At 35.0% G+C, this 72,089-nt stretch overlaps 4 protein-coding genes across 5 annotated transcripts; all 4 read left to right on the forward strand.

Annotated features, from left to right (window-relative positions):
• Positions 1-594: 594 nt before the first annotated feature.
• Positions 595-20,696, forward strand: LOC136797387 (beta-glucuronidase-like). The gene is made up of 12 exons (XM_067053968.1): positions 595-824; positions 1,495-1,683; positions 2,252-2,421; positions 2,987-3,243; positions 4,863-4,969; positions 5,304-5,450; positions 7,816-7,991; positions 8,532-8,678; positions 13,192-13,276; positions 14,336-14,512; positions 19,340-19,475; positions 19,809-20,696. Exons 1-12 carry the CDS (start codon positions 630-632, stop codon positions 20,081-20,083), a joined length of 2,061 nt encoding a protein of 686 aa, XP_066910069.1. The 5' UTR covers positions 595-629; the 3' UTR covers positions 20,084-20,696.
• A 691-nt stretch (positions 20,697-21,387) lies between these two features.
• Positions 21,388-33,741, forward strand: LOC136797388 (RILP-like protein 1). Of its 2 annotated transcripts, XM_067053969.1 has the most exons (8): positions 21,388-21,719; positions 22,154-22,311; positions 23,019-23,175; positions 24,750-24,821; positions 28,442-28,557; positions 31,882-32,309; positions 32,669-32,752; positions 33,581-33,741. In XM_067053969.1, exons 1-8 carry the CDS (start codon positions 21,614-21,616, stop codon positions 33,603-33,605), a joined length of 1,146 nt encoding a protein of 381 aa, XP_066910070.1. In that variant the 5' UTR covers positions 21,388-21,613; the 3' UTR covers positions 33,606-33,741. The 2 variants fall into 2 exon arrangements, with proteins under 2 accessions (XP_066910070.1, XP_066910071.1); XM_067053970.1 differs by lacking the exon at positions 24,750-24,821.
• A 5,070-nt stretch (positions 33,742-38,811) lies between these two features.
• On the forward strand, positions 38,812-43,852 carry LOC136797389 (uncharacterized). The gene is made up of 3 exons (XM_067053971.1): positions 38,812-39,181; positions 41,864-41,984; positions 42,900-43,852. The coding sequence occupies exons 1-3, from the start codon at positions 38,909-38,911 to the stop codon at positions 43,370-43,372; spliced, it is 867 nt and encodes a 288-aa protein (XP_066910072.1). The 5' UTR covers positions 38,812-38,908; the 3' UTR covers positions 43,373-43,852.
• An 11,605-nt stretch (positions 43,853-55,457) lies between these two features.
• Positions 55,458-58,676, forward strand: LOC136797380 (uncharacterized). The gene is made up of 2 exons (XM_067053962.1): positions 55,458-57,376; positions 58,110-58,676. The coding sequence occupies exons 1-2, from the start codon at positions 55,463-55,465 to the stop codon at positions 58,674-58,676; spliced, it is 2,481 nt and encodes an 826-aa protein (XP_066910063.1). The 5' UTR covers positions 55,458-55,462.
• The last annotated feature ends 13,413 nt before the right edge of the window (positions 58,677-72,089 follow it).

The following is a 72,089-nucleotide window of genomic DNA, read 5'->3' on the forward strand; positions in this document are numbered from 1 at the left end:
TAAAAAGTATCTCGTCCGATGGGGGTAACAAAAATTTTCTGGAATGGCCTTTGGTGACTAGTTGTCGTGTTAAGTTCGTAATACACCGCTTAGCAGTCTCGCTATCTCCACGATGCTCTACCACAGAGGCGGTAGGTAGAAATGCGCACATAAGTACTGTGGAAGGTTAGAGAATGTAAACATTGTCAATTTTTTTATTTTCTTTAAAGAGAATGATTTAGATATTTGAACATGATATCAATGATAATTTTATGGATCTCTCCTGAAAATTTCACAAAAATTCATCTAGAGGAAAAGGAGTTAGATTATAAAAGGAGTTCTTTACCTATCGTTTCTAAATAACTGAAGGTTGATTTTCCCTATAATCAGCCCCAAGGGGAATAGAATTTGCTTCGAAAAATTGAAAGTTCGAATAACCGAGAGTGTTTTTGCCTGAGTAGGGTATTCGAGGAGAACACTATATCTCAATTCGAATAACCGAATTATTTGAACAAGTGCAAAGAGTCTTCTGTAATCAAATTATATAAATACATTGTCTAATTTTAAATCGTTGGTTACTCATCTCAATGTTTTGTTTAATGTTTTCTTCTAAATAATAGTTCAATGTAAAATATGAAAACAACTGATATATGATGTTTAGAATAATTCTGGTTGCTCTCCATGTCCTGTATTTTGGAGTAAAAGAATCCTTGTCACTATTTCCTCAAGAATCAGAGTCCAGAGAGTTGAAGATTTTGGATGGGTTATGGAATTTTAGAGCTGACAATTCTTCGTCAAGAAATGTTGGTATTAAGAATAAGTGGTATTCAGACCAGTTGAAAAAGGTATAAATTTTTCTTTTATCCATTACAATCATACACAATGTTATTGCATATACAGTTAACGATCTGTAACTGAATTTTCAAGGGGGATTAGATTTTCATAAGATAAGGGAGCATATTGCATATTGAATGGTAGAGCGTTGTTAATGAGGGTTTCTTTTTGCGGGTGGTTTTTTAATATTATCAAATGATAGAGTGTAATTAGAGATTATCAAGAAATTTGATTGTAATTTTTAAACTTGCCTATCTGAAACTGTTGGTCAGTGATGGCAGTTCTGGTTTTGGGTTGATGCAACTCCAAATTGTTGATTCAAGAAAGAGTCCTTTTGATTACAGAAAATTATAAAAAACGATTTCAAAAAAAATTATCAAAAACTTAAGCTAGCATGAAAACTCTCCTCGAAAAGGGCTACTATTTTTAAGAGGCGCTTGATAGGGTGGATAGGGCGGGTTGAAATGTGGGTTTGAGCTTTTTTTAGAGGGGATCCAATGAAGATAAATCCAGTGTTAATCCAGACCTACACTAATTTTAAACTTTTTGCGTATTCGAACAGTTGTATATTTGTAAACTAGGTTTGTAATTTATTTTAAAAATAGGGGGTGATGCAATATAAATGGGGTTGAGATCTCTCTGTACATTATGGACACAACCAATAACTTTTTGTTTTTCTAGAGTGGCTCTGTTATAACCATGCCTGTTCCATCAAGTTATAATGATATCACTCAAGATGCCCACATTCGTGATTTTGTTGGCTGGGTGTGGTACGATAGAGATTTCTATGCACCAAACTCCTGGAACGATGAATCTGGGCATAGAAGAGTTGTCCTACGATTTGAAAGCTGTCATTATTTTTGCATGGTGGTGAGTTTACCTTATTATATTATATTTTGTATACCTTTGAAAGTATTTACCTCCCTATTTGCCCCAATCGAATTTTACTGTATTTGTTTTTCGACTTTATGTAGTATTTTGTAACATTGCAATAAAAATTTTAAGCAAAAAGAAAAGTGGATACATGATTTTTTTATAAACATAACGCTTATAAGCATATGAAGGCTCAGATCTGCAGAATTTTTAAGCATAACATAAGCATAAATGTAGGCCTGAAATATTCAAGTTGTCATTTGATTGATAAGGTTTGATAGAGGTCAAGTAAAAAAAAGACATTCCACGTCTAGCTACATTTCACCGCTCCCAAAATCTGAACAAATTTTTACAAAATTTCTGAAATTTCACTAAAAACTTGGCTCAGGGTGATAATCACAAGCATGATTCATAAGCATATAATAAGCATAATAATGTCTGGATTCACAAGCTTGGACCAAGGGGCAGACACTTGCTTATAAAAAAACATGTAGTGCTTTCTTTGATTTGATTTCTTTGAGATTCTGCTATCTGTGACAACTGTGTGAAAAATATTTATTTAAAGTGGCTCAATGGAAAGCAAATCATGGAACATGATGGTGGCCATTTACCATTTGAAGCTGATGTAACAGAACATTTATCTTTTGGCAAATCTAACTTGGTCACTGTTGCAGCAAACAATACTTTAACACCAAAGACACTGCCACCTGGTGATGCCACATTTTTGGAAGGAGGGTAAAAGATTCAGTTTTTTGAACCCTTTTTTTCACTTTTCTGTTTTGAGAGAAGAAATTTTTACGGAATTTAATTTTGCAAATCAGAGTTTCAAAATGGTAAATCTCGCGGAATTTAATTTCGCGAATGAGCCGATTTCAAAAGTTTCACAGAATTTAATTTCGCAATTGAGAAATTTCAAAAGAATTTTTTTTACAGAGAAAATGTTTTTCATATTTTTCATCGATTTCAAGACATATTTCATTCACATTAACAAACTTTCACAACAAAATAATAACATCAAATATGAATGTTTATATGATAAGTCATGATTAAACTTGATCGCCGTCTTCTTCCTCCAAAAAATCGAATTTCGCGGAATTTAATTTTGCGATTTAGCCATTTTGGTGTGTTTCGCTGAATTTAATTTCTCGAATTACGCCCAAATTCGCGAAATTAAATTCTGCGAAAATTTCTTCCCTTAAGGTATAACAAATTCACATTACATTTGTATGCTTACCTAATATTTAAACTCTTTATTTTGTAAACATATTGCTTTTAACAGTAATTATTTTTGCATTTCAAGGAAATATCCCAGTGGAAAGTACTACGTCCAAAAGTTGCAAATGGACTTCTTTAATTATGCCGGTATACATAGACCAGTGAAACTCTACATCACTCCAACAACCTATCTTCATGACATCACACTGGAAACAGACGTTATTGATGGTGTTGGAAAACTCAATTTCACGACAAGTGTTGCCACTGTATCTAAAAATGGGAAAGAAGATTCCATAGAGATAATTTATGATGTTATTGATGATAATGGTGAAAGAATTGCAGGTTCGACTTTTTTTTAACTTGGATTTTGATTAATCGTAATGTCAGTTTAGGTCATCAAGCTTTTAAATAAAGTCAGTTAATTTCCAGACGTATTGAACACCCCTGCCTCTGTGACCCAGTGGGATCCACCCCACTCGTCACCCCAGTGAAAAATATTCCCAAAAATCGCCTTTTTTTTCACCCCAGTAGATAAATCACTCACCCCACTGGAATACTGTAACTGAAAATAACCCCATTGAAAGATACGAAGAATCCGCACATACCCCACTGAAAATTTTATGATTTTGACGTACCCCAGTAGAATTCTCACATCAAAAGGTTCACCCTACTGGAATATTCCCTTCTCTTATGGAATCCACTTTTTGAATTAACGAAATGCACAAAAAGGCTCAATTTTTTTGCTCGCTTTCCTCACAATCAAAACTGTATTTATACAATTATAATTGTCCATATCACCGCGTCGTCAAAAGTAGTAGCAAGTTATGATCTAAACAGATGGACTAGAATATATCCAATATGTGTGAAAGTCCTTATCTTTAATAAAAAGGCAAGAGCAAAATGTTTTTCCGTTTTCCAGTCAAGCTTTTCTCAAAAAATAGGTCGGTCGTGGGTCGATCATTCAAGTTCGTAAATCAGAAGCGAAAATAATGATGACCTTCAGGTAGGCTTGATGACTAGAGAAAAATTAATGATTATGCAAGTTGCTGGGTTAAATAAAAATGAAGCATGAAAACTTTGATAGGATATAAATAAATTAGTTGAATTTTTTTTTTTTTTAATTTCTCAAAGTTGCAAAATTCGTAATGAAGGAGTGATTTTAGCCTACACAAGAGAGTCAAAAATCAAAAATTTTCCTTGTCGGCGCAAACCATGGTTGCGCCTCCTTAGTCACTACATCCTTTTAAAATTAAGTTCATATATAGTATCCATTACTTCCAGAGAAATGTCCTTAAATACTCCACTTTTACTTTATCTAAAGAACATACAAGTATGAGTATATGAGAAAATCCTTTTAATTTATGCAGTTAATTCTAGTCAGTAGGGCAAAGTCTCCTGATTGGGAGACGATCCTGCATCAAACTCTGTGGTGATACTGGCTGCGTGAATTCGCGTAAAAATATTCTTGCTTGGAAAAGCTTATGAAAAATTTTCAAAGTAGAATATTTTAAAATTTTGTGGGTCAATTTTAAATTCATTCAGTCAAAAGTTGATAAATTCATTTATCTTTCCATTGATCCATTTTTTAGCTTCCCCTTTTGCCCCAATTTCCCCCTTTTGCCCCAATTTCCCCCTTTTTCACTTCAAGATTGACGTTGTATGGACGTTGAATGAATGTCGCTCTTGCAAAATCGTTTCCCCTTCCTCCCAAACGGGATTCGTCTCCCGATCGAGGTATATTGCCCTATTGTTAGTAATGGATGATGTTTCGTGTTTTTATGAATAAAAATCTTATACACCCACTGGGGCACAGAGACAGGGGTGTTATTGATCTAATTGAGAAAAACTGATAACATTTGACTGCAGTAAAAAACGTTACAATTTTCATGGTTGACCACCTCCCCAACTTGCTTTCTTTTAGATTTCTTGTTGAGACCAGTCTCACAATTTATTTTTTTTAGGTACATCTGGGAACGACCTGTACAAAGGAGGTATCGATGTCCCTAATGTTAACCTATGGTGGCCGGTTGGAATGGGCCATAAACCAGCATATCTTTACACGTTAAAGGTAAACCGCGTACATTAAAAGTTACAATACCTTAAAAAATATTACCTATAGGCCTTTAAGACTATGTTTGAGCGAAGTGGTAGAAGTCAAGTTAGCATTCAATTTTATACTGATGTACTATTATTGATATCTTCAAGCACTTGTGAAAATGTTATAGAAGCCAGAATAATTATTTTCCTTGTCTTTTGAAAATTTATTGATATTCAGAGTTTCAATTTAAGAGAAACAAATCATTAAAAAAATCTTGATATTTTTATTTCTTGTAACAATCTTCTAATGCAGCATCCATACAAGGAGATTCTCAAAACTGATTTTCCTTATTTTACCTTTTCAGGTCACAGTGAAAGGTAGTGGAGATGTACAAGATGATGTTTACAGAATCAAATTTGGGTTCCGCACAATCAAAGTGACTGACAAAGCATTTCGTATCAACGGAATGCCTTTTTATTTCAAAGGATTTGGAATGCATGAGGATGCTGATGTAAGGGATGATATATTTGCTCTTCATTACTAAAATACTACAATACTAAAATTTGCTCTCCATACAAAATCCTTCCGAAGTTTTGGACTGAGAATGGTGTTGTAACCTATTTGGAAAGAAAAACTTTTCCTGAAGTTTGATTTTGCTTTCAACTATGTAGCTTTTCACTTCTTTGTCAATGCTGTCTAACTTTCAAATTCATCCATTTGCTTTCATTCTTATTATTATTATTACACCGGTAGGTAAAGAAAAATAAATCAAGATAAAGTATTCCTGATAGTGGTCCATCCTGAAGTGTTAAGAGCCATTTTTTTAAAAAATCTTCAGAATAAAGAAAGTCTGATACCTCACCCTCTTAGATTTTGATGAAATTTTGACCAAATGATCTATCACACAAGAAAATAAGACTTAAGGGCTCCAAAGGTTAATTTTTGTCAAAATATTGGTTGATCTTCTCCAGCCAACTAATCATTGGCATTAGGGGAACAACTGTAAAAGATTTCAGGTCATTTCCATCAACAGATGACATTTTATGACAGTTTCTTTATTTTTAAGTACAGAATATGTAAAAAAAATGAGACTGACATCTGGCCTTTCCTACCATCCCAGGGCCTATATTTCCAGGAAAAACCTCAACCTTTCACAGTTTGGTGAATATTAATCTTAGATATAAGCAGGTTACTTCAACTTAATGGGTTTAACAGTACTCAATTCCTATTCAAAAACTTTTTAGACTCATTCAGAAATCCTACTTTGACAATAATTTGCGCTTTACCGCGAAATTTCTAAGTCCGAGTGTTGTGATTAGCTTTAGACTGTCCAATATCTCTATATTAGTGTACACTAACAGTCTTACTTGTTGATTCTTAAATAACTAAGCAACATCACTAGGGTGATAATTTACGAGATACTGCAAACAATGCTGTTTAAATCTTCTGGACAAGAAATATTGGACAGTCTAAAGCTAATCACAACACTTGGACTTGAGAAATTTTGCGGTAAAGCGCAAATTATTGTCAAAGTAGGATTTCTGAATGAGTCTAAAAAGTTTTTGAATAGGAATTGAGTACTATTAAACCCATTAAGTTGAAGTAACCTGCTTATTTAAGATTAATATTCACCAAACTGTGAAAGGTTGAGGTTTTTCCTGGAAATATAGGCCCTGGAATGGTAGGAGAGGCCAGATGTCAGTCTCTTTTTTTTTACATATTCTGTACTTAAAAATAAAGAAACTGTCATAGAATGTCATCTGTTGATGGAAATGACCTGAAATCTTTTACAGTTGTTCCCCTAATGCCAATGATTAGTTGGCTAGAGAAGATCAACCAATATTCTGACAAAAATTAACCTTTAGAGCCTTTAAGTGGGCCTGATTTAGCATTTTAAGAGGGAGAAAACAACAAAGTTAAGCAAATTTTCAATCGATCATATCTTTAAGAGACTTCAAAAGCCCACTGAGATTTTTTGAGGCTATAAACTAGACCTACTAAGGAATCCTTGCTGAAAGTTTCAAAAAAATTTGGTGTTGCCTTAAATAGATACGCCATCTTGAATTTTGCTCCAGGTCTGCCAAAATAGCAATTTTTTCGGCCATTTTTGACGGTTTACGCAAAGATGGAAATCCTGAAAATGTTATTCTTGTGGCCAAAACCCACCAGTATAAACCACTCCAGGTCAAAAGTTTGCTTCAAAAAAGTCTCAAGGACCATCAGCAGACAGCTAAAAGTGCTTCCAAACCCAAATTACGCAAAGTCTGAAGCCCTCTACAGGAGGTGCTAAAGATTTTCGGGGAAAATTTTGGAAACTCAATTTGATTTTTTCTGATTCCCTACAAAAAGTTCTTGAAATCCACTGTAAATCAGCTTTCTAATGTACTTGAATAAAAATTCATCGGCTTTCAAAATCTGCTCCCCACCAGAGTTCATGATTTTTAGGGGTCAATTTTCGCTTAGTAGCCTATCTTTGAGACGCTGTATCTTCGAAACTGCTTGAGATATCAAGGTGAAATTTTCAGTGTCTTATTTTCTTGTGTGATAGATCTTTTTGTCTAAATTTCAGCAAAATCCATGAGGGTGAGGTATCACACCCTGAAGACTCTTAAAAAAAATGGCTCTTAATATTCCAAAAAACCCTCCCCCAGAACTATAGTTGGTGCTGCATAATTTTTGAAAGTTGTTCCTCCTCATGCTATTAGTGCTATTTTTTTATTTCCTCTAATTATAGTAGCGATAAAGGTGGGTTTGTTTCACCTAAAACAGTGAAAATAAAATGAAATCTTCTACTCCCCCTTTCCTTATTTCGTTATTAGGCAGAAATTAGTATTGGATGTTATGTTAAAATTTGTGACTTGTTATGATTATTTCAGATCAGAGGCAAAGGGCTGGACCTGCCCACGATTATGAAGAACTATTATCTTATTGATTGGATTGGTGCAAATTCGTTTCGCACCAGTCATTATCCATACGCTGATGAGATCCTTTATCTTGCGGACGAAAGAGGAATTGTGGTTATCGACGAGTGTCCAGGCGTTGGTATCCTTGAGTGAGTAATTAAAATTATTCTAATAAATAATAATTTACCACCAATTCATGATTTGCACCATTGCAATGTCTTCTGACATTACATCACGGACCCACGAAAAATGATTGGTTGTAATAGTGACCTAAAATCAATCAATACGTCTATTGTAACCAATCAGCTGTTAGGTCCATGATGTAACATCGGAAGACATTGCAATGGTGCATATCGTGATTATTGAATTCTGAAGAAAAAATTTCTGAAATGAAATGTCTCATTATTTTGTTGGCATAATAAATGGAAAATATTGTCGAAATGTTCAGCAAGATTGGATTAATAATCTTGACGGCCTGACGATTTTCGACCAATTAATTTAAATTAACACACTAGCTATTTTCAACAACCGATAGAAAACGACCATGATAAAATGTAATATAAATGTCACGATTTATAAACTAAAGGAACTACTTGCAAATCTATTTGGTGAGATCAGGGTATGGACAAACGTCCTCATTCTTACTCTCGCAATTACCTAATTTTGAGCTTGTCTGCTTCTCTCATCAGACAAAACATGGGTGACGAGAACATAGCACATCATATGGACGTTATGAAGGAGTTGGTACATCGAGACAAGAATCATCCGTCCGTTGTCATGTGGTCAGTTGCCAACGAACCAGACACCAAAAGTTCCAAGAGTGACCCTTATTTCAAGTAAGTTGGTTACTATTTTAGCGAGCGTGACTTTTATAAACGAAGTCTTTGTTCCAAACAGATGCTCTATAGTGAGGTCTGTTAGCACAAAAATACTTCAGGTGGTGATTAAAGCATGAAATTTGGCACAGATGATCCTTAGAGGGTCTAAAACTTAATTTTAAACAGTAACACCAAATTTTTCCACCTGGCCACCTGCCAAATGACGTCATCAGGTGGCTTAGCAAAAATTGATTTATTTGAAAATATTTAAAATCTGATGGTATCAGCGGAAAGAGCATGAAATGCTGATGAAAATCGAGGTATAAAACATGCCTTCAAAATCTTCCTATCAAAAGTTATGAAGGTTTAAAGCTTTGTGATGACGTCATCATAAGCCTTTCCAGGCAAAACCTAAAATCCCGTAATAACGGAACTAGTTGACCAAATTTAGTGTTTTATACATGAATCCATGTCAAAATTTGAAGTTCCATCTGATGCTTGGGTCTAAACAACATAGGAAGGCTTAAAACATCCAAAAAAATTAGTTGGTTGTACACTGCGCTCCTGAAGGGAGAAGTTTTAGTATTCTGTAGGATTTAAAGCTTTTAATTCAATTTGAACATCGGAATCGGAAAAAGCAATGAATTTTGATATGAATTCATGTATAAAACATGAAATTTGGTCAATTTGTACCAAAATTACGAGGTTTTTAAGTTTTGCCTGGAAAGGCTTATGATGACGTCATCAAAAGACTTTCAATCTCCATAACTTTTGATAGGAAGATTTTCAAGGCATGTTTTATACCTCAATTTTTATCAGCATTTCATGCTCTTTCCGCTGGAACCATCAGATTTTGAATATTTTCAAAAAAATAATTTTTTGCCCAGCCACCTGATGACGTCATCTGGCAGGTGGCCAGGTGGCAAAATTTGGTGTTACTATTTAAAATTAAGTTTTAGACCCTCTAAGGATCATCTGTGCCAAATTTCATGCTTTAATCACCATCTGAAGCATTCTTACGTTTTTATGTGCTACCTGACCTCACTACTAACAAACACTCTCACACTCTAATCTGCAATTTCGGGATTTTTGAATGTTGATTCAAAATTAAAGTTTAGATATTTTGCCCTCGGACCATAAGGTTCGATGTTGGAAGACTATATTGCACAATTCTGAAACACAGTATTTTTGTCAAACTAAAAATTAAGCCAGGGGATTGTGGAGAAAAATGTTATTTTTATTTTCAATTCAAAATTGTGCTTCAGATTAAATGCCAGGGTTGTACTTTCATTTTTCGTTTGATTCGTTACGTTAAAACAGTAAAGAAAGTTGGCAAACAACATTTTCACTTGGCCCTGTGCCTTTGCACTGGAGAACAAGCTTCCCATTCCGTCATTGTCAAGTAAATATCAAAATTAGTATTTTAGGAGAGTGGGAATTTTAAACATTTGACAACAAGGCCTTTGGTCATGTGGATGAATCTTTCTGCTGTAAGATAAAAGGGCCAGTTTCATTGTCAAAAGTTTATCTCATTGAAAGATTCTCTTTTATGCTTAAATAGACCCATTTTGAGATTGGTCTTTCTGCTTTGACAACGACGATTTCTTTAACATCCTCCTTTTTCAAATTCACGTGTTAGCCCATGGAATTATCTACATTATTGCACCAATATAATAATTTCCCTCCTAATCGAGAATGAAACGTTTGATACGAATATGCAGTGGTTTGCTGAGATAGTTAACCTTAAGAGGGGTTTTGCTTGAGTTAAGCATGAAATTCTTTCTTCCTATGGCATTATTAGGAAACAACCTTTTTATATCACACGATGATGTCATTACTTGATAATGTTAATGGTTGCTTAGAAACAGATTTGTGACTGAGGACCTATTATTAATGTCTTTATCGTGATTGACTGAACATATAATGACAAGATTTTTCGTTAAATTTTATGTGACTTTGTCGTGATAAAGAGCAAGACCTTGTAAAATTTGTGACGTTTGGTATGCTGCATAATGAGATGAATTGATTTTTGATAATTGTGGTACACAGTTCTTTTCATGGTTTGAGATTTTTTTGGGTTGAGAAACCCTTCTATAATCCTAATTATTAACCAGTTATGAATCCAAATCTTTTGGCCTGGTCGTGATATGACAATTTGAAAGGTCGAATAGGTTCTTGCACGGGTCTTACGTTTAGAAATTTTCTTATTTTCTTGTTAAAAAAATGTGTGACGTTCATAAACAGTAGGGCAAAAATATTCTAAAGTTTTTCGCTCAGGACTACAGAAACAATCTGCAGGCAAAAAATCTCAAACTACATGATTATCCCTTTAAGCAATTTTGCTTGTTAAGCTAACACTTATATGATTTATGGATAGTTTACAGAGAATTTGTTTTGGTTTTCTTCCCCTTATTAAAAAATAAGCTTTTTTTTGAAATATGATCACAACAAGTTTATATTATGTTATTGTTATGAAATGATGTCTGAAAATTGTGTTATTTTGTTTGAACATCGGATAGACAGCTGACTTGCTTTGCTTGCTTGACATTTTTTATTAAAAGAAGTCAGAGCAGCATTACTGTGTTCATCTTTTCGTTTAAGATTTTACTTTAATTGAATTATTTTCACATGTCAGAGTTTCTGTAGTGTGTACTATAGTTTTTATACTGTTTTGTTATTGTAAGTCTCAGATAATTTTGAAGGTTTTCCATTCCTCGACAATAATTAGTTGGGAAATGATGATTGGGATATCTTGAGTTTTCATCACAAAAATTTCTAAGACAGTATACAAGAGTTTTATCTTGAACTTTCACAGCAAAGATAGCAAAGACATTATACAAGATTTTCAAAAGAGAACGAGAACAATACCAACTGAAATACATTACACGATATGACGAATAGTATCTCATGATTTTCCTCTCGTTATTTTTGTGGTTACATTATGGTCAAACGATCATAACAATTTGGAATTTACTCCTTATTGCTTTTTTCCTTCGAAAGAGAAAGTGTTTTTTTTTAACTATGATGTATAATAATAATAATGCTATACAAGTTCGCAGGCCACCGTGCGAGCACATGGGCCTCTATGAACCGCTCTTTGTTCGGTTTACAATTTTCTTAAAATAGAGTTTTTTCCTAGGGCTCCCCCTGACTTTGAATTTAAAGTTTGCATCCTTTAGTGACGTGTTCATTTCTTTGGCTTTCATACACCACTCTTTGATTGTCTTCCTTTCACTTTTCGTAAGATCTTCTGTCACACGGAAGGGCAATCTTTCTCCTTTAGTGATTGCTCTTAACACTGTATTTTTGTCTTCTTCGTTTGCAAATCGGACTCTTATTGGTCGATAGCGTTTTTCATCTTCCTTTTCCTTCGAAAATTTTCCGATTCTTTGAGTTTCTTCAATCTTTATATTCCTTAAGCTTAGTTTCTTAGGTAAGACTGTTTCATTTAGATATTCTTCGTCGTAGATTTTGGTTGACTCCTCTGAATCTTCAGTGGATTCGCCAACACCATGAAGAATTAGATTGCACGCCGTGGATTGAATCTGTCGTTCCTCCTGTTTTTCCCTTCGAAGTACGTTTTCTATGTTTTTCTCGATTTGCCTCGACGCGACTGCTGCGTAGCTTTGTGATCTATTTTCTCCTTTCTTCTCATGTAGGATCTACAAGGAGTGAACAAACTCTTTAATGTTTTGCTTTATCGTTGTTGGTGAAAATATTTTTTGGTGCACTTGTTTTTGAACCAAACATCCAGCTACAGCTCAAGCTACATACATAAATTTTGAAATGTGTGTTTTATTGTGAATGCGTTAGGTATCGATTTACACGTTTTTTTTTTATAAGAACGTCAAAAATTTTCGAAGCCTTCGGATGTTCTTAGTTTTTTGGATTTGAAGCCTAAAAATGTTCTTAAAATGTTTTTATTTTCAGCATTTTTTGAGCATTTTGATGTTATTTCTTAAGAAAATGCATGTTTTTAAGTCTCCAAAGCCTTAGAATGTTCTTAGAATGTTCTTAAATTTTTGGGCCTCGAAGCCTTATGTTCTTATATAGTTTGTTCTTATAAAAAAAAACGTGTACTAACAATCCTCGATGAAGTGAGGGTACGCTGGCCTTGTTTTCTTGTGGTTCACGCGGAAATAATGCATTCGATCCAAAAAGGTCTTCAAGTGAATCTGTATAAAATAACACGTAGACGGTTCTTAAGAGACGACTCCTTCACTGATCGATCAATCAGGGACTGGTCATCTTCCGTAGCGAGAAGCCAGGCACTCTTATCACATTCTGAAATACACGTGTTTTTTTAAGAGTATCCAAAATCTTAGGAAATTTGGTGCTTTTGAGTCCATAAAGCCTTAGGATGCTCTATACCTGTCTTTAATATTTCGGCCATCGAATCTTTATATTCTATAGTTTGCTTCTTATATAAAAAACGTGAATATTCACTGGCTAAAGGACAAAACTTTCACTTAATTTTTTTCTACACAAAGGTCTGCAATAACTATTATCAGTCGCATTTTATCTTGTTTAGGGCAATAATCGATTACACGCGTCAGTTGGATGGATCAAGACCAATCACTTTCGTTTCTCATATGAGCCCTTACGATGACAAAGCGGTAAGCATCTTTAGTTGGTTTCGTCGTTTAGGTTTTTGAATAAAATAAAGTTTGTGCTTTCTCAAATAACAAATTTGCTCAAACTATTTAGGATAAGGTCAGGACAAGCCCGAGAAATTAACTCCAATTTAAAATGCATTCGCTTTAAGTGTGCACTAATCTTTGTTTTGCTTCCCCTTTTTCAACGAATGCTACTATTCTAACATATTACATAATATACGGTTGGAAAGATAATTCAGAGCGCTATATTCTCTGAGATAAATTATTCAAAATTTTAAGAAATTGACTTGAACCCCTTGAAAGAATTTTGGTGTTCTGAGGAAACTTCATTAAGGATTTTTGCCTCCCGTGATAACTCTCTGATTAATAGACTTTAATGGCCATTCACCATATTAAGTTGTAAGCCCTTTAATAGGTTGTTATTTTTGCTCAAAAGTTTGTTTGGGCCTTGGTTATTTTGCTAAGTCTGGGACTGTTTGTTATTGTTTATGAACCTGAATCATTTTTATTCCGTAAAATCCAGTACAATTTTTTAATTCGATAGTACATTTATGATCAGCTTGTCACGGAGTTCTTTCAATTCTGTTCAACCGATTAACCTAAAAGTAAAGAGATCTCCAATGACAGTTATTAAAAAGATGTATGTCGTAAAAAGGGTGGGTACAAGTTAAAGCTAAAATTAACTGCTGAGCGTGGCTTGCCAACTGAGAAGATTGAATTGAATTTTGCAGGGATCAAAGTGCAGTTTTAGGGCATGTTTCATCGGAGTTCAAAGGGACACTAGGACAGATTTTTTATATAAGACAGTAGAAAGTGATACATTGTCTTCCTCAAGTCACGGAAAATTAATCAAAATAATGTGCTGCCCATGCTAAGTAGACCATAGTAGACCACAGCCAAATAAACAAACAACTGTCACGGTGGGAAACGAGGAGTCGAGAGAATGGGCGTGATTGATCAAATTGCAAGCACCGAGCTTATCCCGTATTTTTGATAAGATATTTGTTGAATTTAAAAAAACTTCATATATAAAAGCAATATAATATTTTTCAAACGCAGGTCAAATACGTGGACGTGGTTTGTTTCAATCGCTACTACACGTGGTACAGTGATAGCGGCTACATCGATCTCATTCCTTATCAGTTGGAACGCGAGTTGAAGTTATGGTATCAAATTCATGGCAAACTTCTTCTCATGACTGAGTATGGAGCTGATGCGGTCGCAGGCTTGTATCAGGTAAATTTTTTGAAAAAGCTGCTATAAGAATTGAAGACACATCAAAAGTGTGGCCAAAATGACTTACTTAACTTATCAGCTAAGGAATTTGTTCCCCTTTGCTCTTCCATTATTCCTTCCTCACCGTAGGCAGTGGGAGTCCAGTGTCTTTCCTTGTGATTCTAGTGATCTAGAATGTCAGGTTTTAGTTTTGAAGGGGAAGACCCGATGTTATTTTTTGATGATGATAACCCAGCTGGCATAATAAGTTCTTTTGACGTTCATCTAACGTTTTACAAACTCCAAATAGACGTTACTATGACGTTTTGCGCCGGCTGGGAATTTTCCGTGGAAAGTCCAACTTATTTTTTTTTATGAAGATTTACATTCCAGGCACACGAGGGCCTCTAAACCGATCTATCGTCTACAATTACAAAGATCTTGATTCGTAGCGCAATGGATATTCCATCCATGCCTTGGTTAGTTCTTCCTTGAACGCTTCGATGCTAGTAGCGTTAACAGTCTCTTTTGGTAGCTGGTTCCATGCTGTCACACATCGATAATAAAACGACTTGGTCTGGACACTTCTGAATCCATCGTCTGCAAAGCTTGGTATCAGTTCGTAATCGTGAATTCGAGATTGACGCACCCTGCGAATAAACTTTTCAACTGTGGTGTCTTTATCGTAGAAGTGCAAGTGTTTGTAGATCTGAACCATGTCTCCGAAGGGTCTTCTGAATTCGAGAGAAGGCAAGTCAAGTTCTCGTCGGCGCTTCTCGTATGGTAGATTACTTAACCTTCTGACCATCCTAGTGGCACGTCGTTGAACGCCCTCAATTAAGTTGATATCCTTACGTAGTTTTGGTGACCATACAGATTGGGCATACTCGAGATGAGGCCGGACAAAGGTTGTGTACAGAGTGAAGAAAGTTTTAAGGCTTGGGTCTTCGAAACCTCTTCTGATGACTCCTAGAATGGAATTTGCTTTTTTCACTTGTTTTGATATATGTTCTTCAAAGGATAAGTCAGAGTCTATCAGAACACCGCGATCTTTTTCAACAAAAACATGTTCAAGTTGTTCACCTCTAAGTGAATAAGGGTCCGCGTGGACAGTATTCCAATATTTACCGAGAGTGAGAACGTGGCACTTATCTGGGTGAAATCTTAATAGCCAATCATTTGACCATTTTTCAAGTTTGTGTATGTCTTGTTGGATAACCAACGAGTCCTCAATCGAGTTGACTTCTCTGAAAATCTTTGTGTCGTCAGCAAATAGGAGAATCGAAGACAGCACATTGTCAGGGAGGTCGTTGATGTAGATAACAAAGAGAAGTGGTCCCAAAACACTTCCTTGGGGAATACCACTGATAACATCATCTGTCTTAGATCGAGTTTGGTTAACCTTAATGTTTTCTGTCAGTTAGAAAAGACTCTACCCATCTCAAAATGTTTCCAGATACTCCATATCCTTTCAGCTTTTTCAGGGGGGGGGGTCATGCAGTTATTATATAAACACTATGACAATTACTACCGTGGTGGTATATAAACCAAAATTTGGGAAAACAGTTACTCCACCAGTGGACTAACTGCAACATGGGTGGTGCCTAAGCCCAAAATTGTCGATTTTGGTAGGATATGGTGTACTAAGTGAGTACATTTTTCAATTTTTCAGTTAAAATTTTAGGTTTTTAAAAATTCCGGAAGCAAAAAAATTCAAAACATTTTTTTCAAAAGTCAAAAAAAAAATCAAATTTTTTCTCCAATCAAGGCATGAAAGATATTTTAACAAACTTGGAAAATGATTGAGATATTTAACTCTTGAACGGTCGTTAATAAGACGTACCCAGTAAAATGGTATCAAAAATGAGGAATTCAGTGAAAAAATTGTCAAATTTGGCATTTTTGGGGGTGGTAAACACCAATTTTGAGGGTAAAATCAGTTAGTACACTATGGAATAACTGCAAGGGTGGTGGTGTCTGTAGAAAATGTCCAAAATTGCAGTTACTCCACATAGTGTCAAGGAGTAACTGCAAGACCCCCCCCCCTGGCTTTTTAAGTAGACGGCGATATGGAGCAGTATCTTTAGCTTCAGTAGCTTTCGCAAAATCGAAATATATATTGTCAACAACACTTCCGTTAGCTATACTTTCACATCACCTGTCCAAATAATTTAGGAGTTGTTTGACGGTGGAGCGGCGACTAATGAAACCGTATTGCTTGTTGGTTAGAAGCTTTTCGTCAGTTAGATGCTTCATAATGTGCTTTCTTATGAATGATTCCATTAACTTACAGACTACTGAAGTCAAACTAACAGGTCTATAATTTATCGCAAGGTTTTGGGCACCCTTTTATTTATAAATTGCCATCTTCCAATCTTTTGGTATTGTTCCCTCAGACAATGTCTTGTTCATGATGATAGTGAGGGGTTCGGCTAGATGGTCAATCAGTCCAACTAACATTTCCGGGTGTATATCATCCGGACCGAAGGATTTACTCATGTCCAGCAATCTTATCTGTTTTCTCATCATATCTTCTGTTATGATGATGCTCTCAACTTGATTCTCCGTTCGTGTAGGAAAGTCGGGAATCGTTCCTGGGGGCTCATTGGTAAAGATGCTGCAAAACTGTTTTTGTAGGATGTTAGCCTTGTCGAGATCGTCAAGTTTAATCGATGATTTGTCATATCAGGGTTTTCAAGTAGTGGTGAGACTCCGTTTAGATCTTACATGAGACCAAAATATCCTTAGCTTTTCCTCGGATTTATCACAAATGCTTTTTTCATAAGTCCTGTGGGCCTTTGACATGAAACGATTAACTCTGTTTCTTACAATAGTGTAATTGACACGATGACGATCTCTGTCGAAAGGTGCAGATCTTAACCACCTTCTATGGAGCGTTTTCTTTAACTTGATTTCAGCTTGAAGGTTCTTATTAATTGGAACTACTTACCTTTTTTCCTCCAAAAATCATTTCCAACTTCTTTCAAAGGGACAAATCGATTTCTGAGATCAATGACAACTTTTTTGACCGATTCCCAAAGATCTTCCACTGATTTATTCACGGATGCATTTTTGAAACCTTCTTTCCATTCCCTCAACGTCGGGTCATTTTTCATTAATTTGAAATTGGCTGAAGCATAGATGAACCTTGTTTGCGTAGGTTTGGAGTAGGCGTAGCAAACGAAATTGAAAGCCAACGAACTATGGTCACTTTTTCCTAGTGGTCTTAGGTAGTCGAGATTCCTAATTTGGTTTTCTTCGCCTGTTAAGATCCAGTCGATGAGGGATGGGTCATCAGTTCCTCTACATCGAGTTGGTTCATTAACATTTTGATGGAGATATGCGTCTCTCAAAGCATTTAAGAATTTCTCTTCTTTGCTATCCTCCAGATGCGGGGTGGTCCAGTTTTCCCAATTGATTGTTGGAAAGTTGAAATCACCTAACAAACATTTGTGCGAATATTTCTTGTTTAATGCAATGGACTTGATCAATAAGTTTAGGTTGTTGTTATTTTCGTTAGATGACGTAAATCTAGTTGGGCTTCGATAAATGCATGCAACAACGAGCAAATCTTTTCCTGATAGTTGTACTTCAATCATGCAAACTTCATTGAAAGTTGCCGGAGGCTTGACATCGATCACCAAGTGTTTAATGGAGATATGGACAAATATGACAATGCCACGAGATGCCAACGCCCTTGATCTGTATCTAGGTTAACTTGGCTAGCAATTTTTTAGTCATCGAATTCATATTCATGTAGCTCCTTCAAGGCACCTGCTTTTGTCTTAGCTTCGCAGATTGCAATTATATGGGGTTTTTCTTCCCGGGCCATGGACTGTAATTCTTTTTTCTTAAACGATGTTAACTGATCTGGATTTCTATAAAGAATCTTCATCACTTTTATTACTTGTTTTGTTTATTGAATTAGTATATGTAATCACACGATAACGAGTGCAATTCGAATATAATTGCACGAGTGACTTTTTTGCTATTAATTTTCCGAGTCCGAAAGGACGAGGAAAATTCGAAACAAAAAAATCACGAGTGCAATTTTCGAATTGTACGAGTTATTATGTGATTACGAGCTAATTGCACAATGGCTTTCACTACTTTTTCCCAGTTAGGAAAGTAAATTACAGAAATTAAAGCGAGAGTTTTATATTGTTATCTGCTCTCTGTTTTTCTTTTATTGTTGTTCATAGTTTTTCTTTCTCATGAAATGAATTTCGAATGCAATTAAAACGTTCGATGCAAAAAAAGATGTAAGAAAAAACATTAAAATCAATTTTGTAAACATTGGCGCGGCATTGAAGAGTGTGATTGATCTCTACAGGATGCAATTAACGATTAATTGCTCTCTTTGAAGGAGCGCCAAATGAGAAAAAATAACTCATCGTGCGATTAGCTTCATTATACAATGTTTGATAATCACGCCGCATTCAAATTATTTTACTCTCCAACGTTGTTCAAATAGGGGATACATCTGTTTTCCATAGCTAGAGCTTGTCCTTGGATTATGGGAGTTGGGTTGAGGATTATCAGATTTTACAAATAGCAGGGGGTTGGGGTTGATAAGTGATATAAGATGGGGGTGACCCTATGTAGTTAGTGTTGGCCTTTTTCAGGTGGGACTTGGAGGGATGTTTTTTATTATGTTCACATTTCTACTTTTGGGAATCCCGTCAATATTCTATCTATTTGGAGTGGCTTTGGAAACGATAAACGGTACAACGGACTAGACAATTTTACACATTTTTTATCACGTATTTCTTTGGTATCGGGGTAACTGGACAATATGAAGTGTTTTTGAATTTTCTATCTTGCAAATAATAAAATACCTCCCCTTAGAATCCGCCCGTCATGTACACAGAAGATTACCAAGTGGCAGCCGTCAAAAGTTATTTCCCACTTTTCGATGAATACAAGAAAAGCTATTTCGTTGGTGAAATGATCTGGAATTTCGCTGACTTTGCAACTGCTCAAGGTTTGTATGTTTGTAGTATGATGAAGACAAAGGAAACAATTGAAATATTCACCCAATCTTTTTCATTAAATGCATTGTAAAAGCCTAGCTTTTCAGAGTACTTGATAAGCTTGACTGTTTTAATTTTTTTTCTCTTGGGTATTTTTTAATTCTGTTTGACAATTTTTCAAACCTTCCCTTTTTACATGGACTTGTCAAGCCCAAGCAAAGCTAAAGGAAATATTACAAAGCGATCAAATGGTCGCATAACGAGATCACATTGAATTTTTGTGTGGTAATTTACCATCAAGCGGAACTACTTTCATCATAACTCTACAATATATTGTTTTGCAGGAACTACACGAGTAGCGGGCAACAAGAAAGGTCTATTTACACGTAGTCGCCAACCCAAACGTATTGCATACGTTATCCGTGAACGTTACCGTAAGATGCCGTCATTGAATCTTGTTCACACCACGGATGAGGAAAAGAAGCGTACCACGGCTAATACGAAGTCGCTGGAGGAGTACGATGATTTGACGGATTATAACGGCGAGACGTACTACGACCAAGATTTTACGAACGGAGGTGTGTCGGACGATGGAGTTGATATTATTCCTGCTCTCTGAATGTTGTGTTGTGGATCAAGTGTCACTCTTCCTGAAACTCTTCAACCGGTCTAGAATCACTTTGAATCTAGTAGAAGTTCGTAATTATTTGCACTATAAGTGATAATCTTCCCCGGCAAACAAAAACTTATATTCTTAAACATGGCAAGAGGAAATTTATTGAAAATTCATCAATTTTCGTGATGAAGGTGCCTAAATTAGGCCAAATTTTATTCGGATCTTCAATCTTTGATCCGCCTCAGAGGTTAAGCCTATTTTGCTTATTGAGCTATATTTTAATGTAGCTTTTAGTAGCAGCTATTCTTATTTATATTTAATTTGTTTTACAAATTGTAAATGGCAGGTAGATGGTTTAAGATTTGATAATTAAAATTTTCAATAAAATATAAAGTACAAGCAGCTCCTTTTAAAGTAAGCTTTGCTAAACGATGAAATAAAAATATATTAGGACTTATTAGATTGGATTTTATCTTTGTACATAGAATTAGAATTAAAAATCATTTATGGAGGTTTTTTAAAAGAAAAATTGAAATTTTATTAGCAATTAAAGATTTATATGAAAATTTTAGCAATATGGAAATTTTTTAAATATAGAAAACTTGAAATTTTAGTAGCAATTAATCTATTTATCTACAATAAAAGATATAAAATTTTAAAAAATTACATAAGCTTTCTACGGAGAGGTCGAAATACAGTAGACTCTCGCTAATTCAAATTTCTATTAATCGAATCTTTTCTTTAATTCGAACTAATTCTCAGTTCCCGTCAAGGAGAAACCCTCGTAAAATATTTTCAGAAAGATTCGAATAATAGAGGTTCGAATTAGAGGGAGTTGACTGTTTCACGACACTTTGCCATCAATTGTTTTAATCTGTTTTTTTTTACATAACAATCTTTTGCGATCTTTTGTTTTTCTTTGAAGCTTTGGTTCTTATCTTTTCACCGCAATTAGATTTTAAGAACCTCAACGTCTGTGCTGTTTACAATCTTTTGCTATTATTTCTCAAAGTAACATGTAATTTCTAGACATCTTTCCTTTGGCTGGATGTCCTTATAAGCCAGACTCTTTATGTTCTTTCTATAACACTGTCAAATTCTAAATTTTGTCTCACCTGTTTAGTTTTTGCTTTAAATTTTTATTTCTAAATGTATTTGCTGTTCATAACCACCATATAAATATCCATGTTATTTATTTTTGAAACGGGGGGGGGGCGTACGGTCCAAAAATTATTTCGGTGTTTGCAACCCCACACCCTCACTGAATTGGACAGCTTATTCATCACTTCTATTTTCTTTATTTTCAGACAAAAAAATACATAGAAAAAAATAAATTAACAAAAAAATACAACGACATACGAAAGAACATCATTAAATTATTGTGAAAGGAAGATGCTAAATATGACTTGAAAAATATTGAAGCGACAGAGGACGGAACACAGCACTGTATCAAACTTGTTTTGAAATATTTATTGTTCGCACTCAATGTTGGTCTTGTTATTACTGATGACGTCATAATATTTGTTGGTTGCCATGGAGAAAGAGATATTTGCGGTATCGGACGTATACGAGCATGCAGCTTCCATTGGGAAAGACATCGAACAGATAGTCCAAGAATATGGAAAAGAAGCTATCGAAGGTGTGTATTCCACAAACTCGAATCCAGTCCTAACAATTTCTATATATTTCTATTATTTTGGAAGAATTTAGTGGCTTATAGGCTACTTGGAATATATTCGATCCTAGCTTGATGGTCTAATCTTAAAGCTAAAAGTTAAAATTGCACTTAAAAATAAGGTGTGGTTTTTGAAGTCTTACAGGGAATTCCCTTTGTTTCAAATATCATCACCATCATTGTAGGTTTCTTTTTAGTATTCGAGCAGGAACTAAGACACGTTCGATACATAAACCGTTTAAAATCCTTTCTTAATTTCACAATAATATTGCCAAATAATATCATAATAACATAAACATAAAGTCTAACTTAACTTACACTTACTGTATTTCTACATTCAACTATACTTATTATTATCAGATACGGGAAAACTAATATTCTTTTCACTCCATATATAGACATCATGCCGAAGATTGTATACGTGTTGGAACAATTAGAAACGCTAGCAGAACGTCACCAGGACGATCAAGAGAAACTAGCTGGTCTGATGATCGAACGTGAAAAATTCATGATCCATGCCAACAGAGATAAAGCTATACAACGGCAGCTTGAAGAGGTAAGCTGTCTTTTCTAGTGTAACGATTAATAAAGTTTCATTAGTTTGGACGATATATATGCATAAAATACACAACCCTAGAATAGGCCATACCCAGCTGGCACACAACGTTGTTTCAACGTTTATTTAACGTTCACAACGTCCATATAACGTTAGATGAACGTTGAAATAACGTTGTTCACCGGCTGGGTATGCGCCATCTTTATTCAGTGTCACTTTAAAAATCCTTGTCTATTACCCTAACGGCAAAACGGTGCTTGGTCTTTTTAGTAACTAATTACTCCAGCATAAATCATTTTAATGATAACATCATATGATTGATTTGTCTTCTGCAACAGAGCTGTCACCCAGGGACATGATAATTTATCCCCTTTCTACTGGCTGAAGAAAAGGTATACTGGAGTAAATTGTCATTCAATAGACCGTCACGTTCTCCTAAACGACTACCTTATCGGGGAAAACTTCGTCGGGGAAAAGTGACGAAATTTTGGCTAAGTGACGAATATTTTTCCCCGACGAAAATTTTCCCCAGCCTTAATGCGTTTACCAACTACCAGCAAGTGACGAATTTTTCCCCGACGAAAATTTTCCCCAGCCTTAATGCGTTTACCAACTACATACCAGCAAGTGACGAATATTTTTCCCCGACGAAAATTTTCCCTGACGAAGTTTTCCTCGATAAGGTATTTTGTTTTTCGATTTTATAGAAACTAGCATATATGGAAGGACTCGTCACAAAGGACAAAAAAGATATGGAACAGAAGCTAAAACGGCTAGAACACGAAAACGACAGTCTAGTTGAAGAACTTGAAAAACACGGTGACGGAGAATCAATCAAATCATCCAAGGAGAAGAACAAAAGTGGTATTAAAACGTATTCTTTTACCTTTTATGGAGTTCTCTCATTCTCCATCTCATTGCTTATTTCCATCTCGTTTACTTTCTATAACGGTACGTCGGACCTTATATCGAATATTTGGTCTTTGCCATGATAATATAGATTCTGATACTAGAATGACGAGAAAAATGACAATAAAATTACATTTAACTAAAACACCGTACAAAGTACACTGAAATCGACGAATTACGCGTTCAACATAACCTGATTGACCAAATTGACTAATGTTAATATTTTTTTGTTTATTATATCATTTGGGCAAGTTCATTTTTATGAAATATTATTCTCTACGTACATATAATGCAGATACCAAAAACCTTCTTACACAAGTTATTAGGGCCGACAATGAACCGATGTTTTATATTTTGCGCAAGGATCAGCATGTAAAAAATGGAAATACTGTACTTCTCCTGTATACACGTTTTTTTATAAGAATAACTAAAATTTTTGAAGCCTCCGGATGTTCTTAACTTTGAGTTCTAAGCCTAAAAATGTTCTTAACATGTTCTTATTTTCACAATCTTTTGAGTATTTTTGTCCATTTCCTAAGACATTTTGAGTCTGCAAAGCCTTAAAGTGTTCTTAATATTTTTCCCTTCGAAGACTTATGTTCTTACATTGTTTGTTCTTATATAGTTTATTCTTATATAGTTTGTTCTTATAAAAAAACGTGTAGTATTTGAAGAAAGAGAATTTTTTTACCGCCAGTTAGGGTTACTTTCATAAGTGAGGGGTATTTTTCATCTCCTCTAAACGTTGGAAACCATTACAAGACTAGCTATATGACTACCACACATAACACTCCAGCCTAATTATAGAAATTGAAACGTTGTTTATAGCTGATGAAGGTTACCCCTCTTTTGTTGAGGTACCCCTCTTTTGTGGAGGTACCGCTGTTTTTTTTAGGTACCCCTCTTTTATTGAGGTACCCCTCTTTTGTTGAGGTACCCCTCTTTTGTTGAGGTACCCCTCTTTTGTTGAGGTACCCCTCTTTTGTTGAGGTACCCTTCCTCCGCCTCATCAACAGTATTGATAAAGTTCCTTCGAACGCGTTGTTGGGAAGTCTGAAATCTTTTCAGCATACAGGCTAAAACTCACGCACACAGCACGTATTAGTTATATTATGAAAACGCACGCACACTTTAATCCGACGTCGAACGTTTATGTAAATGATATATTTTTGTAAATAATAGTTTTTTCTACTCTAATTTTTTTTTTGAAAAAATGGGCGTTTTCAACAGTTTACCCTTGGTCCGATTAATAATATTGATTTCTATTTCAAATGAAAATATTACCTGAATTTATTTTGCTTTTAGCTTTTCAAACTCGCTTCAAAATTGATAATTAGTACTTGAGTAATTTTACTACTGTTCCCATTAAAGGGAACTAATGTTATCGAGGGAAAGAGGGCGTATGTCACATTTTGATGGTCTTAAGTAACATCCAAATTTATTTTAGTTTTTCTTTTCGTAACATTAACGACGCAACTTAACCGTGGACAATACTGTACTTGTCTTTGTTAACCATTTTATTTTTTAAGGCAAAAAGAAAAGACAGTTCTTCTTTTGGTTAATGGATGCAATATTGAGTGGGAAATTGTCTTTTTATAAAGGTACAAGTTTTTCACGCAAGCACAGTGAGATGAAACAATTAGTTAAAAATATCGGAAGCGGTCCTTTCTATTGGGTTATTCCAAATATAGTCTGTACCCCCTTTGTTGAGGAGGTGAGACGTCCAGGGTGGTCTTCTTTTTCGATTTTAAAAATCCAGGGTGGTCAGCAAAATGAGGTTGAAAATCCAGGGTGGTAAATTTTGAGTGTAAAAATCTAGACTTGTCAGTAAAATGAGCTGGAAAATCCAGGGTGGTCGAAAAACCCAGGGTTGTCCGAAATATGAGAAAGAAAATCCAAGGGGGTCGCGAAAAAATTGGAAGAAAAATCTAGCGGGGTCACTTTTCCAAAAAAGACCTCCTAAACAGAGGGGGAACAAGTTTTTCTGGAATAGCCCATTCTACCCTTAATGGAAATCTTCAATCTACTGAGACTCTTAATGAGCTTTGCTTACGTGAAATTAGCTCAAGTTATTTTTAACCATTCATTGTGTTCCAACAGATTTTTGACTAGGTTCTATCAACCATATGGCATTCAGAACGCTTATTATTTTTAAAGAAACCATCATACAGAAATCTTTTCATGCATGTTTTTGTTATCATTGTAAAATTTTGCATTTTTCTGCACCGCACTTATTTTTTTACATTATATAAGTTATAACCTAACGTCATTATTTTCTTGTGCATTTTATTGTTTTCTGCACTGATTAATTTCAACATTTTTCTTTGGCCCGCAATCTGCACAAACAACTATTTTACCGTATCTTACTGACCAAACTGAAATTCTGATAATTTTACGAAAACTGGAGTTAAATAATAATAGATGTATAAAAAACTTTGGTGATGACTTAGAAGAAGGTCACCATGACTACAAGATGACACCTTTTTACCGACCAATATACATACTTCACATTAGTATTCTTAGACTACATATAACTTTTTCAAGAATTTTTGCCTTAACAAGACGTCGTACACTTAACACACTTAAAGACTAATCAAATCCAACGATTAATGTGGTTAAAATTGTTAATAATGTAATCGACGAGATTGGAGATTGGAGATAAAAAAGCGACCTCCCTTACTCACCATAATAGCGAATTTATGTTTTTCCTTTTCATTTGACGGAGACGGTTAGTTTTTTATTTGCCTAAATCCTAACTGACTAAAGACGACGTCAAATCATCACTTTTATCGTCCTTGGGTTTTCAGGTCAAAACTGCGGGCTTTTCCGTCACCCGATGTCCTCAGAAGAGTAGATGCATAAACTCGCTAATTGTTAACAGTTAGTCTCGACCACGCAATTTGTAGCACAATGTTATCACTCTGTCTCACTCACGTATTTAGGTGTTTAATAATTTTGCACTCTATATTTTATCTTGAATTATTCACTACAAATGGGGGTGGAATGCCTTTCCCATAGACCTGAGATCAAGTGTCTTTTGTCAAGGATGGTTTTTCAAGTTATATGAGTAAATCTAGGAATTTAAAAGTATAAACATGCACAATGAATAGCCCAGGCGTTTGCCACTAATTTTATAGCTTAAATTCAAAATTAGAAGCAAACACCTGGTCCGTTTTGGGTGCTTTTGTATAAAACATTGCATTATGTATATCACGAACTTTAGACGGATGACAATCTTTCTGGTTTGTTTACATTTTATTACTGCTGCCCATCATAACATTTCATTGCGGCCTGCCCTTACCTTTTTGCTCGAAAAATTGTTATAAATTTTTGTATTGCTATGAAATGGAGCCTGACCGGCCTGACGATTCCTCTAATTTCTCTAAAAATTAAGGCAATTAAAAAAATGACCAAAAAACTCATTAAAGGGACAGACATAAAAGTACTGACGAAATTTGTAAACAAACCGTATGCAGCGGGATACAAAATCAAAACAAATGTCACATGTTAAAATAAAAAAATCGAAACAAATGGCTGATTTTGATCTTTTCAATTGCTTTACAAGTTTGTTTTGGACACGTGATTTTAATTGTTCTCTTTAATGACACGTGGTTCGCGCAATGTTTACATTTTACTACTTTTATGTCCCTTTAAGGCCCCCCTTTAACCCTATTCAACCTAGGCTTTTAGGGGCGGTTCAGAACTAGGGGGGGCTTTTCCTGTACCACCCCTTAACTTTTGATCTAGTGGGTCTTTTTGGATGAAATTTGGCACACAAGATCCTTGTGACGTAAGGTAACTTTTGACAAAAATTTTTTTTGATGACGTCACTCATCATGCCCAAAGTGAGCAAAAACCGAAAATTTCCTTTGTTCTTATAAATAGCTATTGTATTCTAACAAAGGCTTTAGAAAAAAGTTGCCTGAGTTTAAAATGCTTATTTTATCCTAAATATTCAATAAATTACGGTTTAAACGATATATTTGACAATGAAAATAAACTTGTATTGGAAAAGTGTCAATTTTGTGACACCTTACTGTCAGAAATGTCATCATGCTCAAGGTGTGAAAATATTTAGGTGTCAATTTTTTTTTTATTTTGAAGCTAAATAAAAGTTAGGAATTTACAGAAAATTTCACGGCAAAAGCTCTATTATTTCAGGAGCTATTAGCAATAGTTTGACCTCCGAACAGAAAGAGCCCCCCCCCCCCTAGGCCGAATAGGGTTAAGGAAAATTAAGAAAAAATCCCGTTAATATTGACACACCCGCACTTTTCTTCCATTCACCATTATGCATTAAAACAATCGACTCTAACTGATTTGTACACGTCATAAAAAGAACATGCAAAAACATTTTTTCATCAGCCAAGCCAACAGTAATACAACTCACTCCATGTATAGCATGAATTTGAGTATGAATTTTACCTCACTCATTTCCTATACTCAAAATTACTAGTCACTCCATGGGAACATAAAATCAACCTTCGGTATATGGATTAATGTTGTTATCTGCTATCCATTTGTTGTACCTGAAAAGATCGGAAAACGATTTTCATTTTTTGAATTATCCAGAATACTGCGTGTCCCAAAAAAAAAGTGGACAAATTTTTATATAAAGTAGAAATTCATCATCTAAACTGGGCTTAGAATAATTGAGATAAGATTACAATTCTCCATCTATCGGATTTTACTTTGTATAAAAGTTTGTCCGGGTTTATCAGAGACACTGTAATGTGGCTTCTTCGTTTTCTTTTTGTTCACAAGATTGCATCAAGATTATCTTGATACCCAGGTATCATAAGAATAACATCGTTGATTCGGCTAAGATTCCACTTTATGAACTTAGAATCACTTCTCGGGTTTACCTGGTTGATTATTGTGAAGGGTTTTAGTAGAGGTACGAAAAATAGTTTATTTTGAGGCTAACTTTATGAAACTCATTATTCAACAACCCGGTGTCCTGGTTTTCTACCGCTAGAAAATTAGCAGTGAACTCTAACTTCCGGGAAGTGGAATCTTAACCAATGTCAGAATCAGTAATTTTTCACTGCTTGATTTATCTTTATTTTTCTTCTATTCGTGATCTTGGCACATACCAACAGCTGATTGGTTGTATATGACGTAAAATCAGTCAATACATCACTTGCAACCAATCAGCTGTTAGGTCCGTGAAAGACATTACGCAATGGTGCATATCATGAACTCTAAATCTTGTTTCTAGCTCTACCTGGAGATATTGAAGTCATGGTACGAATGAAAACCACCATCGATGACCAACGTGACACTATAAGACGTCATAATCATCAATTAACTTCACAACGCAACGAGATAGACGCCGTAAGTTTTACGTCGTGCCGTTATTCATAAAAGTGGCATGTCGAAGACAAGGTTCCTGCGCTTTTTCATTAGAACCAGTAAATGTTTATTTCGTGATTTCAGGTTTGAATTTTATCAAAGTGTTTGGCAAGTTTCTGAATTCTGATGCTTAATTTAATAAAATTGTTTATAAAAAGAATAATAACTTGATTTAAAATTATTTAAAACAAGCCTGAGAGCTCCTCCAACCCCCCCCCCCCCCCGAGAAGATCAAAGTATACTTCTCTTTAGCATTGTAGCACTGTTTCTATGACATCAAACAATTAAGCTTTATAGTTCATTACTATAAAATAAAAGAGAAACATAGTGTAATTAAACTTTTTGTTAATTTCATTCCAGTCAGTTATGATACATTTTTTCTGTTGGATGTAGACAATATCCATATCTGACCAAAGTGTTATCTAGAAATAAATAAGAAAATTGCCAAAACGTCAGAACCAAAATAAAGATATCCATCAAATATACATAGAAACTGTACTTTTTGTTTTACTTGATAAAACTCCAATAACACTTTAAACTCCAGAAAAACACAATTTGCATTAAAATCTTTGCAAAACGTAGTTCATATTTATAACATTTCAACAGGAACTGTATTTTGGTAGACTTGGTCAAATTACAGAAACCATTTGTCAGTTGTCTGCAAGGCCAATGAGGTACGTAAAAACTGACTGCTATTCAGTCAAAGCCAAAATTTGGCAAGGTCAGAAAACATAATTTACATCCAGTCTTCGTAAATAAATTTTGCAGTTTAGTACTGTCAAGTTACACAACATGCACACAACCATCTTGAAGAATTTGCTGGTCGCAAATGATAATCGAAAGCAAAACTTAAAATTCATAACTATGCAGGGAAGCTCATTTCCCCCCCATTTTGCTTTAAACTCCCTTTTGATTGGTCTATGAATTTGGGCGATCGCTTTACCGCCTTGGCGGAATAAACACACGACCATAATAAATAAATTCAACAGGGCAGCGGAGTAGCAATTAATTTCAACTGGAAGTCCTCTCTTCTGTGCCAAGCACTGGCAGTGTTTTTTAAACTTTAAAACAATGTTAAATGAAGACCATATGGATCTGTTTGTTATGACTGTGTAAGTTGTGACGAGAGTGTGCATGTTGTGTAACTTGACGGTATAATTCATTAAATTCTAGAAACCATTTTTCATAACTTTCTGCAGTCCGCTTTCTGCAAGCCTGATAAGAGATATGTATAAACTGTTATCGCCATTCATTCCATTCAATCATTCAGTCAAAACGTGCGCCAAGGTTAGAAAAGGTTAGAAAAACACAATCTGCGTCCGGAACTGCGTGAAAAATAGTTTGATCAATTTCAACAAGAACTGTATATATTAATATTAAGGGCTCTGACCATAGTATAAATTGATTTTAGTATCTGAACATAAAAGTTATGTTTTAGATTCTTTAACACTTTTAACAAAGAATTGCCTTTATAAATTGCTTTTTAATCAAACCCCTTAAGAGTAATTAAGAACTTAATTGCAAAAATGACGTTATGAACTTTAAAAAGACGTTAATAATATGTTGCATCACCTTCTTTTATAAAAAGTGCTAAGTTTTAATGGGTAATTAACCTTTTTGTTTCGAACTTTTTTTCAAACTTTCCGCAAAGAATTGAACTATTTTAAATTTTGCGGGAAATTTTTCTAAAAAGATGTGTCAAAAGTTATGACTGTTTTTTTAAGCAAAATCCAGATGAAAAGTTGATGAAAAACCACTATTTTGAAGATTTCGAGACAAAGAAGAATTTACAAAAATTTTCCGCAAAAATTTTTATTGTTCGGTAAAAGATACACCATCTACTGCGAAAATTTTTTCAAAATGTTTTTTCTTCGCCGAAACTAAGCTCTTCAAAGTTGAAATACTCTTCCTCGCAAAAGTCTTCATTTTCTTCTTCATCAAATTTTTTCAATGCAATTTTTCGATTTTCAGATTCAGTAATAGTTTGTCTAACAGAAAATGTATAACATGCCATAGTTTTATTGGTTACATCAGTCAGAAAACACATTTTAAACACGGCAATTATGAAAAATTCACTATGGTCAGAGCCCTTAATATAATTGATCAAATTCCAAAGACCATTTGTCATAATTTTGCAAGTCCAATAATAGGAGATGTGATGTCATTATTTGGTTCCCGTCATCTGACCGACCCTGATTTACGGTCAGCAGGTAGAGTTGGAGAGTTGGAAAGCTTTTCCGCTGCTTTGCTGGATTTCCACTGTCGACCTCTGCACGCTCTGTGTTTACAATTTTTCAAATCGAAGTAACGAGCCGCTTGCTAATGGAGAGTAAATCGAAAACCAGTTTATCCACGGTTTCTCAATTTCTTAATTCGGATCAGTCCACACGGATTCCCTTTCAACAAGATGTAGCTGCTTCTGAAAAGAAAAATATTTCCGACCGATCGAATGACCCCAGTTTTTAAAGTAGAAATGACGGGAACCAAACAATTTTTTGCGATTCGCCTTATCAAACACGTCCAGCCAAACCAAGTCCAAAAAAGCACGATTGCATCCAGTCTTTATCAAGTTTAGACAGTAGCTGTACTTTTTTAAACTTTATCAAATTCCAATAACATTATAACACCATCAATCCCACCTAGAGGCAAACAAGAAAAATATGTTTTTATTGCAAAAACTAATAAAAAGCAACAATAAAAAGTATCAGAAAATTCAACATAAACAAAAACTTGAGCAAACGGCTTTAAACCTTCAAAAGATGTAGAAAAAGAATCCCCTTGATGAAAATCATGTGTTTGATTTGCCGAGTTAAAAAATAAATGACAGAAATTGAAGCTTGCAACAGATTTACACTCAGTTACACTGGAAATGCTTTGGTACAACACTGACTTATCACATCTGACTTATCACATTTCGCTAAATGCTCAGAGCGCGACGGCCCATTTTCCCTTTCCTATCTTTCACCTTACCTGTTTATTCTACTTTCTGAGACTTAGTTTCTCTCTGAGCAATCAGCGAAATCTGACTTATCGCTTGAGCCGCCATCTTGAAACACCACATTATGATCTGTAAAAACGACGCTAAAAGTACCCAAAAAGTTAACCCAATCGGAAGAAAGTTTAGAAATCAAAGTGAGATCGGGAAATCGGATTTTTTTTTTTGCCGTCTCATGGAACTGGAAAATTTTACCTATTTGAATGCTCAGCTTAGGCTGACCAAAAACTTTTACTTTTAATTTGTCCTATCTACTTTAACAATTCATCTTTTTGGCCATTGCTTATATGTATTAGATCTTTACCTTTTAGCTTCAAGAACAAGTCACGCGTCTGGGTGACATCAACGAGCGTTTACGATCCGATTCGAGTGTCTTATCGAACGAATCTATAACATCCAGCGAATCGATTCACAACGAGAAGGCTGATCTTAACACTTCGACTGCATCTCTATTAGATGAACTACGAATGGAGGATGCGAATTATAACGAATATGAAGAGGAAGAAACTATGGAAAATTCGAGTTTCGCAGTCTTAACAACGTCTATATGTCTAACAAGTGATGAAACGAACGATACGCCCGACAAACAAGATGCACCCTCGGAGCGACCGCCCGTCAAGAAGGATCCAGACCGACCGAGATACACGTTAAAAGAAATGCAGAGTTTACTTGAGGAGAGGAACACGTATAAAATCAAAATGATGGCCCTCGAAGAAGAGCTAGAACTTTATAAGGACGGGTAAGACCCTTTTTTACATTTGCTTTTTACGGGCTGGAAGTTTCGCGTGGTCAAAATTATTGGCCCCGTAGTTCTGCTTATTTTTTAGCGAGTACCTCACAAAAATGGGGGATTTTTTATTTCCTTACACTTTGATGGTTTTAGGAAAAAGAGGGCTTCGAAAGTCGAATGTCTGGAGCCCGAAAATCTGGCAGTAACGAAAAATCCCGGTTTTTGGTAAGGTGCTCGCTAGAAAACCTGTAGGAATCGAGAGTGGAGGTGACCCATGTATCATTTGATAACACATGTGAAAGCTTTTCAATCGGGTATCAACTCTCCAATCGTGTTTGAAGTTTTCCTGTATTTCCATTTTTATTTAGTGGGCCGAACTTTTTGAAAGCGACACAATCCGCACCAGCCAACGTCAACGATCCCCAAAAGAAGAATTCTGGTGTTAGAACGTTGTAAGTAGTTGTTCTTTGGCTGTCCAATTCTTTCCGTCCCTGCCTTAGCCAAAGAATTTAAATCTTCGTACAAATTTGTACAGCTTTTCCCAAAGAAAATTGTAATCTTATTTCAACTATTCTAAGCCGAGTCAAAATACTGAGTTTTGAGGAATTTACTTTATAAATTAAAATTTGCTGGTTTTTTTTGGGACACCCTTTATTTCTTTGGTTGTCTCCCTGTCGTAGTTTTGGTTTCAACAACTCCATCTTTAAATATATTAAGGCCGGTCTCCACTTGCGCGCGCTGCGATCGCACTTTTTGGTTTCAATACTTTTTGCTTGGAAAAAAGATCATGTCATAAAAATGTAGCGCGCGCTTGTAAAAAATGTTGAACACATTTCAACTTTTTTAACCGTTACGTCAGATCGCGCCAATGGAGTTGCTTAATTTTTCTTTTGACCAATAGTGTGGAAGCTTTTCTCGAAAAAGTGCGATCGAAGCGCGCGCAAGTGTAGACCGGCCTTTAGGGGATCTTTGAAATGTACGCTTTGATATACGAATAATCTTTTTAGAACAAGACTCGTGCCTCAGATGTGTGGCTTTCAGGAGGTCCCCCAAAATGTAGCTCTTAACATTAACACTAATCCTTACGTTAACTTGTTTAATTATCTACCTTATCGGGGAAAACTTCGTCGGGAAAAAGTAACGAAATTTTGGCCTTAATGCGTTTACCAACTACCAGCAAGTGACGAATATTTTTTCCCGACGAAGTTTTCCCCGATAAGGTATTTACTCATGCTTTTCAACTGTTATCGATTCATTAATCGACTTTTTCTATTTTTTAGTATGCAGAAATTTCTTGGGAAGTAATCTGTGAAAACCCTGGACGTAACCGGTCTCCATTCTTTAGTTTGTTTTTTATTTATATGAAAATATAGTTGAATTTATATAATTATAGAAAAAGAAAGGATTTATTTTGAAAAGCAAGAGAAACGTTTTAATTTGAGTTATGAAAAAATTATTTCTAAAGTTTTTTTATCATTGAAAATTATTTTTATTAATTTTTTTTTTTACGTTGAATATTTTTTTAAAATTAAATTCAGTTTGTTTGTTAAGTTTGAAATGTTTGAAATGTTATTTTATGAATGCTCTATGAAGTGAATATCTTTTTCCACTATAATACTTCGACAACTTCGAGCTGGTGTTCAACCACTGCATAACTATTTGCTCCTTTCCCAGTGTCTTTCTCACAACCCTTAAACGGGCAAAACCTTTCGTTGGGTAACATTTTTAACTCTAAGAAAGTCTCTTGAAGTTGACAAGAAAGGAAAGATTTGCCTAAAAATTCCGTCACTTTCCCCGACTAAATATTTCACTTTCATGACACTTTTGCACATGGAGAATACATTGAAAAGTACTTGGTAACGTAATATAATCTTCCTTGCATCTAGTCTACACGAGGATGAATAATATATCTCTAATATTTGTTTCAATATACTTTAAGGGCAGAAACTTTCGCGGGCAGAAACTTTCACGTTTTTCGCGGTTTTGATCCTTTTTCGCGAAGAAAGTTTCTGCCAGGTAAGAAATTAAACCTGAAAAGCGCGAAAGTTCTTTTCGCAAAAAATAAACTTTCCTACTCAGGTTTGCACTGTTTGCTAAATTTTTGCGTGTTTTATGAGTTTTTGTTACCAAAAAGGGTAAATTTTATATGAATTTGCGAAAGTTCTTTCTAAGAAATTTCGGCTAAAACCATAATTCGCGAAACTTAAATTCGCAATATCTCGCCATTTTTTTAACTTCGCGAAACTTTCTGCCCGCGAAACTTTCTGCCCTTAACAATATATTATTTCATTATTATATTATTGACGAATTTTTAAAGAATATAACATTTTTTTGTAATTCATAAATACTCCCATTGTTGCTTAGCATTCAAATACACAATTCGGAAGAAATTCTATTCAAGTTGTGTTGTACGAGTATTAAAGTTGACTCTCTCTAATTCGAGGTTCAAGGACCAAAAGTTTTCTTCTAATTAGAGAAAGATTCGAATTACAGAGAGTAATTTAAACCATTTCCAGAGTTTAGGGGACCAATACTCTTTCATAACTTTTGATAGGAATATTTTCAAGGCATATTTTAAAACCTCAATTCTTATCAAAATTTCTTGCTCTTTCCGCTGGTACTAACAGTCACCTGATAACGTCATCTGACATCTGACAGGTGACATTAACATAATTTGGTGTTGCTGCTTAAAATTATGTTTTAGACCTCCTAAGGTTCATCTGTAAACACAAATGCTTTAATCACCATCTGAAGTATTTTTGTGCTAAAAGAAGGCTATCATTCTTGATTCTTCCCCATTTAAGTAAAAACATTCGATGAGTGGGTTATACCATAGTCCGTATAAAAAACCCTTGTTCTGGAAGCTGATTGTTGTAATTTTTTTTTAACTTTCCTTTGTTAATAACGATTATAAAAATCGATTTGCTCAGTTTTTGATCACGTTACCAAATACACTGAATCCATTTGATGCAAAGTTGTTTTGTTAAAAATGATGCCTGTCAAAACAAGGCATGGCACAACTAGACCAGAGAGAATTGATAATCAGCCTTTGAATTTCTACATCCTCAGTGGGGTTCAACAGCTTTACCGGCAAGTGTGGAAATATTTGGATTGGACCCGCCGCCGATATTGAGATTCAAACTATCACCAAAACTTAAAACATTGTGATTGGTGATTGTTTACGTATTAACTAAGATTTTGCGATAAAAATTGCGTAAATTTTCAAGGGAATAAGTTCATAAGATCTTAATAAGGTCCATAAAAAAGGGCTGTTCCATTAAATTTCCATACAGGGGGGGGTGGACCAACCTTTTCAAGTCAATAAAAATCATTGAAAATGTGTCGATAACCCTTGGAAAATTGCGAAATTTGCAAAAGTTTCCTTGAAAGATTGTTTTCATACCTTAAAGTGAGGGTGGACGAACGAAAATACTCCGGTATTTTAAGCTCTACAAACCGGTGTGACGGTGTTATTTTTCGCAAGGTATGTCCGAAATTCCGTAGATTAAGCCGAAATTTTGATGGGAAAACAGAAACATTTCGAACCGAAACCCTTCCTTATTTAGGCTGGAGTCGAGTAATACCATAGTGCGATAGTGGGTGCTTTGCGATGAAGCAAATCCGATATAGTTATTACAGAAAAACAAAAGTTAATATACAGTTTGTCCCTTCTTATTTATTTGCTTATTTTCTACTCTGTCTGATTAGTCGTCTACAATCATGGTCGGGGGAGGATTACGATTTTGGTAATTCCACGTTGATTTTGTTGGGGCTCAGTGGCTTCTAGGCTCTATATTTCAAACCTTATTGGAACAATTTTGAGCTTTTGGAATTCATATTCAAACCCTACATTTCAGAAGTAAGTTTGAGCTCCTAAAATTCATTTTCAGTGTTTAAAATTTCGAAAGTTTGTATCAAACATTTTGTCCATTATTGTATGAGATATTATGAGGACGAAACCCACGAACAAGATCCTTTAACCCTATTCGGCCTAGGGGGGGGGGGCTCTTTCTGTTCGGAGGTCAAACTATTGGTAATAGCTCCTGAAATAATAGAGCTTTTGCCGTGAAATTTTCTGTAAATTCCTAACTTTTATTTAGCTTCAAAATAATAAAAAATTTGACACCTAAAAATTTTCACACCTTGAGCATGAATCATGCCATGATGACATTTCTGACAGTAAGGTGTCACAAAAATTGACACTTTTCCAATACAAATTGATTTTTAATGTCAAATATATCATTTAAACCGTAATTTATTGAATATTTAGGATAAAATAAGCATTTTAAACTCAGGCAACTTTATTCTAAAGCTTTTGTTAGAATACAATAGCTATTTATAAGAACAAAGGAAGTTTTCGGTTTTTGCTCACTTTGGGCTTGATAAGCGACGTCATCAAAAAAATTTTTGTCAAAAGTTACCTTACGTGACGAGGATCTTGTGTGCCAAATTTCATCCAAAAAGACCCACTAGATCAAAAGTTAAGGGGTGGTACAGGAAAAGCCCCCCCCCCTAGTTCTGAACCGCCCCTAAAAGCCTAGGTTGAATAGGGTTAAGGCGGAAATTTATTAATTCTAACAGACTTTGAATTTAATTTCAAATTATTCTATGTATCGGTTGTCATATCGTATTAATAAAAAGTAAAATATTTGCAATAAATATTTTCATGGGGCACTCAATTGATTTTACATTAAGTTATTCCCTTGGAAATCTACGCAATTTTCATCGCAAAATGTTACTTAAAACGTAAACAAAAACAATGTTATTAGTTTCGGTGTTTCAGAAGCAGCCACCGACCTAAAATTTGCAAATATCTGTTCTGATTTGCCAGCTGAAAGGATTTCCCCAAAATTAAGAACAATTTCTCGTTTTCCAGGGGAGAAATTTTTACTTCAGAACAGTTATATTTTTCCAGCTAGGAGGTAAAAAACTTTCGGAACAGGTACGAAATTACCAGGCGATTTATCTTATGCGAATTAACTGTTCTTATATCTACCAGAGCTGACAAAATCCTAGAAGAACAGATCGCTAAATTCCAGCTCGACTGAAGGACGTTTAAGAACAGAAACTTAATTTCCAGCTAACAGTTTAAATATCTGTGCGAGCAGATCGACAATTTTCAGATGGGCACAATTTTTCAGCTGCCACTCCAGGCAACCACATTCACAAGGAAAAGAACAGATCTCAAAGACTTTTTGAATTTTTTGAAATTCCCTCAGAACACGAGATAGGAAATTCTTAGACACCTGCTGTGCTTATTTTTTGGATATCAAACTCTTTTTCATAAGAACAGATCATATTTTTACAGCTGGTCCAAATCTTCAGTAGAACAGACCACTTTTTTCCAGCAGACCTTTTTCTTTAGTTCGCTAAGAACAGACCACCATATCCAGCTGGAACGTGCCTTCAGAACAGTTATTTTGAAGTCCCTCTTCGGTGGATGGTTTCGGTGTTTCTTATCTTTATTTATGGAGCTCATATATTTTCATAATATTTCATGGAAAATTTTTAAAAATTATACACACACTTCTAAAAGATCCACTGGGAACCCTCCCCTATGGAAAAATTGGTAAAAATATCGTCCCCAGTGGAAAATTGTACTTTAAGTTTTGTCCCAGTGAAAATAACCAGATAAGCAGATCCTCACTGCAACATATGTGCTATTTTTTCCATCCCTACTGAATTTTCTGACTTGAAAACAAAAGATTTAAAATCCCCATCCATAAAAAATATGGGAATATCAATCCTCATCTAGTTTCAGTCCGTTTTTTTTATACCCACTGGCTGAAAAAATCCTACTTGGTCTGTGAGAAGGAGGTGTATTTATTGATATGGAAGCGATAAATACACCCCCTTCTCACAGACCAAGTAGGATTTCTAAAATCGGTATGAAACGGTATGAAAATAATGAAACACCTTTGGTAGAACCTACTTATAAAATGATGACGCGACGTTATAAAATAACAGACTTGAATTTTAAATTATTCCATGTATCGGTTGTCATATCGTATTTATAAGAATTTGCAATAACTATTTTCATGGACCACTCAATTGATTTTACCTAAGTTATTCCCTTGGAAATCTACGAAACTTTCATCGCAAAATCTTAGCTATACGTAAACAAAAACAATATTATTAATTTCGGCGTTTCTTATTGGTATTTATGGAGTTCATAATATTTCATGGAATATTTATAAAACTGATGCATAGCCCATATATTCAAGCATGAATAAAAAAGGAGATTTATTCTCAGAAAGAGCTCTGATTAAAATCATCAAAGATGGAAAAGCAATCATTTTTTGAAAAGCATTTCAAAACATGATTTTTGTTTGAATTTTCGGTGTTATTTTACACGGAATTATACAAATTATTATGTTCTTGATATATTCTCGATTGCTATAAATGTTGGAACATCACAATTAAAATATTATCACCTCTAAAATAATTTTGAAGGGCCATTGATTGAAGAACCTAAAATTTTCACGTTTTGATAATAATTCTTGTTGAGGAATTTTACTGTACTTTTGCTCATGGGGATATGATGAAGACATTTTTCACAATGAGTTTGTGCTAACTTTATTATTAATTTTTGACAATGATTTATCATTATGTATTTGATAGTGTTTGTGTGTCAGCTATGCTTTGTTTACTCCAATTGGTATTCGGGCGAAGAAAAACAACAAACAACAATACATCTTGATACAGAAGAAGCATCCAAACCTATTTCTACGTCATCACCGATCGAATGCATTTTGGAATGCCAGAAAACAGTTAAAGAAAGCTATTATGTAGAAAAGGAAAATCAATGTTTTTGCTTGAAAAATGAAGATCAGAAGATATTCTCGAGGAAGAAAGCTGAAGGAATATTTTACGCTTCTAAGGTAACTATCCTGGGGGGGGGGGGGTATTTAGGAAAATGGAGGGTACGGTATGTGCCGCCCTTAAGGGTATTTTTTTTGGACTAAGTCCCGCTAAGGGTCGGAAAAATCAGAAAATCTAATTTCAGTCTTACTAAGGGTCGGAGTAAAATTCGAAAGAAAGATCGAAATTTGGTCAAAATTGGTCAAATTTGTCCCAATAAGGGTCGTAAAATTCACAACACGTTTCTTTGTTTTCTCATTTTTAGTCCCGGTAAGGGTCTAAAGGTCGAAGATCGGGCGGCAGCCCCCCCCCCCGTCAGCTCGAAACTCTAGTACCTCCCCCTGGGGGTAACTATATGTCTGAAATTCTACTGTGAGTATCTATGTTTATTTCAGTTTAGCTTTTTCTGTTCTGAAATTTAACCTGTGAGGACAGATCATAACAATTTTTTGTATCACGCATATCTCTCACATATTTAGTCTGAATCGCAGACTTCTATATAATATATATATATTTCCTATATAAGAAACTTTTTTCGCTAGAGGATGAACAGAAGCAGGAGAAGCCTATCATATATTGGGCTTTTTTTTAATACAAGCAATGAGAATCTTTTGCGCTGTCTGTCAGCAATAAAAATAGATTATGAGGGAATTTTGATAAAATACTTCGAAAAGCTCTTAGATCAAGAGCTTGCATTTTCATATCAATGAAGGGTGCCGTAGGGTAGGCTTGGGTAGGGTAGATTATTTTTTAGCAGATCTTTATTGTCTCTTTTGTGCTCAAATGACTTGAAAGTTTTCTATGCATTTTTTTTCAAATTTAAGGTCTCTAGACATACCCAATTTTTCGATTTTACCCCAACTTAAATGGCAGTTTAAATTCATTTTTTCAAAAGCAGTTTGTTCTTAAACATGTCAAAGAAGCGAAAATATAAGGTTTTATCCACAGATATCTGTAAAGCCCGAAGGGCTAGATAAGCAACTTTAAGCCTTCTCCAGCAAAAAAAAGTGAAGCAAAAATTTGACTTTTTGAATTTCGTGCCAATGGATAGGATCTAGCATTTTAATTGTTTTCGGAGCGCGAGATAAAAAAAAGTAGGCGGCAAACGCTATTTCACATCTCTCAAACCGGTGAAATTGCATATTTTAGTCACGTGACTTTGGTAGGAAATCCTTCCAAACATAGGCTTCACTTTTGGATAAAAGCCGCAAATCTAGCCCTTCGGGCTTTACAGATCTGTGGTTTTATCTTCCAATTCTGAAATTGATTTTTCACTATGACCAGAGTCAGAGCCCTTAGGGAGCGGTCATAAAGTATCTACTAGAGGGGGGTGGAGGATATTTTGAAAAATCCAAAAAAAATTTCGCACCCCCTCCCCTAACCTGGAAAAAATTTTTACGCGAAAAAGAATTCATCCAGATGCGGTACAAAGAGTATTATTTGTTTGTATGTCAAAATAAGGTAAGGGAGATAGTTTAGCCCTGTTAAGTTAAAGTATAACAGGGTTAAGACAATAATCATCAAGTGGTTTTCTCTGAGCTTCTGTAAAATTTGGAAAAAAATACGGCTTATTTTCCCCAGTAGTGACCTGGCTTAATTTTCTGGGGGTGCAAACTATGAAATTGGCGCCCCTGGTATTTTTTGTCCTTACTCGCGCCCTCCATTATTAAGTGAAACTAGAAACTGTAAGCAGTATGGTTGAAAGGAACGCCCGGAATCTTTGACTTGAGTCAAGAAACTTGGAATTTGTTTTTTGTAATTTGAAATGTTAAGGTGTTTTGGCATTAGCAGATGCTAAGGAGGCGCAACCATGGTTTGTGCCGACAAGCGAAAATTTCAATATTTTTCACCACCATTTTAGCTAAAAGACACTTTGTTTTGACAAATTTCTTTTAAGAAGTACTTTTTCAAACCACTCTGATGAGCTGTGAGAGCCACTAATCTACTTCCCTCACCTAGCTCAATGTTAAAAACCAAAAGGGCAAGGTGATGATGCCCAAATAATGCCAATATGAAATGTACATATATGCAATAAGATAAATTATGAGTTGTCGGCCGTAAGGCCGAAAAATTTTGGAAATCTTCAAACGTAAAACTATGAAATTAGACTTCCTACATTTTCTCTTGAGTTTCCCAAAAAGAAATTGGAACACCCCCCCCCCCCTAAACCCTCAAAAGAAATTTGGAACCCCCCCCCTAACCCTCGAAAAAAATTTCGACCCCCCCCCTAGAATCCCCACCCCCCCCCCCCTAGTAGATACTTTATGACCACTCCCTTAATCACATCAATACGTGAATCACGCAATCTTTTTTTGCGTGAATGTATGAAATTTCTATTTTTACCCTCAAATAAGCGTATGTAAATTTTCCGAATTTTTCCTATTCCTAAGTTCTTCAACAATGGCATTCATGGTAGTGAAAACTATTTTTGAAGGATTGATTCAAAAATACACATTTTCTTTCATTTCTCCTTTCCTCTAGAGTATACAATAAAAACATTATGTGTGATTTTTCAGCTCTCATTTTATACACTAAAATCCATTCGCTCTAGGTGTGCACTTATCTAAGTTTGCCATTTTTTGACCAATGCTACTATCATTAAATTTATTATGTACCGTTGAAAAGATAATTCAGATCACTATAATTTCATAGAAAAATAATGTTTTTCCATTCATGTTTTTTTGTTTTTGTTTTTTCATCAGCGATATCGAAATTGCCAAGAAATCAAAGATGTATGTCTCAATTGCAAGTCTGGCATTCACACAGTTGAACCTGAACGTGATGTATCGACCAAAGTTTTTTGTGATATTGATACAATTAAAGGTAAAACAAAAGTACAACTCCGGTGAAACCCACTTCAAAAAGTCAGAGATAGATTCAAATTAGTTGATCATCGGATCTTTAGCCTATCACTGGATCTTTAGATCATTCCTTATATAGGAACATTAGCCTAAAAGCTAGAAAACTGTCAATGTCTTTCAAAATGTCTTATGTAGTTTATGCCAAACTTTGACTTAAAGCGCATGCGTAAGGGCATTATGTTCTAGAGGAAATAACTATTTTTAGTTTACCTTTGTTTGAGTTTTCTTTTCTCGATAATAGTCTAAAGAACCGATCCGGCTTAAAGAAACGATGATTTGCTTATTAGATCTTTTCCCTGACTTTCAATCACCCAAACTACTCTTTTAGGTGTAAAAACTTTCCCGAGCAGAAACTTTCACGAAAAATAACAAAATTTACGACATTCTCGTATAACTCCAAATAGGACATAAGTTTGATGAGGAAAATTTAAAAAGTCAAAAAAAAAATTTACTATAACTGGCAGTTTTGAAATCTACATCCTTATACGCTTCTTTTGACGTAAAAATGACCATGACTAAGGCCCTAAATTTTCTGCACCAAACTTATGTCCTTTTTGTACATGCCACACGAGTTTATTACTTTCGCGAATTATTCGAATTATTTGCGAATATTTTAAACATCTTTTTTACGAACCATCTTAACTGTGACACGAATTTTAGTTTAGTAAAAAACGCCTTTCATGGCATTTTCCAAACTCTCAAAACCAACTCTCTTTATCGCTGTTTAGGCCTAAAAAAGGCAAAAACCTCTTCACAGAAACCAGTTGGAATCTTCCCATTAGGGGATGTTCGCATCTATCTCTCAAAGCTTCTAATTATCACGAGAAACACTAGAAGTTAAGCTAGGTTAATGAACATGATGATTTTTTTTACTCAGGTACCAAATACACCTTTTTGATCAACGGTAAACGTCACCCATCATTGAAACTTATGGACAAATGGGAAGGTTTTCCTCAAACTTATGGTGTTGGAAAAACATATGTTGGAGATGTTCAAGATGAGGTGTTCAGAGCAAATGAAATCATCACCTGGGAAAATACTGCAGGACGAAGTGGACCATATCAATGGTTAGGATTCAGCTCTAGTGTTTTCGCCAATAAACAACTGCATATTGAATTCTGGATTAAGTTTGTGGCATCTGTTCCAAACCGTTCTAACAATTTTGGGATGAAAGTCTATGGTGTGGTTTATAATTCGTGGGTTGATGATTGTCAAAAAGATGAGTGGTGCAAAGTATCTTTGAATATCAAGTGTCGCAGCAATGGCTATTATGTCATTTTGATCTTTGATTCCATCAATCGAAGACAAGTCGTTCGAATTACACATTTCACACTAACCATTTTGAAATAAAAATGTTATGCAATCATTGCAAATGGAGGATACAAGATGTTTAGCCCAAAGGTTGGTATCCAGAGACACTTACACCAATTTTTGATTTTACTAATGGACGTGATATAATCCATCACAAATAAGTGAACTAAGGGACTGTGTTTGAGTATTGTGTAACCCCTTAATGGTCATTTTTAATGTTTCATGTCCCTCTTTCTCTCTAGCTGTCGTAAAAGTCATGCATCGATATTACAGCCTATGTAAAGATACAAAATGTTCATAGCGACAGCTACATTCCCGGGGGGGGAGGTTACCCAAGATAAGCGGCCTAAAGTACGTCCAACCTTCTCAAAGTGCACTGTCACTGTCAAAATGAGCAAGGCGGGTAAGAAATAGTGCACTATGAGGGTGTAAAATCTTTAAATTGTGACCATATTTTGCCTAGAAATAGTCAAAATTTGCCGAAAAACACGCGTAAGATCGTTTTTTTTTCTCTTAAATTTACTCAAATTTGGATAAATTTTCCCTGCATTTTAAAAGTCCGATTTCAAAGGCCTAATTTTGGGCTGCAAGTAAAATTTTTTTTTATTATTTCAAAATAATTATTTAATATATGATTAAGGTATGTATGACATATCTGAAAGCCAGTAATATTTTTTATCTAATGGTAATAATTTCGGTTAAATTTTAAAAACTTAAACAGGATATAAATAAAATCTTTAGAATTTTAACATTACCTACTTCAAAGAAGTTGAAGCCACCCATTGCTTTTGAATTTTGAAAGAATAATTTCGGTACTCTGTTCCCAATGGATTGAACTAGAAAAGCTTCTTGGGATTTTTCTTTAGAATCTCTTAAACTCATAATCTTAGTTTTTGTACAAATATTGAGAAAAAAGTTAATTTTTTTCAGTTATCTCTAAATTGAGGATGAAAAACTCGATTAGATATAAAATCCAAAGACACTTTTTAAGTTTTTTCTTTGGGGAATCAGGTTTAATAACTACGAATCCCGTTTCCAGAAATGCAGTTCGGGTGAAACAACGCCTCAATTGTTATTTCACCCTCACTTTCTCCTAGGCTTGATATCCATTTCACCGTCTAGTTTTTTAATATTTTGTCTCTTTGTCCTTTTTCCATCTAGAATTTGATTTTCAATAGATTTGTATTGCAGTTTTTTTATCTTTTTATTAATTCTCCATTATTTAATAATTTAGCTTTTATTTAATTGTATATTAATTGCCGTAATTTTTAATATTAACTTTTAACGATCATTTTAACTTTAATTTTCAATTCATTTTTAATTATGTATAGCCGATGTAAATAAAAACCTTGTCAAAAAATTCATTTTTATGTTGAAAAAGGCCTGTAAGGCCGAAATATTTATGAAAAGTTGTAACAACACTCAATGAAAACAAGAAACATTGGCTCTATATTGACTTCTAATATCATAGATAATACTAGTAGGGACCTTTAGCATCTAGGAATTTGAAAAAGTACGACAGGATTGAACAAAAAAAGCCCTTGGGGATTGATATTGGGATTCTTTTCATGTCAATTTTCTCATGAGAATAGTGAATTTTCATAGGGTAATTAATAGACGTTTTCAAAAAGGTTCCAAGGGTAGAGTTTTTAACTCTGAGTTTTAACGCTAGACTAGGACCTTAGGATCTGAGGATCCAAAAGTTCAAAAATGATCCAGTAGGGCTTGAAATATAGCCTAGAAACCAATAAATCTCTCACAGATCGAAATAATCGATGAAATCAAGTTGAAGGCCTAAAAATTGACATTCTTGCTCGAACTTCAATTTTCAAAAAATGGTAAATTAGCCAAAAGTGCCAATATATTATGGCACTGATTGTAGCTAAGCACTTGCTTTTTTATGTCTTCTTCTTTGATATTTCTCTTAGACGAGCTCCGCTTTCTTGGAAAGCTTTTCAAACGAAATAATAACAAGTGCACAAGGTGATTACTGATCCAACGATGATTAAGAGACTTCAAAGATACTAAATCATTGTCCAAAACACAAACATGATTACTTATCGGGGAGAAAAATGTCAGGGAAAAAAAACCTGATGACAGATTGCGTATTTTCTGGTCCAGTACGCTGAAGTTCTAAAGACGTGGGCGAAAATATACAGTTTTTAGCGATCTTTAGAGCTTCAGCGTGTCGCTTTAAGAAAACTCCACAGCTGCTATCAGGTTAGGGGAAGTGACGAAAATTTTGAGGGGGTGACAAAATTTTCCCCTGACAAATTTTCCCCCGATATCTTATCACCCTACCAAAATTTTTACCGGGTTTTTTTATCCCCGACGAAAAACTTTTTCGTGATTTTTACCCCTGCCCAAAACTTTTACCCAGTTTTTTAATCCCTGACCAATATTATCCCCGATTAATTTTATTTTATTTTAACAGAAACAAGACGACTTGAAGTCGTAAATTTCGCCTAAAGTTTAAACTGTATGGGAAAAACAAGAAGTAGAGATGGAAGCTAATCTGAAATCTACTTTACATCGAGCCTTGATGAAACAATTTTATAAGAACAACGAGGCTCAAAGTAGCTAAAAAAATAAGACCAATTTAAGAACAATGGTTGTTTAATTCTTAAGAATAAATAACTGAAGGGTATCGATGGTCGCGATGGTATATCACCGTCTATCAAGAGTTATTGATTTGATTCTCATAAAGTATATGCTTATAAGAAAGATAAATATGCTCATATTGTGTGCCATTGCTTGTTTACTTTGTAAAAACTAATTACCGAAAGTTATATCACCATCTATCAAGAGATATTGTTTTATTCTTATAAAGTATATGCTTATAAGAAAATAAAGAAAAAATCCAATCTGTGAAGCTAGAGACACAAAGATATATGACGGAATCCAAAGAAAACTCGCGAAAATCGTCCGTGGTTATACGAGCGTGCAATTTGTAAATCAAATTTGGTGAGTTCGTCCACCGTATCGAGTACTTCGTAATCGTTTTCTAATTTTTTTCCTCACCGCCGGCGCCGCCACCGCAGAATACTGACTGTAATACTTTCACTATGGCGAAATTAAAAAGGATTTATACTGTAGTTTTCCATTGTAAACGTTTCCAGGGATGTTTCTTAACAGACAAATAGAATGACTTTCTTTTCAAACGAGTTCTTTTGCCTAATAAACACAACAAGCAAAGTTAAAACTACAATGGTTTGATAAAAAATAACAATAGTAACACAATGTTATTAGTTTCGGCGTTTCTTATCAAATATTTCCCTATTATAGGGGAATATTTGTTAATACCGTAATTTTTCTTCTCCAAGTCTAACGCCGGTTTTGGTCAATTTCGTGAGTTTATTGTGCATGAGTCTCTTTTTAAATCAAGCTCCGGCGGTAAAAACAGTAGAATGTTCTTTTTTTGAGGCGGAAGACGTCATTTTTTCGAGAAACGTCCGTGGAAAATATGCATACGGCACTCTATTTTCCTTACCGATGGGGCAACGAAGCCGGTTTCGGAAGCGTATTGTTGATCGGACCATACTGCTTTGATTCTAACCGTCAAAACAAAGATGGCAGCAAAAAATAGCAGCCAATTCGATTGACTTCAAAATATGCCGTTTTTACCCTGATTGCCAAATATTTTGCATTCGTTGACAAAAATTTGGCAAATGTGGCAAAATTTGAGTGCCATAAATGCCAAATTAAAAAGATGTGGTGAATCTGGCATTCTTGGCGTTTTTGGAACTTACCTCCATACGTGTCCATCACATGAAGCTGTGATCTTTTGATTGAAATTGTGGATTTGGCAAAGTTGGTGAGTATGGCAAATTTGGAAGTCAATCGAATTGGCTGTAGACAACAACTTTTGCTCTTTCGCTATTTTTTTTTGGTTTTTATGCTTTAATGAGTTGAATTGGATCATGATTTTTGTACGATTATCACAAGGAATGATCGATGATGAACGTTGTTTATCATTCCTTCCTGGATTTGATGTTTTGTTTACATTCTGTTGGTTTGGAATGAGAGATACAATCTCTTGGTCTTGGTCTTGGAAAAACAGGACATTTTGTCAACTTTCACAACAAACTAACTTCAATTTTGCTTGTAAATTTACATAAATTGTAAGAAGGCAAGTGACTGTGAAAAATCTGACCATGGTATACCTGAAAAATTTCATGCTTGCAACATCAAAAAAGTTTGCACCCAATCAATGTGACAATGCAACAATGGTTGATGAACTGATTAGCTAAAAATTTAAACATGGAGCAAAATTGACTGGTTAATGATTGAATTTCCCTTGGTCTTTTTATCTACAACAATGAATTAACTGGTTAGTAACAGTTAGTGAAAACTCTTTGTGGGAAGAATAATTCTGTTGCAGTTAATTTCAAACTTTTTTTAAGCTGATAAAGCGGAACACCACGGCCAATATGAAGAATGTTAACTTCTGAAATTGTTTATTTCATTGAATATGGATGTAATCAATTGAAATCACCTCACATGTACAATTAAAATTTTTCTTGAACTTGGAGATTTTTTTCCTCGCGTGCATTTAAAACCTGGAAAACTTTAGTCGTGAATTTATTTGGAGATCTTTTTCCGCGTTCATTTTAAACGTGGAAACTTGTGTTTTGAATTTGGAGATTTTCTTATGTGCATTTAAAACGTGGAAAGCTTTTGTCGTGAACTTGATATTTTCTTCCACATATGCATTTAAAAAATGAAGAAAACTCAAGTGATTTCCTGGCATGACAACTTTTTTTCTTTCCTGACATTTTTTTGGAAATTATGATTGTTTCCAAGTATGGTATGTGATATTGTTTGCTTTTGCAGCATGCTTTTGGAAATCATAAAATGGCTTCTGTTAGGGGGAATTCTTTCCTATCGACATTCTTTCAGATTATGAAAATGTTTCCCAGTAAATAAAAATGAGATTTTTTTCTCAAAACCTGAAATACTGGCAATTACATAAATACATTTTTGAAATTCTTAAGGGCTTGTGTTGCTTGATGTTATCTGAGATTTAAAGCACTTTGAAATCTTTTGAGTACATCAATTATTTTATCATTTGTAAAGGAAATATTTATCTCCATCTTTGCGGCTCTTGTTTGTATTTATGGAATTCATAATATTTCATGGAATATTTATAAAACTGATGCATAGCCCATATATTCAAGCATGAATAAAAAAAGGAGATTTATTCTCAGAAAGAGCTCTGATTAAAATCATCAAAGATGGTAAAGTAATCACCTTTTACAAACATTTCAAAATATATTCTTTGTTTGAATTTTCGGTGTTACTTTACACGGAATTTTTCAAATTATTATGTTCTTGATATATTCTCAATTGCTATAGTAAATGTTAGTTCATCACAATTAAATATTATCACCTCTAAAATAAATTTGACGAACCATTGATTGAGGAACCTAAAATGTTCAAGTTTTTGTTATTCTCGTCGAGGATTTTTACTGTACTTTTGCTTATTGGGATATGGTGAAGACATATTTCACAATGAGTTTGTACTAACTTTAATAATATCAATTTTTGACACTGATTTATCATTATGCATTTGATAGTGTTTGTGTGTCAGCATTGCTTTGTTTACTCAAATTGGTATTTGGGCGAAGAAAAACAACAAACAACAACACATATTGATACAGAAGAAGCATCCAAACCTATTTCCACTCCATCATCAATCGAATGCATCTTGGAATGCAAAAAAACAATGAAAGGAAGCTATTATGTCGAAAAGGAAAATCAATGTTTTTGCTTGAAAAATAAAGATCAGAAGATATTCTCGAAGAAGAAATCTGAAGGAATATTTAAAAGTTCTAAGGTAACTATATGTCTAAAATTCTACTGTCAGTATCTCTGACTATCTCAGTTTAGCTTTTTCTGTTCTGAAATTTAACCTGTGAGGACAGATTTTTTGTATCGCGCATGTCTCTCACATATTTAGTCTGAATCGCAGACTTCTATATATACTATATATATTTCCTATATAAGAAAATTTTTTCGCTAGAGGATGAGCAGAAGCAGGAGAAGCCTATCATATATTGGGCTTTTTTTTTAATACAAGCAATGAGAATCTTTTGCGCTGTCTGTCAGCAATAAAAAACAGATTATGAGGTAATTTTGATAAAATACTTCGAAACAGTCTTAGCTAGAGAGCTTGCATTTTCATATCAATAAAGGGTGCCGTAGGGTAGGGCTTGGGTAGGGTAGATTATATTTAGCAGATCCTTATTGTCTCTTTTGTGCTCAAATGACTTGAAAGTATTCTATACATTTTTTTCAAATTTAATCACGTCAATACGTGAATCTTGCAATCTTTTTTTGCGTGAATGTATGAAATTTCTATTTTTACCCTCAAATAAGCGTATGCAAATTTCCCAATTTTTCCTATTCCCAAGTTCTTCAACAATGACATTCATGGTACTGAAATCTATTTTTAAAGGATTGATTCAAAAATACACATCCCTGCCTTTTCTCTAGAGTATAGAATAAAAACATTATGTGTTATTTTTCAGCTCTTATTTTATACACTAAAATCCATTCGCTCTAGGTGTGCACTTATCTAAGTTTGCCATTTTTTGACCAATGTTACCATAGTATAAGAAAGCCGCGGCTTTTTTATACTATGATGCTTTTTATACTATGATGCTACTTGTTTTTTCATTAGCGATATCGAAATTGCCAAGAAATCAAGGATGTATGTCTCAATTGCAAGTCTGGCATTCACACAATTCAACCTGAACGTGATGTATCGACCAAAGTTTTTTGTGATATTGATACAATTAAAGGTAAAACAAAAGTACAACTCCCATGAAACGCACTTCGAACAGTCAGAGATAGATTCAAATTAGCTGATCATCGGATCTTTAGCCTATCACTGGATCTTTAGACCATGTTATATAGGAAAAATCAGCCTAAAAGCTAGAAAACTAAATCAGGCGGTGGTGTAATTAGGGCCGACGTAAAAGGGGCCGGCGTTAAATCAGGGCCGGTGTTAAAAGGGCCGATAAGGTAACTATTTTTAGTTTTCCTTTGATTGAGTTTTCTTTTCTCGATTATAGTCGAGAAAAGAACCGATTCGGCTTAAAAAAACGATGATTTGCTTATTTGATCTTTTCCCTGACTTTCAATCACTCAAACTACTTTTTTAGGCGTAAAAACTTTCGCGAGCAGGAACTTTCACGAAACATCGCGATATATTTACGACATTCTTGTGTAACTCCAAATAGGACATAAGTTTGGCGAGGAAAATTAAAAAAGCCAAGAAAATAATCTTACTAACATGCAGAAATCTACCTCCTTATCCTACGTTTCTTTTGACGAAAAAATGACTATGACTAAGGCCCCAAGTTCTCTACGCCAAATATATGTCCATTTTGGACATGCTACTTACACGAGTTTACTTAGAATTATCGAAGTATTTAAACATCTTTTTGTGAACCATCATAACTATGACATGACTTTTAGTTTAGTTAAATTGCTAATTAAAAAAAAATTTCATGTCATTTTCCCAACAACTCTCAATACCAACTCTCTTTACCGCTTCTTGGCCTAAAAAAACCAGTTGGAATCTTCCCATCAGGGGATGTTCGCATTTATCTCTCAAAGCTTCTAATTATCACGAGAAACACTAGAGGTGATCGTTAAGCTAGGTGTAAATGAAGATGATGATTTATTTTTTTGTCATACAGGTACCAAATACACCTTTTTGATCAACGGTAAACATCACCCATCATTGAAACTTATGGGCCAATGGGAAGGTTTTCCTCAAACTTATGGTGTTGGAAAAACATATGTCGGGGATGTTCAAGATGAGGTGTTCAGAACAAATGAAATCATCACCTGGGAAAATACTGCAGGACGAAGTGGTAGTACACAATGGTTAGGATTCAGCTCTAGTGTTTTCGCCAATAAACAACTGCATATTGAATTCTGGATTAAGTTTGTGGCATCCGTTCCAAACCGGTCTAATAATTTTGGGATGAAGGTCTATGATGTGATTTATAATTCGTGGGTCGATGATTGCCAAAAAGATGAGTGGTGCAAAGTATCTTTGAATGTCAAGAATCGCAGCTCTGGAGATGGCTTTCATGTCATTTTGATCTTTGATTCCATCAATCGAAGACAAGTCGTTCGAATTACACATTTCACACTAACCATTTTGAAATAAAAATGTTATGCAATCTTGCAAATGGAGGATACAAGTTGTTTAGCCCCAAGTTTGGTATCCAGAGACACTTGCACCAATTTTTGATTTTACTAATGGACGTGATAAAAAAGTGAACTAAGAGACTGGGTTTGAGTATTGTGTAGCCCCTTAATGGTATTTTTTAATGTGTCATGTCCCTCTGTCTCTCTAGTAGTCACAAAAGTCACACATCGATACTTTAGCCCATGTAAAGATACAAAATGTTTTATTAGAATCAAAAGAGCACGGAAATTCACAATATTTTAACACGATCTGTACCAACCTGTAGTGGAGGAATCAAAAGGCCGTCTAACATTTGATACAAAAACCTTTTTCCTGTATTTTGGGGCCCTTTCAATAGCCTGTTACCGACTACAAGTTTTCTGCTGGCTATAAAAAGGTCTTTAAAATGTTATCCAAAACTTTGATTTTAGAGTCCCCATTCTGTATTAGATTTTTACTCTGATGATGACCTCTTGTGAGTGAGGTCGAATATATAGTTTAAAAAAAAAACAAAAAACAATTATAAAAAGGAAAGGGGGAAATGTCTAGTAGAGTTATTTTGTGTTCTTTTATATCTCTCGTATAACTTCTTATTACCATTATAACTTATGAGCATCCAGAGGTCGAGTTTTCACAGAAAATATCAACCTCTGACGACCAAGTCGTCGTTTTATCGCGCATGTCTCAATCTAATCACGTAGAAAGACTCAAAGATGAAGAGCAAATATTACCATATTAATGTCTAGCAGACTTTATCAGTATGCATGTTTACTATTGACGAAAGGCGTGTTCACACTGTTGCTTGAAAAAATAACCATTAGCTTGAAAATTTCAGTGCGAATACACCCCTAAGATCCTGGATTGTCGTCATGGTTACTTTCCGTTGCGTTGATTGCGCGCGCTGAATACAATCTCGATTGGTCAGCACAGGTTGGAATATTATTTCGGCATTTGCTTTTCACGGTATGATGTGCTTGGACGTTGGAATGATGCTGCTTTTTCCCCTAGTAAAAGTGNAATTTCAGAGATATGTTTTGGACCGACCTGGCACATTGAAAAGGAGCGATTTTAATCAATAATTTATCGATAAAACAAGTCGATGGGGAGAAGGTTAAAATATCGAAAAATTATCAATAAAACAAGTCGATGCGGAAAAAGTCAAAATATCGATAATTTATTGATAAAACAACTCGATGAAGAAGAGGTTAAAACATCAATAATTTATCGATAAAACAACTCGATGAAGAAGAGGTTAAAACATCAATAAATTATCGATAAAACAAGTCGATGCGGAAAAAGTCAAAATATCGACAATTTTTTGATAAAACAACTCGATGAAGAAGAGGTTAAAACATCAATAATTTATTGATAAAACAAATCGATGCGGAAAAGGTCAAAATATCAATAAAACTCTATAAGTTTAACTATCTGCGCAGATAGTTAAAACATCGATAAAATTATGTAAAAAAGAATGGATGTGTATTTTTTGAAGATTTTTCTGTTTTCTCAAAAGTATTTTTGTGGTCATAACTTTGAAAGTGTTGTCATAACTTTGAAAGCGTTGTCATAGCAACAATTTAAGAGTTCTGTCCACTCAATTAAAAAAATCAAATAAAAAAATTGTGTAATAAAATGAACAATCAAAATCTGATGATGAAACAAACGCGTAGGGTGTTGGTGGGGATAGCTAAAGCAGAAAATGTACCATTTAGTGGTCTTAATAAGAGGTCATTGATAGATCTTATTCAACACTACCGTGATACAGTGGGTACACTGTATAGAGAGAAGAAAGGCGATCTGAAAGCTCTTGCTAAAGCAGAGGGTATTAGAGGTTATGGAAGTTTAAATAAGCGTAAATTGATAGATACAATTTTGTATCATCGAAGGGTAATACAACCTCATATCGAAGATCTTAGTAAACTTACAAAATCAGAGCTAGTCAACTTGGCTAGAAGGGAAGGTCTGAAAGTGATTGGTGGAAAGAAGGTTCGTATAGCGCAAAATATTGCACAAAATAGAGTCTCAAGTAGACTAGAACCTATGAGGCACATTGTTGAAGATGTTGCTAATAGTAAAGTTGTTGAATTGGCGTTGTCAAAGCGATTTAGATCTGAGGAAATAGAAGGTGCATTTGATGGTGGATATGTTAGATTTAGAAGTAAAGGTGTTGAAGAACATCAAGGCGTTGTTAGTGTAGAGGAATATACACAACGAACAAGACACCATGTATTTAAAGTGTTAGAGGAGATGATTAGACGAGGGGAAAGTTGGAAAGTTCATTTAGAAATAGCAATTTTGTTTAGAAGGCGAGATGGAAGCGAAGAAACGAGGAAAATAATATGGTCAAATCCACCACATGTTATTATGGAAGGTTCTGATATAGAAGAAGTTTTAGATGAAATGCGTGCGTCTTTGATGCGGCAATATGAAAGGATAATTAATACAATGGAGGCTAGTGATTTTGTGTTTATACGTGTGATTGAAATGATGTATCACTGTCACAGGGTGGATTTGAATCGAGGAGGATCATATATTGAACTTCCAGAATGGGTTAAAAATAAGAAATGTTGTATCAACCCAAAAAATGAAGATGATGAGTGTTTTAAGTGGGCTGTAACTGTTGCTTTGCATCATGATGAGATTGGAAAGAATTCACAGCGTATATCCAAGATAAAACCATATGTTGATAAATATAATTGGAATGGTATTGATTTTCCCACACCGAGTAGCCAGTGGAAGAAATTTGAGAAACAGAACCCTGATATTGCTCTGAATGTGCTTTTTATTGACGATGAAAAAAAGAAAAAGATTCGACAAGGATACATCTCAAAATATAACATGGAGAGATCCAAGTGCGCAGATGTGTTGATCGTACAGGAGGAAAAGAAGAGGCATTACGTGGCGATCAAATCAATATCAGCTCTTCTTAGAGGTGTAACTTCAAACCATGACGGAGACTTTTATTGTCGCAACTGTCTTGGTAGTTTTCGAAGTAAAGATACTTTGGAAATACATATTCAAGCATGTAAGGATCATGATTTTTGTTATGTAAAGATGCCTGAGGAAGGTAAAAACATTTTAAGATATCAAGAAGGTTCTAAATCGATTAGAGTACCATTTGTGATTTACGCTGATACAGAATGTATACTTCGACCAATTCAAAGTGTACAAGATAGGGAAGATAAACCATCAACTCGTAATGTTGCAGAGCATGTAGGTTGTGGTGCTGCTATGTTGATAAAATTTGCACATGGTGAGTATGAAAGGGCGTTTGTTTAAACATTGTAGGGGAGAAGATGCAATCACAACATTTTGTAAAACTCTGAAAGTTGAAGTTGAGAGAGTATTGAGATATATAAAATGCGCGAAATGGAGCCTTTAACTGATGAAGAAAAAACTGAATATCGCGAAGCAAGAGCATGTCATTTATGTAGAAAGAGATTTGAAGTATCAAAAAACATAGGAGATCGTAAAGTGCGAGACCACTGCCACTACACAGGGAAATATCGTGGAGCAGCCCATAGTAGTTGTAATTTAGCGCATAGAATACCGAAACACGTGCCAGTAGTGTTTCACAATTTGAGCAACTATGATGCGCATATTATTATTCGAGAATTAGCGCAACAGTTTGATGTTGATGAAATGGAAGTTTTAGCGGAGAATACTGAGAAATATATAAGTTTTTCGGTTCCAATTTATGTTGATATTAGAGATGAGGATGGAAATGTTGTGATGTATGAGGATAAGACTGGAAAAATGAGGAAGAAAACAAAGAAATGTATGCTAAGATTTATTGATAGTTGTCGATTTATGAAGGCTTCTTTAAGTAGTTTAGTGGATAATCTTGTTGGTACAAATACGGATGGTATCAAGTGTTGTGAAGATATATAGATTTGGAATTAGTGGAAATAGATAGCAATTATATGGCAAGATTTGAATGTGAAGAATGTAAAAGCATTAAGACAAGACAATTGGAACGGGAAGCAATAGAAAAAAGGTTTAGCAATTTACGCATAAGATGTGTTAATGATGAACATTTTAGATTGTTTTTGCGTAAAGGTGTATATCCTTATGAATACATGGATAGTTTTGAGAGATTTAAAGAGGTAGGTTTACCTGAAAAAAAGGCGTTTTATAGTCACTTGAATTTGAGCGACATATCAGATAGAGATTATCAACATGCTGTGAAGGTATATGACGCGTTAGAATGTAGAGATTTGGGTGATTTTCATGATTGGTATTTATGTAGCGACGTGTTGTTGCTAGCAGATGTATTTGAAAATTTTCGAGACACATGTCAAAGCAAGTACGGGTTGGATCCCGCTCACTTTTACTCTGCGCCTGGCCTATCATGGGCAGCAGCTTTGAAGTTTACACGTGTGGAGCTTGAGCTCTTGACAGACGAAGACATGCTGCTGATGTTCGAGAAGGGGATCAGAGGCGGCATGTGCCAAGCGATCAATCACTACGCTCGAGCCAACAACAAGTACATGGGCGAGCGGTATAAGGAGAATGTTGAGTCGTCACACATCATGTATCTCGACGCCAACAATCTCTATGGGTGTTCGATGTCTAGAAAGCTGCCTACAGGTGGCTTTGAGTGGGTTGAAGACCCTGAGAGTATAGACATTTTGGGATATAGCGACGGTGACATTGGCTACGTGCTGGAAGTCGACGTCGACTATTCAAAGACTCTGCACAAATTGCACAACGAGCTTCCGTTCCTTCCTGAAAAGATGAGACTAGGCAAGGTGGAGAAACTAGTATGTTCTCTCTATGACAAGGAGAAGTACGTCGTGCACATTGATACGCTGAAGCAGGCCATGGAGCACGGCTTGGTGCTGAAAAAGGTGCACCGAGCAATCTCGTTTCAGCAGAGTGCATGGTTAAAGCCTTACATCGATTTTAACACCCAAGAGAGGGCAAAGGCCAAGAACGACTTCGAGAAAGACTTTTACAAGCTAATGAACAACAGCGTGTTCGGCAAAACGATGGAGAACGTTCGTGAACACAAGAATATCAAGCTGGTCAACAGCGAGAGGAAGCGCAAAATGTATGCCTCGAAGGTTAACTACAAGAACACGGTGCGCTTCACCGATAAGTTCATGGCCATGAACATGAGACGGAACAAGGTCGTGATGAACAAACCGGTCTATCTCGGCTTTGCGATTTTGGACTTGAGCAAGACGGTGATGTACGAGTTTCATTATGATTACATCAAGCCGAAGTATGGTGGAGCAGCTAAGCTAATGTATATGGAGGACACCGACTCACTGGTTTACCACATTAAGACCAAAGACTTTTACGGGGACATCGCGGACGATGTAGAGGCCAGGTTTGATACGAGCAACTATCCGAAGCCCAAAGATGAGAGCGACGTCAAGTATCGCCCGCTGCCCATTGGGCTGAATAAAAAGATCATAGGCAAGATGAAGGACGAGCTGGGTGGTAAGATCATGACAGAGTTTATTGCCCTGAGGCCGAAGATGTACGCTTATGAAAAGCTCGACGGAGGAGTTGACAAGAAGTGCAAAGGAACCAAGAAGTGTGTGGTTAAGAAGCAAATTGAGTTTAAGGACTACAAGCAAGTATTAGAGACAGGAGATATCCAGTATAGAACGCAGCAGCGGTTTGTTAGTGAAAAGCATCGAGTTTATACACAGTCTGTGCGGAAAGTAGCGCTAAGTGCAGATGATGACAAGAGAATACAAGCTGGAAATCAAACATGGGCTTATGGAACTTCAGTCGGTATTATATGTAGAGAAGAATTGGAAGTTAAAGCTTGGCATTTTGATCGTGCATATGACTGGTGTTTTGATGAAGATCATAAACAAGAGGTTTTTAGAGCTTGATCACATTGTGACATGTTAAAAGAACCGCTAGAAAAGACGGGATAACTATGCTTGCAAGAGGCTATATTGAGATGTAAACATTAATTAGTGAATGAAAAAAATTCGCTAATTAGTTACAAGTCATTAAATAGATTGTCAACTTCCGAAAGTAATTTTTGATGATTAGACACAAATAGGTTGAAAATACTGCTTAGTAAATGTGGTGGTTGGCCGAGTGGTTAAGAAGACAGCTTTGTAATCACAAGGTCCCGAGTTCAAATCTCACGCAGTGCGAAAGCAATTGCAGATCTCTCATGTCCTGGTTGTAAAACTTGCATGAGTGCGCACTCTCCCGTAGTTGAGTTGGATAACGCGGATTGGTTAGACTTCGGTCTGACTGACAATTGTCAGTGTCAGGTGGCTCTGGTCCAAAGAGACATTCAGGTTACCGTCAATTCGATCGAAATTCAGCAATAAACGCCAGGGCAAAGAGTGTTAGCATGAATCATAAAGATTACTCGAGAACAACTATCGCACATAATAACATCACGCATCAACAATCATCAATGGATCTCGAAGATAAAAATCCATGGGGATTCTCTGGAAACAGAGTTTTGACTTTTTTTGAAAAAAAAATAACCATAGAAAACAACTGTTTAAAAATAAAAAAATGATCATAGAAGCAATTTTCGTATTACCAGTTTATGTTGTAATTTTTGTAATTTATTTTCGCTTTCAGTCTATAATAAAAGCTATGACAGAAAAAGCAAATGATATTATATCTGAATTGATTTCTGAAACAGAGTCTCAGAGTGATATTAGCAAGCGTGATTTTTTGTTGGAAAAGATTAAGAGCGGAGAGCCCATTGCGAACTCAAAAACCCTATGGACTGTAGAGCGACTCGAAAAAGCCTCAGACAAGGTTGTTGATAAGCTGTTTGACAAATATCAAAATCCTCCACCAGTCAAAATCAATAAGCAAGAGGCCTTAGAGTTAGGAAAAACTATCTGCCCTGTGGTCATCGAAATGTACGCGGAAGGTCTGAAAACTCTCGTAGATCAGATGCCTTATATCAAAGGTCGCTATATAATTAACAGTGAAAAACTCAAAAGAAACATATCAACAAACAAACTATTTTGTGATAATTTAGCGATAAAAATAGGATCAAAAATGATTGAACAAATGGGTGAAAACTCTGCCACGCGTGTCGGTGTATCTTTAGCGGCAATGACCTGGGATGCTTTGGAGAAGAGAGAGGAAAGAGTTGAAGTTGGCGATAGTTCTGAAAATAAAAAAGATGAGTGAAGAAATATATAAGTGCGATGAATGTGGAGATAGGTTTTTCATGTATAAAATGGACTCTCTTGACGCTTGGAACTTTTATCATATTATACAACCTGAAGATGAATATACATTTTGTAAAGGCTGCGTGTATAAACTTTTATATAAGTATCATCGCAAGAATGTACTCGATATGAAAGACTTGGTTGAAAAATGGTAATTTGTAGCGTGTTTGCACTACAAATAAATGACTGAAGAAACGCTAAGCAATATTTATTATCAGCCTGAGAATCTTTGGACGGGGCGCAAAGCCATCAAGTTGTTACAAAAAGAGTCTGGAGAGCCGTCCAAAGTAGTAAAGACTTGGCTAGCAAAGCAAGCTCTCTGGCAAATTCATTTACCAAAGCCGAAGAAGATTAACTATGCTCATTTTTACGTTACAAAACCAAATAGAATACATCAAGCTGATTTACTGTATTTGCCGCACGACAAAGTTTATCAAAATACATACAAATACACCCTAAATGTCATCGATATTGCTTCGGGATATAAAGCAAGTCGACCTTTGCGAACAAAAAAGGCGAGTGAGGTCGCAGCGATGTTTAAAGACATTTATAGAAAAGGGCCTTTAAAATATCCAGATGAACTCCACGTTGACTCTGGAACTGAATTTAAAGGCGATGTTTTGAAGCTGATGAAAGAGCATAACGTGCCTGTAAAAAGTGCTGTCACAAAATATCATCACAACTTTACTGCTTTTGTAGAGAACTTTAATAAGCAATTAGCGGTAAAGTTATTTAAACCTCAAGACGCGCAAGAGTTGCGCAGTGGAGAAGACTCAAAGATCTGGGTGAAGAATCTGCAAATGCTTGTATCAAAGCTGAACAGCACCAAGCTTGAACGTGTTGGCATGACGCCTGCGAAGGCAGTTAAGCTTGATAGTGTTGAGTTGAAGATCAAGCCATATGAGTCGGAGAAAGTCGCTTCTACTGATGGTTTATATAGGTATTTGCTTGAGCCTGGAGAGGAGAACAGTGATAGCAAAAAACGAGCGACTGACAATATTTGGTCTAGGGAAACTTTCAGACTGGATCGCATAATAGAAAATTCAGGACAACGCGTCTTATATTACCTCGGCGAAGGTCCTCAGAGGGCCTTTGTACGAGAAGAGCTTATGTTGATTCCTGAAGATACACAGAAGCCTCCTGAGTTGGTAAAAGATTGGTAGATTGCCTACCCATAGGGCGCACCAAAGGTGTAGCGGCTCAACAAGAGCAGCCAAAGCGATAGTTGAAGAAATTAGAGAATGTAATGTGTTTACATGCTTATTTCTCATTCCAAGCAACGTAAGTACTGTAGAAAATTTGAAAAACTCAAAAGTTGTACTTAAAAAATATATAATAAAGAAATGGGAAACAGTTTGTCGAAGGAAGAAGAGTGCGAAAAATGTTTGATATACGAGAATAAATGCAAAGAATATGAGCGTCATATCCAAAAAATTAATGAGTCACACTTAGAATGGCGTGATTTAAGTGAAGAATTACATAAAGAAGAAGTAGAGTGTGTTGAAAATTTTTACATTGAGCGTTTAAAAATAAGTGAAGAATTACATAAAGAAGAAATAGAGTGTGTTGAAAGTTTTTACATTGAGCGTTTAAAAATAAGTGAAAAATTACGTAAAGAAGAAGTAGAGTGTGTTGAAAATTTTTACATTGAGCGTTTAAAATATAGCTTTCCATGCTCTCAGCGCACGTGTTTAAGGCAAATAAGCATATTATATGTGTTATATGGATTATACGTATTATATGTGTTATATATTACTCTCATATTACATTTACTTTCAAAATCGGACTTTTGATGTATGTTTTTATGTATACTTTTTTCGGTGACCGGTAATTTTTTAATTCCCCAACTCTAACTAGTTCGAGAGCTGTTGGCCTTTTTATTGAGTTATTTTTCTCATCGGATTCTGACAAGGGGTGCAAAAGGTCGCGCAAGGTATAACCAACAGCCGAATTGCGCCGCATAGCGTCCTCGCAGCTTCGAATTGTCTAAAATGGTAGCTGAAGTAGCGAATGAGTAGATAAAGCAAACAAAGCGCCTGTCTGCCTGGATGCTGGAATATGAAGGAATTCCTGGAACGAATTCCCACAAATTTCTTTTACCTCGACTAGGTCTAGGCAGGGTAGTTGCATAGACTGTATCCTGAGACTGATTGGAATCGATTGCTGGCTAAATTTAACATGTTTCAGATGACCTTTACATGGGGAATATAGTGGTATATAGGTATATCATGGAGTTTTTATTTATTTTTTTTATAAATGGGGGGATGGCTACCATCATGTGTATGAGATCTGGCTAGAAACTTGCATTTATAGTGGAGGCTAACATACATAGTCCTCAAATCATTGACCACCTGAACCTGAACCTGTAGTTCATTTGTTTTGAAATTTTGCTGCTTTGTTTTGATTGCGCAGCGATTGGTGGTCAGTCCATTTGACAGTAGTTTGTCAGTTTGATGGCGCGCTATCCACTGGTGCAAGTTACCTGACTTTACGGTAGTCATTTAGATAGCTATACAAGTTTCTTTCCATGCCATTTTAGCCTTCGATGTTTTGTTCGATGTCGTCCATTGATTACATTCAATCTTGTTCGATTTAAACAGGAGAACCCGTCTGCGTATTTAGATCTGATGTATACTTGACGAGTCAGAGCTGTCAGTCCATTTTCAGACTCAAAAACAAAATAATAGCCTATTTTATTGCTGTGCTCACTTGCTGAAGAAAATTTTTTAGAATTTCAAGAATTTGTTCAGAAAGTGAGTGTGACCACTAGTCATAACGCTTTGAATAACATGTTTTGATTGGTAGATTTTTTGATTGACAGATTGTTTTGGATGGAAATTTGAAATTCAAATTCTCAGCTCTGACCATGCTATCCATTTCGCCATTTCGCCATCAGTATATAAAAAAGAAATCATAGCATGGATCTCCAGGCTATGTTCAATTACGTTCAATGTCTTCAATCAAACCAATCGAATCTGAAAATTGTGGTAATAATCAATCGAGTTTCGATTGCGTTCGACAATCGAATTTCAATTGGTCGATTGCGTTTCATGTGTTTTGATTGGTTTGATCAATCGCGATTCCGTTCGATTGAGATCGTCTGGTTATATTGTATGTACATTTGATCGTAAATTGTCAAACGACTGATGGACTGTCTAACAAGAAGCAAGGACTCCATTTGTTGAACATTTGGGTTGGATCATCAATCAATCAATTCATCAAAGGGTTAATCAATATTCAATCAATTCAATTGATGAATTAATCGATCAATCAATAAAGCACCCCTCAAACTCCTGATTTTGATTACCTATTAATTATCATAACCAATTGATATCCAATCCATAGATTGGTTATCAATTGGTCATTGATCGGAAAAAGTTATCAATTGTATCGAGTGGGACAGTCTGGACTACTACCATCAGTTGGGGTTACTTTCATAAGCAAGGGGTCACTTTCATCAACTTTAAACGGCAGACCACTTTTAATGTTTTTCATTTTATTATTTATATATGTTACATTGAATTGATGAGGAGAGTAACTTTTTGTAAATATAGAAAGTAAATTTTTATGGTCTGAAATTTCTATAAGAAAAAGAAAACAAAAAATGATTTACTTATATACAACTTGTTACATTTTATCTACATTCATTTAAAAGTTACAGACCAGAAAGGGACCGTCTACTATGCACTAAGGGGGTTGGTTGTGTTGTCTCAAAAGCGTATGTTTGCGTAAGGAAGTATAATGAAGTCATATGCACTGAAGAAAATACGAACTAGCAACTAACCATAACAATCCGTAATTAAAAACCCAAGTACACCATGGAAGAAAAACAAAAAACAAACTAACAGTAACAATAGCACAGAGAACTACAAAAGAAATGCACAAGACACAAAAGGAAGTAATAAGCTGAAGACCGAAGTCCGAGATCAGGTGCGGTACCTCGAGTAAGCATCTCCTGCCACTCTAGAGTCACCCGTCAGCTTATCAGGAAGAGAAAGAAAATAAAACATAGGCACAAAGTCTGACCATACAGTTAAGTACAGCAGAAAAGAAAAGTTTGAAAAGTCGGCCTAGAACCCGGTTCGGCGTCCCGTACCCGAGCGACCGCCTCAAAGAGGAGAGGAAGAAGAAATGACACAAAATCAATAACGAACAATATTAAATTGAAAAAAAAAAAAAATATTGAATAAATAAATAAAAAAAATAAAAAATAAATAAAATAAAATAAAATAAAAAGAAATAATAATAATATAAAATAAATAAACAAAATAAAGTAAAGTTAAAATGAAATAAACGACAAGTCCAATATTTTTTTGTAATTTTATAAGTAAATAAGGAAAACTCCCGAGAGCAGATTCATGCAAGGAAAAATAACAAAAATAATGCTTCAATTGATAAGCGATGATGCAAATTTAACCGAATCTGCTGCAAATTTTTTCAAATCGTCATGTTTACCATAAGTTCTTTTTAAAATGTCTGTAATTTTTTGTGGATGGGCACCTTGATTCTTCATTCTGTCGATAACAGCTTTGGCAGACTTGATAAATGGTTCACATGTTGAACTTGCGCGACCAATTCTCAAAATTTCTGCACCAATGGTGGAATAAAAAATTTTAGAAGGCATGTTACTGCATTTAAAAGGCATCCTCACAATAGAAAAAGGAAAGCTGTCACGCTTGTCGTATAGTGAAGTATTGAAAAATCTTCCCTGTATTGAAATATCTAAGTCAAAGAAAGATACTTGTGTGTCACCGTGTTCCTTCTTAAGTTCTAATTCAGAAGGGTAGTAGATATTTTTAAAGCATCGCTCAAATTCACCATCATCATTAATGGCCAAAAGATCGTCTATGAAGCGAAAGGTATGTCGAAACTTCCTGGCAATAAAAATATCTTCTTTTTTTACCTTTTTGACATAAGCTGACTCGTAGTAATAAAGAAAAAGATTGGCCATGAATGGAGCTGGATCCGAACCCATGGGAATACCAATCTTCTGTCTATAAACACGGTCTCCAAAAGTAAAAAAACAATTATCCATCAAGTATAACAGCTTCCTTAAAAGATTCTCTATAGTAAATATCACTCCATTTGGGGATGGTCGCGTCACCCATCTAGCACCAGACTTTGTTACAGACAACAGCTCTCGATCTCCCCCATTAAAACAAACATCAGTCAACTCGTTTAGAACAAACAACAACTTGTCATGAGGGATTTTCGTGTACAGAGTAGAAAAATCAAAGGTGGAAATGCAACTAGCTTTACCTTTTTTATTCAATTTATTTAAACTTTTCAATACTTCTTGGTTGTTCTTAGGCTACGTCATATCTTCCTTCGTTTCGAGCGTAAAACTCCTACTCTTCGGGCTATGAGCACTGCTCTTGTTTTTAATATTGAAATTCTCCAGATAAATCGCATGCGCACTGAGGTTTTAATGAAACAATAGAGAGTTTCGAAACCTAAGCCAATCAGCTGTGTTTTAAACATTCTTTTATTTAAAATCTCTATTGATAAACATCTTTTTTAAATGTTGTCTATTATGTTTAAACCTATTAATAAGCAATTCCCGGTGGGGGTCACTAGTGGCCGCCTATAGCAGTGCTTATAGACCAAGAGTAAGGCCTAAAAGCCTGGATCTGTCTATTGTGTAGACTAGGTTGTTCTCAATAACCCAAAATGTTTTAACAGAAGAATAATAACAGCACTTCATGTTGTAATTTTCAATTTGATTGTAAAAGAGACGAAAAACTGAAGTTACTGCCTGGGAAAGTTGTTTAACTGAACAGCTAGGAGCTGCAATGATAAAGCGAAATTTCAGAGGGTTTTTATGCATTTTTGGTAGCCAATAGATATTGGGTAGTTTTTCATTTCCAACTGACACCTCTATCCCAAATTTATCTTTAAGGTCTTTTTTGTGTTTACAAATAATGGTTTTATCCTTTTTGCGTACAGATTTGTAAGTGTCAGAGCCTGTGCCATTGAGTCCTAATTCCCTTGCCAAAACTTCGGCATAAAATCTTTTGCAAATCAAGGAAATATTGCCAGAAGCCTTGTCAATGGGGGCAATAACAAATCTTTCTTGTAAATCTAGTAAACTTTTTCGACAAATAGGGTCCCTCAATGTCTCTAGAACATGATCAAGTTTTAAAGTGGGAACAATTTGTTGTACTCTCTCGTCGATAGCTTTTACAATTTCCACTCTCCAAGCTCTAAGAACAACCTCATCTAAATGGTAACGCTCGCAGTAGGATTTAATGCATTTGTCAACACCTTTCAAAATTTCCATTTTAGCTGCTTCAAAATCTAGTTGTTTAGGTTCACGAAATTTAGGTCCACGAGAAAAAAGTTTACGTAATTTTTGATTGTCAATGATAGTTAAGTCACCTGTTATTATGTGATTATGAAAAGGATCTTTGAATTTGGAATCATTACATGAACAGGGAAGAATCGTAGGATCATTAAGAAATGACTTAACATCTAAAGTAGTGGAAAATTTGTTAAAATTAAAGATTCTAGAGCCAACAGGTTCTTTCAATGTATAAATGATGGTTGGTGTTTCAAAAGTTTTAGCTAAGAAAATGTAGGTACACACAAAAAAAATTTCACAGCCCTTTTTTTGCTTGTCAGAATTTTTTTGTTGAATGAAAAAGTACAACCAAGGGGGTAAAGCCATACGGACGGCTCCAAAAATCTGCTGTTTGAACTTAATAAGTGTTAGTTATTCAGGAAAACTTTTCTTCGGATTTCCATGAAGCCCACGGCTAAGCCCAAGTAAAAAATTACTGCAAAGCTCGTATTCTCGGCTGCCGTATCATTATTAAACAGTAAAAATGGTAGATAAATGGCGAAGAGAGGTTTCTGCGAAGAGAATTGTGCGGGAAATTTTGTGGAATGGTGTCCTGTGTTCCTTCTAAACAACTATAATAATACATAATAATTTTCTAATCAGGGAAAGTTTTACTGACTGATGGAGATTGGAAACAAGACCAACAAAGACAATGATTTGATTCCCTTTATTATTAAGCTGTTCTGTTAGAATCTTCAAAATCTTTATAGTTATAGTTCTTACCGTCGTTAGACAAATCATTCCCATTTTCTGCCAAACATTCAAATGTTAAAATGGCCCAGAAAAATGCAAAGTTTTGGTATGTTGAAAAACGAACCAAGCTGGCACTATGTAATAAAAATGAGAATAACATTGTTTATTCCGCTTTTTTCACGGGGTCAGAATTTTAGTTGATTGACCAGCGTGGCTTATCTTGGTCGTTAGAATTTTTTCATTTGAAAGTTTGGCAAAACATTGGAATGATTTGTCCAACGACGGTATTTTATAGCCTTTACCACATTTTGTATCAGGTTGAATATCATTGAGGGTAGTTGGTTTTCTAGAAACATATTTAGATGTAATTGATCAAGAATGATTCGAAATTCCCCAACTTGGTAGTTAGTAACGAGTAATTAACTTTTATGACTTTTAGCTATTTTTAGTCTTGGGTGAGGGTTCAATATAAATACATCAAAGGTATGGAAGCTTGAATCAGTTGTAGGCTCTTCTCCATCGACTAAGGATGTCAAATAAAGTCGGAAAGGTCAAGATTATCAGACTGTCTGCCCATTAAGAAGTACCACAGAGTGTATCTTGTTGTGATTATAAAAACCAGGTGAAACTTTTGAAAGAAAAATTAGAACTAATTGGAAATTGGAAACACTACTAGGAAAAGTTGCTGAATTAACGAAACATCTTGGCCGGGGTGATTGGCTTCAAGACTTCAGATTTCAAAAATGATGAAGAAAAAGTTTCATACAATACATCTTTGCCAAAATTTCTATACAATCCCTTTAACACTTTTGATGAAGAGTAACCCCGAAGATATTTCAACACTTGATAAGGTTGTTGTAGTTGCTTGTGCTCTCACAATGAAGACTGATTATCAAAATAAGGTTAAACATTATAAGTGCTGCATGTGAATTAATACAATATATGACATTACACTTTTTGTGTTATTGCTATCACATCTTCTAGGTTTGGATCTCTTTATATTATTGCAATATACAAGATAAACGTGGTCCTTTAGACCTGCTTATTATGACCAGTACTTACGTTATATCTTCTCTATCAAGAGTCAGCGACAATGAGGCCTTTGGGAAGGCTGATACCCTTTCCACTTTATTTTAAAGTGGACCACTTTAATTTTAATTCTAAAGTGGATAATACAGACTATCTCAAAAAGAAAAATATCATTCAGAGAAACAAAAAAAAGAAGTTACTTTTGCGAATGAATTTCTTTTGGTGCTAGAACTTATTTAGAATACTAATTCTTTTAATCTTGGCAAGTATGAATTTTGGCGAACATGAGGCGTTAATATCAATTGTATCAAAATAACAGAAAAACTTTTTTTTTTTTAATTTTTTAAAAGCGTGCGATGAGATAGTCTGGGGGATACCCAAGATAGATTTTAGTAGTTTATTTTTATTGATTTAATAATATTTTCAAAGTTTATACTCGTGACAGGGGGCATGAAGGTACTACATGACACTAACATAACACACACTACAAAGTGGTCTAGTTTTGAATATTGTCAAAAGCAGTACTGCAGGGTGGTATTTTTTAAACTTCACTTCACTATTAGAGACCGCCAAGATAGGGTATAAATTTCCCCTGTTCGTACTCGGTTCATCGATTGGCTGGTGGTGAGAAAAAATCTGAGGAAAAAACTTTTTGTTTCTTTTCCTGATGCTTTAATTTTTTACTCAATGTGAGGTTTAACATCATAGGTAATATTACAAGACCTTGTTAAGAGCTTTAGTTAGCTTTTATGTTAGCTTTATATTCAAGGTGGTGACAATTACATTTTTTACATTACATTTTTTCTTTGTATATAGGGACGAGATAACATGAATAGAAGCAGTATTATGTTGTGAGCAAAAATCAAAAAAAGATTTCAAGGGGGGGGGAATTATTTTAAAAACCTTAGGGAGGGGAACTAAAAGGGGGGCAGAGGGATTTTTTTCAATTTTCAAGGGTGGGGAACCAACCTTCTAGGACACTATGGCGCTGAACTGCGGATTCTAATGAATATAAAAAATAATCCATCAATTAATAACCATTATTTTCATGGAAACAATAAGGAAGGGTAGAACCTTTACAAAACCATTTGATAAAAGGAAGGGGTATAGAGGAAAGTGCCTTCAAAAAGAAGGGGTAAAGGATGAGTGTGGGTAGATTTTCGAAGAGGTTAGAACTCTTGAAAGAATATTTTAAGAATATATTTTATAGTTAAAGAAGTATTAAACCTTCAACTATTTAAAAAATGTACAATAAACATAGAAAGACAAGAACAATACCAATAAGCGGATACAACAATACAACATGCTCAGATTGAATATTCATAGAATGGAAAATATAAAGCTTTTAGTTCTATATTTTCAAAAGTTTTATTTCTATCTCTGGTCAGTGAAATTCTTTCTATCTTTGATACATTTCTATGATAAACTTTTAGGGGATAGGCTCATTTTGTGAAAACACAAGGTTCATAAAAGGGACAAAGGCGTAGATAGATTTGTAAAGGAAAAGGGTAGGACATCTCTCTGCTAGCTACACTTTGTGCTAACAAAAGTTTTTGACAATTAAGAAAAACCTCTTTTTCAAAAGAGTTTCATGCAAGGAGGTTGTATCTCAATCAGGTTACTTTACCCTACTAGTCAACCTCGTTAATTTTTGAAATGTGTCATACTGGATGTGAATATGGAAAGCTTACAACAGGCAACCTGGATATAAACAAAATGGAATTAGTGTTCTGTACTAAATAGAATGATGGAAACATTTTTACAGAAACCTCACCTTTAGAAAAGTTTGTTGTATAATGAGAATTTAGAACTTGAAAGAAATTGGGTCTCTTTAGGGTCACTTTTGGGAATGATTAGTGAAATGTAATTTAATTTCTGGATATTTAAAACTGTGCTTTTATAAAACTAAAACATATTTAAAACTCATGTAAAATAAGGATTTTGCTTAAAAACTAAAATACAAATTATTGTGTGAAAGAAATTTGAATCATAATCAAAATCGACCACATGGAACCACTCTCAAGGGAATTATTCCACTAACATGGCTTCCACACGAAAGTCGAAAAGAGTACACACTTATTGTGAATAGATTTAAAACTTATTATGATAATATTTTGATTTGACTTTGTACACATGAAAAATAAATTTTAGAATTATATCAACTTGAATACAATAAAATATGGAATCTGATATGGTCGTCAAAATAGCGAGGAAAAGAAAAGGCCGGAATGGACCAGGGTGGAAGAAGAATGTAAGCCCTTGCTTTAATAGGCAGCTTTTTCTGTATTATTTTTCTGTGTGTATAGGTCACATATTCGATGCCGAATCTGGGAAACCAACCAATACCTTTTTCAAATACCAACTGGTTTAAATGTAGCTTTTTGTGCTCATATTTACTGTATTTATTGGCCCAGCGCTAATTGGCCCAGCGCTAAGCGAGTGGGCCTTTCATTCGCAACGTTCTGTTCGTCTGTCCGTTGTCCGTCCGGCTGTCTGTCCGTTTTTGTAGAAATCGCGCCTAATCACAATCGAGTAATTACTTAACCACTAAGCTGAACGACATAGAAGATTTTTCTGAATTCGCGCTTCATCAATTTTATCAAAACAAAATGGCCGACGAAGCGGCACAGTTGAACACGACTGGATGGTAGTTCGCTGTGAACCTGGAAGCCTGTGGCTGTGACTTTTCTGTTTCTGGATTTCATTAGTGTAGTGAAAAACATTCCAATCAAACAAAACTCTTGTGAAATTTTTCTTCCTCAACAGTATTTTTAGTATTCTGTGAAAGTTTTTGATCTTGTTTTCAAAGCTGTGAGTGATTTTCTGCCATGAAGTTGAAATTTGAATGGCGTGGTTTTTGTATAATGGAAACTATTTTTTATTTAGGTCATTTAGAAAAGGATAGAAGAGTTTTTTATGCTAAAGGACAGCTGGAATTTAATCTAACAAAGAAAATTGTAGCTCGTATCCATCACGAAAGTGGAAGTGATATGATTAAATTTGGCTCAATTCAATCGTGGTGTTGAATGATGCTGCTTTCAAAAATTTGTTAAAACCATCGCTGAAATTTGATCATACAGTTACAAAAATTTTATTATTATGAAAATTGACAGCTGACATCAGTCCAGTTTTTCATGAATATAAACAAAGAAGTTTGATCAAATCTCTTCACGTTTTGATGGTTTTGTTTGTGGCAGTGTGGATTTTTTGATAAACATCAGAGTCATGGTCATTTTCGGTTTCAGAACGGTGATCGGAAAGTTTGTTCCAGCAATTTGAATCTTTACGATACAAACCTTTTTGGATCTTGTGTTGGAATTGGCATTTGCTACAAGTCGGTTTTCACGCTTTTGTTGTTTGTGACACATTGAGACGTGACTCACAAGCCAAAGCTCTTCTCTATTTGTCGTGTTCGCCTGACGCCAAACCGAGGGTATTTATCGTTGCTCTCTAGCACGGATTCTGACATAGAGGCGTTCAGTCATAATCCAACAGATAGAGGCTGAGAGGAGTGCGACTGGAGTAAATGTCAAAAGAAATGGAAGTTTGATCCCTTGTGCCTTGATGCTTAAAAGGACAATTTTATTGTGGAACATTAAATTAATTTGCAGAATTCAAATACGAAATAGATACAAAAGTTAACAATTTGACATCAACAAAACTCCAGCAATGCAATAAAAAGTTTAAACATGCAAAAGTTGAACGTATGTTGTAAATACAAAACATTTTCCATAAGCTGCAAAATGTCTCAATCGTCAATGATGGGGCCCCACAGCGGTTTGCGCGAATGCGTGAATGGGCTTTTTTGATTGCGTGAATGCATGAAAATTGACAAAAAAAATGCATGAATGCGTGAATTGAAACAACTTGCGTGAACGTGAAAATCCATTTTTCTATTGCATGAATGCGTGAATCTGCCCTGTTTTTTTGCGTGAACGCTTGAATTTTTTGTTTATTTTTAGCGCAATGGAAAGCGAATTTACGCAAACCGTTTTAATTTTCTTCCCCATGGGATTTGAGATAGTCCAGACAGCGGAACAGACAAGGACTACTAAATTTTAACTTCTGAAAGTTTTTAGCGTTGATGACAGTTATTATTTTGAAGACCAGATAATACATTTGTTCACATTCCTTCAATTTTACATGCACGTTCAACTTTTTCGTGCATTGCCGGTTATTTTTATGGACCCCAAAAAAGTTGTTTACTGCTTGACCCCTTAATACCTGATTCTACTATATACTGCATACAAAACTTCAGTTACTATATCGTGAAAGTTTGTGAACAAGGCTATTTATTTGAGACACACTGTGAATTGGGGCTTGCTTTCATAAGCGAGGTGTAACAAAGTAAAAAACTCAAAACAATATTTATTTACAACCTGCTCACATTATCTACCTTTACAAATTGTTTGGAGGTGATGATAAGTGAATCATTAAACTATCATTAACAAAGGGTACAAACAGTGGATTCGTCGTATTTTTTCTAGTTTCGCTGTCACTTCATTTTTTGTATTTAAATAATAAACATTGCAAAGGATAAAAAATAAGGCAGTAAGTGGATTGGGTCCTCCACAAGAAAATCAAGAAATTGAAATATCCTCTCAACAATTACCACATATATAATGATTATAGGTCTCTAATTTTTATATCTTTACTAAATTGTTATTACACTTTCAATTATGGTAATGTAATACAAAAAAATTTCTTTGAAATCTAATTTTGATACTTTTATTATACTACTTTAATTGTGTCTGCTTGTTGTATTGTTTTGTTTTTTTTATGTTCATTATACATTTTTTTAAATAGTTGAAGGTTCAATAACAATACTTCTTTGACTGTTATAAGATATATACCAACCAATAAAATTTCTTGCCTAAAACTTCATGCCTAACTTCATAACTTCATCTCCCCCTGATGCCTCTGATCATTCAAACTACTAAAGAAGTCTATTAATATATCATAATTGTCACGTGACCGCGTTTCTGTCCGCCTATCTCTCTTTTATTTTCGGCTACTTGTAACCACGTAATCAGCTTTCTGTACGCATCTAGTTTCCTTTTGCTGGGCCTTCATGCCGTTAGGCTTCTTGTTAATTTTAATTTCAATGTATCCATAGTCTTCAGTTTTAAGGTTTTTTAGTTCACCTTATCTTTGGCTTTTTGAGTTTTTAAAGTTTACATTTTTTATCTACAGAACATCGCGCAGAATGGGGTTTCCTAATTTTGACGTTCGAATGTCTGACGTAGTAAAAAGACGGGGGTAAACGTTCGAAAATACGTCAATAAAGCCGCGGGAATGTTTTTCGTGTTT

Source organism: Clytia hemisphaerica, unplaced genomic scaffold (genome assembly GCF_902728285.1).
Source record: "Clytia hemisphaerica strain Z4C2 unplaced genomic scaffold, Clytia hemisphaerica genome assembly, whole genome shotgun sequence".
NCBI classification, from domain to species: Eukaryota; Metazoa; Cnidaria; class Hydrozoa; order Leptothecata; family Clytiidae; genus Clytia; species Clytia hemisphaerica.

Coding starts and splice junctions, on each gene's coding strand:
- LOC136797387 (XM_067053968.1), top strand. CDS start 630: ATGATGTTTAGAATAATTCTGGTTGCTCTCCATGTCCTGTATTTTGGA. Junction 825..1,494: donor ATTCAGACCAGTTGAAAAAG/GTATAAATTTTT, acceptor TTGTTTTTCTAG/AGTGGCTCTGTTATAACCAT. Junction 19,476..19,808: donor TGACTTTGCAACTGCTCAAG/GTTTGTATGTTT, acceptor ATTGTTTTGCAG/GAACTACACGAGTAGCGGGC.
- LOC136797388 (XM_067053969.1), top strand. CDS start 21,614: ATGGAGAAAGAGATATTTGCGGTATCGGACGTATACGAGCATGCAGCT. Junction 21,720..22,153: donor TGGAAAAGAAGCTATCGAAG/GTGTGTATTCCA, acceptor CTCCATATATAG/ACATCATGCCGAAGATTGTA. Junction 23,176..24,749: donor CAAGGAGAAGAACAAAAGTG/GTATTAAAACGT, acceptor TTATTTTTTAAG/GCAAAAAGAAAAGACAGTTC.
- LOC136797389 (XM_067053971.1), top strand. CDS start 38,909: ATGTATTTGATAGTGTTTGTGTGTCAGCTATGCTTTGTTTACTCCAAT. Junction 39,182..41,863: donor GAATATTTTACGCTTCTAAG/GTAACTATCCTG, acceptor TTTTTTCATCAG/CGATATCGAAATTGCCAAGA. Junction 41,985..42,899: donor TGATATTGATACAATTAAAG/GTAAAACAAAAG, acceptor TTTTTTACTCAG/GTACCAAATACACCTTTTTG.
- LOC136797380 (XM_067053962.1), top strand. CDS start 55,463: ATGGCAAGATTTGAATGTGAAGAATGTAAAAGCATTAAGACAAGACAA. Junction 57,377..58,109: donor ATGAAGATCATAAACAAGAG/GTTTTTAGAGCT, acceptor TTTCGCTTTCAG/TCTATAATAAAAGCTATGAC.